Here is a 72,089-nt window from a genome sequence, read left to right as displayed (position 1 = left end):
AAGCTTTTCATGATTACATTTTGATTTTAGAACATCAGTTCTGATAGAAGCATCCTGGATGCATTAAACAGTGTGAGTAGGACTGCTCTCATAATAGTTCAGATGAAGTAGTATGAAGGCATTAGGCAGGAGAGGGACAGAAAGAATGTTATAAAACACACACACAAACACACACTCCATATATATGTGTGGAATATATATATATATATATATATATATGCATATATAATACATATACAAATGGAATATATATGCTATGTGTGTACATACATATATAATATATATATAAAGCACATAGAATTTCTAGAGATGGTTTCTATAGGAAATGATAAAGAAGAATGGCAAGAATAGGTAAGAATATAGATGATGGGGGACATTAAGTCAGAAAACATATATAGAAAGAGAAGTGCATAGTTGAGGTAAGGAAATATAATGAATACAGTTATAGGTAAATGAGAATTAAGTGTCTTTGGGCCAGGAGTGGTGGCTCATGTTTGTAATCCCAGCACGTTGGGAGGCCGAGGTGGAAGGACTGCTTGAGTTCAGGAATTCAAGACTAGCCTCGGCAACTTAGCAAGACATGGTCTCTACTAAAGATCAAAAACATTAGCTAGGTGTGATGGCACATGCCTGTAGTCCCAGCTACTCAGGAGGCTGAGGTAAGAAGATCACTTGAGCCTAAGGAGATGGAGGCTACAGTGAGCTATGATCATGCCACTGCATTCTAGGCTGTGACAGAGTGAGATCCTAATTTTTTAAAGAAAGTGTCTGTGGGGATAGCTAAGTGGGAACACACAACAGGCAAGTAAAAATATGTGTTCACAATTCTAGAGACAAGAGCTGTACAAGTAGATTCCACAGCCATTGATGTATGAATAAGTAACTGTTAACCCCGTGAAAGTGGATATTACATAGGAAGAGTTCATGGAACATGAATCAAGGACACCTAAGAACAGATGTTAGAGTTCCTCTGCTTAAAGGGAAAACTAGAAGTCGACAAAGAAGGGATCAGGAAAGTAGGAACAGGCCAGAAACACATTGTGAGAAAAGTCAAGGTGAGAAAATTTCATAGAGAAAGGAGGCATAGGGTCAAATCTTGCAAAAGGGATAATAATATAAATATATTCATTGAATTTGTTCATTAGAAATTCATCTCTGGTTTCTCTGAACCAAATCTTGAGATAAGTACTTGAGTTACAAGTAGATTATTGGGAGCTGATCCTAGGAAGCCAGATAGAAGGTATGGACAACCACAACAGGCAAAGAACAGAATTCAATAAAGGTTATGGCTCTGACTCCTTGGGTCCCTGTGCTGCAGGTAGCCCTCTGAGGAAGCAAATAGCAAGCACCTCACAATGGTCTCAACAAGGGGCTGACAGCTGAGGGCTACCACTGCCAGTGGTTCCAGGTTTCCCCAGGGTTGCTAACTCTCAAATACTTGAGGGTGGGGACTGAGCAGCAGCCATACTGAGAGGAAGCCCTGATGCAGAAAGCTGAAAGATTTGGCAGACACTGGAGGTGGAATGCCATCAGTGTGCACAGAAGCTGTAGTATATCCAGCTGCAGTGTAAGTTAAGTGTGGGTGAAGGGCAGGTTGCATGGACACACAAGGAATGTCATGGGTTAGCTCAGAATAGGTTCAGGGACAGAGAGCAAGACTGAGACTTCATTGCCAAGAGGCAAGGAAATAAAAATTTTGGATGGGCGATGATATAGTTGACTAAATTGAGACCGGACCTGGAGGAACTGGGCATATCCAAAGAATGAATTTCACAACTGATTAGCATTGGAGGAAGGAAGCAGACCTGTTCATGTGGCATCACTCATACCCATAGATATTTGGGTTATAATGGTTTCTGGAGTATAGGCAGTGGAGGGGGAAACATAAATTAGCAGCAGTTTGAAGAAGAGGCTTGGCTGAAATGAGTTTTTGTAAACGTATTTGTAGGCATTCATTCATTTATTCAAAAGCATTTTTGAATGTTAACTGCTCAATTCTGAGCTATGCTTTAAAGTTGCTATGGTGAACACAACAGATATAGTCAGTCCCTCCTTCACGAAGATTGATATCTAATCTAGGAGACAGAAGTTACTAAAACAGCACTCATGATAACTTATTTATTATATGATCACTACCACAAAGGAACAAATGGAGTATGCTAGGAGAGCAGACAGTCAAAGAACCTCGCCTAGTGAAAAGAGAGTGGGAGATGAAATAATAATAGATGGATAATTATCTACCCTGAGGTAGCACCTGTTCTTCCTTTTCAGTTTTGCTCATTAATATTTATTTTATCAGCCATTTATTTTAGTTTGCTTAAACATATCTTCAAGTAAAAATAAAAATACATTGTAAATAATTTTATTTTGCTCACCACTTGATTGAAAGTCTGACGAAGTGTTTTCAAATCAAAACTGTTTTTTTCTCTGAACTTTATTTCCACTTTTGAATTCAGTTTGGGTAATGAGAATTTAATGCTAAACTGATGCTCACTCTTATTACTTATCATCTTCACCTATCCTGCCCCTTTCCCCTTCTGCCATAAATCCTTAGTAGCTTTTATTTTTTTCATTGTATTCTTAAATTTTAAAATGATGGGCCAGAGTGTTTTATTTTACCTTTCTTGGTAGTCTATGTGTTTATTTTATTTTTTTATCTTTTAAATATAGGGTCTTGCTCTGTTGCCCAGGCTGGGATGCAGTGATGCAGTCATAGCTCACTGAAGCCATGAACTCCTAGGCCTCAGCCTCCAGAGTAGTTGGGACTACAGGCATGAACCACAAACACCTGGGTAATTTTTATTATATTTTTATTTTTGTAGAGATGGAGGTCTCACTATATGGCCCAGGTTGGTCTTGAATTCTCGGCCTCAAGTGAGCCTGCCACCTTGGTCTCCCAAAGTGCTGGAATTATAGGCATGAGCTACCATGCCTGGCCCAGTCTATGTTTTAATGCTTTGAAATTATAGGGCATTTTTTGTTGTTTTTGCTGTTCAACTGTGGAAATTTTCACTGGGAAGTTTTATTGTATCAGTTTCTCTTCTCAATTTTCTCTTTTCTCTCTTTGTGAAATGCCTCCAGTATGGATGTTAATTCTTCATTAATTCTGTCTCTTCAGAATTCTCTAATATTTTATGTCATTGGGAGTATTTTTAGGTTTTTATTATTTTCTTCTTACAGCTTTTTTTTTCTTGCAATTGATTGAATATTTGATATGTTCAAACTACATGTGTTATAGAGGCAAAGCTTGAAGCATAATAACTACAACCCAAGACCCAACTTAAAAAGTAAAATATTATCAATACTAGTAAGGTTAACTCTGGTTCTCAGCCCACACCTGTTCTCCCTGTAGAGGTCAAGGCTATTATAAAGTTTCTTTTTAATAAACCTCTTGCTTTTTTTTTTTTTTTGTAGTTTTATTAAGCAATTCCATATTGCTGAACAATGTATGTTTGGTTGTATATATTTTAGACTTTATAAAAATAATGTATTTCATAACATTCTGCAGTACACTTTTTTTAGTTAATAGTTTTGTTTTTGTTTTTGTTTTTGTTTGTGTGTGTGTGTGTGTGTGTGTGTTTTGAGATGGAGTTTTGTTCTTGTTGCCCAGGCTGGAGTACAATGACACAATCTTGGCTCACTGCATCCCCTGCCTCCTGGGTTCAAACGATTCTCCTGCCTCAGTCCCCCAAGTAGCTGGGATTACAGACACCCAGCAACACGCCCAGCTGAGTTTTTTGTATTTTTAGTTGAGATGAGGTTTCACCGTGTTGGCCAGGCTGGTCTTAAACTCCTGACCTCAGGTAATCTGCCCACTTCGGCCTCCCAAAGTGTTGGGATTACAGGCATGAGCCACTGCGCTTGGCCATAGTTTTAAGATCCGTTCATTTGCTACATGTGACTATAGTTTGCTTCAATTTGTGCAGGGAATTCTATCATATGAATGTATAAGACTGTTAGCAGAGAATGTCAGCTTAAGTAGAGACTGAAATCAAGTCCAAGCTACTGCTTACCAACTCCAAGTATCAGTCCAGAGGAGGGATGCCTTTTGTAATCATCCACCCAGAGGGAAAACTCTTCTTGGACTTTGTGCAAAGATTCTATATAGGGTGAACAATGAATGCGAGTTTATTCCACAATTAGTTTATTTGTTCTGTCAAAGCGTCTTAAATTATTGTTTTTTGGGGCCATTTTTGTTTTGGTTTTGTGTTTATTTTTGTTGTTGATGAATAATGCTTTTATAAATTTTTTGTACCTATTTCCATGTACAAGTTTTCTTTCTATGTGTAAGCCTCTTTACAGTAGAATAGCTGAATGATAAGACATGTAAACATTCAACACTATAAGAAAATACTTAATTAGGTTTACCAAGTTATATTTCTATCAACAGTTTGTGAGCATTCTTATAGTTTCATAACTTTCTTGCCTGTGATGTTGTCAGTATTTTTAAATTTTGCCAATTACTATTGAATTTGACAGTATTCCTACAAAATAATTGGTCACTTTTTCAATTTTTATGAAAAAAAATTAAAATTTTTATTGGAACTCCATTTAATCTATGCATCATTTTAGGAAAAATTGATATCTTTTATTTAGTCAACCCAACTAAGGAAGTAATTAGTCTGTTTATTCTGTTATTCTTTATTGTTATTGCTCTAAAGTTTTAGAATTTTCTTCATAAAGATCTTGCATACTATTTGTTACATTCATTAATATGTTCTTATTGTTTTGTTATATTCATTCACATGTATTTTTTGCATTTTATAAAATTATATTCTGATTATTTTGCTCTAATATAGAAACATAATTGACTTTGGGGAAATGACCTTATGACAATAAACTTTGCTAAATTCCCTTATTATTAATCATTCTGGATTCTTTGGAAGTTTCTAACTATGTGAAATCTGTGAATAGCTGCCACTCTGATTCTTTTGAACTTTTAATATATTCAACTTTACTTTTACTTTTTTAAAATGGTATTTAATACCTATATAGTGCAATATTAAATGAAAGAAGTGAAATTTGGCCTTTTTGTTTTGAGCTGCATCTTTAAATAATTTCTAATTGTTTTTTCTATTCTTGTTTTATTATGCTTTTTAAGCAATCAGCATTATTTTGCTTTAGAATTATTCAGATACCCTTGACCAGGTCTTTAATGTTGTGTCTACTTGTAAGTATGCTTTGTGTCAACCACTGTTATAAGGCTTTTACCTATATTAATTCTTATGATCATTTCAATAGATATATAAGTACTGATTTGTTAAAAGCTTATTATTATAATACATGTGGTATTTTATTTAAAGTCTCATGTCATCTCTTTTGAAAACTGTATCCTGTATTCTCCTTAATCAGTTAATAAATTAGAGTATACTTATAGATTATTTTCAAAAAGTGAATGCATACTTGCCAATGAGATAGTTCCAACTGATCCTGAAATATCATCTTCATATATATTGTTAAATTTTGCTTCCTAATATTTTACTCATTATTTTACAACTACATTTATGAGAGTGATTGCTCGATAATTTTCTTTTCTTTTTTCCTTTTACACAGCTCTTTTATGGTTTGTATTAAATATATATCATCTTCATAGGGTAAACTGGGGAGTGTCCTTTTTTCCCCACTAAGTTATAGAAAAATTTGGAAAAGATTGGAATTACATAGTAATTGTTTGCCAGCAGTTTCTAGTGAAAGATCTCAGATTTTGTGTACGTGTATATTTGTATTTTCAACTATAGCTTTAATTTTGTAAGAATTAAAGAAAGAGGAAAAAAACATGAAAGGTGGCTTGCCAGTTAAGACACTTTATTTTAGAGAAAACAAACCTGAGGGGAGCTTCTGGCTGAGTTACAGGCTAAAAGTCTTTAAGGATTTAGGATGGGATAGTTTATTAGAGGCTTGGACTGCTTTTTTCTTTTTTTGTGCTTATTTGGGAGGGAGAGTTGTGTGTTTGTTTCCATACATTTTTTTTCTTTTCTTTTTTTTGCAGCTGCAGGCATACCCCCTAAGTCTGCTTTTAGCTTTTCTATTTTAGTGCACCTGAAGGGAAAAGAATGTCCTTATTAAGGCCCACTGTTTTACTTGGGCCCATTGTATGAGGATGAAGTTTGGCAGTTACCCAAGAGACTTTTCCCCCATCTCCCTCTGTGCGTGAGCTGTCTTATCCGTGTTTTACTGTCTGCTCTTTCTGGATGCTTGTAGTTAGAAGAGAAGTGATTTCCTTGAAATGCATGAGGCTAGAAAGGGAGCTGGAACTTAAAGTGATGATGTTTGTCCAAGATGACAGTGCTCCTGCTCTGTCAAATTTTATGAATAATTATAGGACTACATACTTTCTGTTTCTGCTTGAGTCAGTTCTATAAGTCATATTTTCCTAAGAATTTGTCTATTTCATGTAAATGTTCAAATGTGCTGACATAAGATTATTTATGATATTCTCTCTCTCTTTTTTCTTTTTTCTCATTCTGTTGCTGGATCTAGAGTGCAGTGTGGCAATCATAGCTCACTGCAGCCTGGACCTCCTGGATTCAAGCAATCTTCCCACCTCAGTGGGTACATGCCACCATGCACAGTGAATTATTTTTTATATTTTGCAGAGACAAGGTCTTGCTCTGTTCCCCAGGCTGGTCTCAAACTCCTGGGCTCAAGCAATCCTCCTGCCTCAGTCTCCCAAAGTGCTGGGACTACAGGTGTGAGCCACTCTGACTGGCAGTGTTCTCTTTTTAATGGTATTCTTATATTTTTCATCTTTTTAAATATTTATTTCCCTTTTTATTCCTAATATCACTTATATATTGCTTCTCCCTCTTTTTCTTGAACAAACTTGCCAAAGATTTGTATATTTTTAGTCTTTTTATAGACTTTTCACATTTTTATTCTTCTTTTCACATTTTTATTCTTCTCAATTGTAGGCTTCTTTTCCAATCATTTCTATTCTTATACTTTTTTCTTAATATTTTATTTAATATTCCATTCTGATTCTCTTGTTTGATATTTCTTCTGGCAACTTCTCATGGCAGCTTATTTCCTTGTCAATTGTTAGTGTATATATATATGTTTGAGTGTATTTATTTTGAGCTCATATTTATTGTGATTCTGTGCTTTCTTGTCCTTGAGGTTTGGGTATAAGAAGCATTTTTTCTGGATAGACAGTTTATTTGCTTCTGTCTAGCATCTGAGGTGCTACATTAAATTAAAAGCCCAGGTCTTTGGTTTTGGAAAGAATAAAACTAATGTAAAGCTGGCCTCTAAATTCAAATGCAGACTAGTTAGTAGATACAAATTCAAGAACCACAACTTGTAGACACAACTAGTAGACACAAGTTCAAAACCACAACTTGGTTTTTTGATCAAGAATCTTACAGAAGATGAACAATTTTTTGATTTATTTCTTTTCTTTTGCACTAGTTCTTTCCTTCTGTGAGGTTACAGACCTTCCTTAATCATTGTTAATTCCTAGTGGATGCTAGTCAGGTCTCTACCTGTTAAGGTGTTATGAAGCTTCAGTTATATAGTCTCTGTGAGTGTCACCCAGGGTATATCACAGCTTCACTGCTGTCTTTAATCCCTGGATGCTAGCTCTTGCTGTTTGTTTGGTTTCAGATTATTACTCCTTTTTTCTTTCAAATCACTCATTAGAGCCTTTAAACTATATTTTACTTGCTCAACCCTGCCAGGCCCTCTTTCATCCCCATTGACACTACCTTGGTCCCTAGCTTGGTACCCATACGTTGTTTGGAATATCTGAAAACCTCCTGATCAGTCTCCCTCCTTCCAGTCCAATTCTCACAGTGCCACCCAAGAACATTTCCTTAAAAACACACTCTGTCACTCCCCTTCCTTACAACCTCTGTGGAGAGTACTCTATCCATGGCCTTTTGAAATCTGTTTAAACCTCTCTCATCAATCTCACCTCCTGCTGTCCTTACCACATTCCCTGCATTTTAGCCACCTACTGAACTTGGAATTTAAGTTTGTGAACTTTTTCTTTCTTTCTTTTTGAGACTGAGTCTCACTCTTATTGCCCAGATAGGAGTGCAGTGGCACGATCTCAGCTCACTGCAACCTCTCCCTCCTGGGTTCAAGTAACTCTCTTGCCTCAGCCTCACCAGTATCTGGGACTACAGGCAACCACCACCACACCTAATTTTTGTATTTTTAGTAGAGATGAGGTTTTGCCATGTTGGCCAGGCTTGTCTCAAACTCCTGACCTCTGATCCACCTGCCTCGGCCTCCCAAAGTGTTGGGATTCCAAGTGTGAACCACCGCACCCAGATAAACTTTTTTACATTATTAGATATTTGAGGGATTTTAGGATATCTAGTTTGTCATGTTGCTAGAAAAAGAAATTGCAGTCACATGTTTTAATTTCTAAGATTTCTTTCTTTATGAATCTTCTTTTTGTTTTACCAGAAAGCTTTTTCTTGATTCCTCATCATACTGTATTTTTGCACTTTTCTGAGAATAATCAGTATAATTTTGTTTTTAGTTTTGTTTTGTCCTTTAAATGATCTTTCATTCCCTCCTCTTGGGTTAGTTTTTTGTTTTGTCCACCTGAGCCTTGTCTCTTTCATGCAATTAGTTTTCCCAGATGTCTGGTACTCTTTGGTTTTCTTTTTATACTGACAAATGCAGGACTTTGTAATCCCAGCACTTTGGGAGACCGAGACGGGCGGATCACGAGGTCAGGAGATCGAGACCATCCTGGCGAACACGGTGAAACCCCGTCTCTACTAAAAAATACAAAAAACTAGCCGGGCGAGGTGGCGGGTGCCTGTAGTCCCAGCTACTTGGGAGGCTGAGGCAGGAGAATGGCGTAAACCCGGGAGGCGGAGCTTGCAGTGAGCTGAGATCCGGCCACTGCACTCCAGCCTGGGTGACAGAGCGAGACTCTGTCTCAAACAAAAAATAAAAATAAATAAATAAATAAATAAATAAATAAATAAATAAATAAATGCAGGACTAATTAATCAATATAGGTGGTTTGTATGAGCCTGCTCTTTTGGTGTATATACCTCTTTCTTCAAAATATCTTTCTGTGTAAAAGCGAAGAAAGTGTGCTTTGTGCTTGGGCAAATCTATAAATTAGAAGGCTTCATTTTGTGATAATATATGAAACAGACACTTATATCCATAGGTGAGATTTGCTCTCAGAGGCCATCATGTATCCCAGAAACCCTTCACATTGTGTTTTGTTTGCTTTGAGAGTTGTTGGGAAAGCGGCTTATGTCATCATTTCATATTCAGTTTTTAATAAGTTACCTTAATATTCACCTTATTTCCTATTGCTGGTCCCCATACCTGCCATTGCCAAGCTTGGAATCTTCTTATGGTTCTCTCAGGAAGAGCAGCCCACATATCTGTTGAAGGCTTCTGCTATGTTTTCTGGATTAGAGCTTCTTCCAATCTGCTTTATGCTTCCATCTTGCAGAAATATGTCAAAATTTCTATCTTCTGATAGCCCTTGTTCCATTCTCACACGTATAATTTTCTCTGGTTTGTTCCTGTTCTCTGTCATGTCCATAAGATATGTGGAAAGAAGGGTGGGATCAATGTACCATGATGAATTAAGTTCTTGATGACCTAGTCAATATAATTTGAGTTTTTAAAATCCTAGCAGTAGTTATCTTAAGGATATAAATTTTAAAAATAGTTTTAATAAGTCTTGAAAGCAGTATAAAACTAAAATTTGAAAATGCTACAGAAATTATATAGAATGGTGAAAATGTGTAGTATTTCCTTAAAAATAACAAACATCAAAGTGAAATTTATCAGATATATAAGTAATCAGAAGAAAAATATCCATTGCTAGATTAGTGTTTTATCTACTGATCACATTATATTTGTTGTACTGTGCTCTGAAAATTGCTGAAACAAGTTGTTCTTTTTTGAGACGTAGAGTTAGTGGATTGAAGTGACTTTTTTCCATAATGGAATTTGACTTACCTATCTTAAGTGAATGTTTTTTCCGTAAAGAGAATATCAAGTTTTCCTTACTAGTTAGATTTTTATTTGGGAGGTAGCACAGAATAACTAGGTAGGCATAGATTTAAATAAATCCCATCTCTGCCACTCAAATGAGTCTGCAAACGTTTTAAGTCTCAGTGTCCTCATTTGTAAAATAATAGAGCAGAATTTCATCTTTCTGGGGGATTCGTTTCTAAAATACAAATGACAGAAATCAGATACAACTAGAATTATCCTTAGAAATTTCTTAAATGTCTATTCTATATAGACATACTGTTCCTTCAAAAATTCAACATAACAATTAATTTTCTACATTGAAATATATCACCACTTCTTCATTGGAAACATGGATAAGTAAATTGGTTTATGTTTACAGATGATGTTATCTGAAAAATATGTACTTTTGAAGTGTAAATTTAACAGTCAGATGTTATGAAATGAATAAAAGAAAAAATATATTTAAGTTGACAAATTATATTCCTTTTGGGACACATGTTCTTTGAGTGGAATAAGGGCAGATCATTTTTACGTCTATGTTGTTTTCTTCTTTCTCTCACTGTAATTTTTTTAATTTGCTGACTAAATGTATTTGATTTTGAGTATATTGAAAGTATGTGTGATGTTACCACACTGTACCTAGTTTATTGTGTTGCTGTTAGTATTAAATAGGCCATGTGATGTGTTTAGAAGTTTTAGGTACTAAGTGGTTAATAAATGTTGTTTTTTCTTATTGGCATCAATATTATTTTTACTTGTTCACTGCAACAAAATAACGAATATAAATTTACTGGTTTAGACAATTACATTACTTTGCCGTAATATATTTCAGTATTTCACTTATGAACTTGCATTATCTAAGACTTTCTTCTTAGATATAAGTGCTCAATTTTCATTTTGTAGACAAGGGATACTATATTTACTGGCAATGAAGAAATAGTAATTATCCATTTTCTTACAGAAAGACTACATTTGAATTCATATTCTTAAATCCTACTATTAATATTGGTTAAAAATAGCCACCACATTTGATCTACCTACTAAGTTGTAAATATACCATTTTGTTAAAGAGCAGCTAGATTGCCTGCATTGAGATCTTGGCTGTACTACTTACTAGCTTGATAACATTATGCAACTTGCTTAGCCTCCTTGTACTTCCATTCCTCTTTTATGAAACTGCAATAATGAAAATAATGGTTTTTACTTTGTAGGATTTTCTTGGGAATTGTATATGTCTAAAGGACAGAGCTTAGTAGTTGTTTTTATTATGACACTATGTTAATCACTCACATTGACTCATTTAATTCTCACACAATCCTCTGAAGCAGGCAGTAATATCCCCATTTTGTAGATAGAAGAAATAAGGTTTCCAAGAGCTTACACACCTTGTACAAGGACAAAGAATTGGAAGAGTTTGAAGATGGAATTTTAACCTAGGACTGCCTGCATTACTGTGAACTACATTGAGTCCTTGCCTGAGGGCTTCTTCAACCAAAATATGGTGCCACATTAAACAATAAATCAAAATATGGTGCCACATTAAACAGTAAATTCGTGCTGGTCAATAATGTGAAGAGTAGAAGATTGTTTCATAAATACAACAGTTATCATTTCTAAGTCTCCACTTAAATCAGAGAAAAGAAAAAATATTTATATTGAAATATGAGATTATTAACCCAAATAGGGGATTTATTAATGTAAGGATTTGTTTACTTTGGAATGGGGTGTTGAAGAAAATGTATACTCTTTCTGAAAGATTGGTAGGGTATTTGATTTTAGTTGGGTTCATTTAATAGTAACACTATTGGGTAGTTACAAGAGTGATCTTTTTCCCTAGAAAGACTTGGGTTCAGATTATGATGCTGGCACTTAAAAGCTCCTGTATTAAAAGCTTTCTGAGCTTCAGTTCCTCACCCAGAAATTGTGTATGATATCACTGGGATGGTTGAAAGAATTAAATCGCCCAGAAATGTGCCTGGTGTAGAGTACACTCTTGGGAAAACATTAGCTTATTACGAAGGGAGGGAGCAAGGGAAGTAGGGCAGAGAGACATAAAGGAGAGTGCAAGCCAGAGAGAAAAAGAGACAAATCCTCTCAATCTTGTCTAATTCCACAATACTGTGAAGTGGTTTTGAGAAAAATTCAAGGTATCGGTATTAGTAGGGTTGACTAAGTAAATACATAGTCAAAATATCAAGAAACAAGATTATGAAAAATTCCAAAGTTTTTAATCCAAGTTCTCATTAAAGATTTGTATTTCCATTGTCTACTCAAACACATACACATACACACACAAGTGTGCACAAATGCACACACACCACACAAGACCAAACAATAAAACCCCAATATTCAATCCAAGCCAGTCTGTCAGCCATTATTATGGTAAATGTGGTATACATTCTTATGCACCCAGCCTAAGATGCCTCAGAATAGTGATTAAGATTTCAGACTCTGTAGTCTAACAATTTGGGCTTGATTGTCTTCACCTCTCATCCTGTGTGTCCTTAGTCAATTACTTACCCTCTCTGTGCCTAAATTGCATCCAGAATAAAATAGGAATCACAATAGAATGTATCCCATTTGGTTATTCTGAGCTTTAATTACATTACACATCTTAAATGTTTTGTTTAATCCTAATACTTAGTAATTATTTAATAAATATACTAGCTATAACTATTATAAAATTGAGACAATGCGTGTCTCAATTTACTTTATAGAACTGTCAGGTTCAAGTTAAATAAATATATATTTATGCCATTTTGACAAATGAAGATTAAGTAAAATGATATATTAGCATTTAATATTGCTTTGCATACAACTATTCTCAGAGCTGGAAGTCTGTCTTACTTTCTATTTATCTGATATTTTCATTTCTAGGACAGCATTTCAAGTACATAGTCACATGGCTTCTGGTTAACTGTTTCCAGTGTCAAGAATCTCTATTTTTTGTAGCAACCCATTTCATTATAGAATACATTAGCTTTTCTGCATATTGCATTAATACACATCTCTTTGTAATTTGCACTAATTATTCTTAGTTCTAGCCTTGTAACCATACCAAAAAACAAAACAAAGAAAACAGCAGTTAAAGTGTGTTCTGGGTACTACCTATGTATTAAAAAACCACAGCACAAGTTTGCAGTGTAAAACAGACATACTGTTTTGCAATTTTGTGGGTGAGGAATTTGAGGAGTGTTCTTTGGGCACATCTTTTGCTCCTTGTGGCATTTCCTGAGAGCAGAGTTGTCCAATATGTTGGATGGGCTGGTCTGGAGGGCCTAAGATGGTATCATTCACATGTCAGGTGCATTAGTGAGGATGGACTGAACTGTCAACCTGAGTGTGTATATGTAGTCTTTCTGGCATCTTGGCCTGAGGGTATAGTTGGACTTCTTAAGTGGTGGCTGGTTTAGTTTAGAGCAAACATCTCAACAGCATCAAGTTACATGGTCTTTTCTGACCTTCTCTCAGAAGATACTTAACAACATTCCAAAGTCCTCCATTGGTCAAAGCTGTCAGATGAAGAGGGAGGGGACATAGACCCTGCCTCTTGATGGGAGGAATGTCAAAAAGTGTGCATGTGGAAAGGGGCATGTTTTCATACTACCATACTTGACCTGTCAGCAGGCCTCTGGCTGAGGGACCTCAGCCACTAGACAGAACAGAAAAGCCTCTGCTTATGGCATAGAGGTTTACAAAACTCTCTGTTTAGAATAGTGTCCAAGTCACAACTTGAGGGGACAGAAAGGTAGTTGCACCTCAGCTGGTCTTCTCTGAATGAATTATCCCTTGTCATAGGGGACTCTGCCCAAATGCAGCCATAATTCTTGTCTATTGAAAAATTAAATCTTCAGAGCAAAGTTGTTACGGCATTGTTCCAGAGATAACATTCAAAACCCTGCACAATCTCAATATTACTTATAACAACAAAACACAAACAGGAAAAAGAGACACAGACTCATTTTTTTCTAATCCCAAATAGAAATTATCCTTGCTAATTACAAAGGCTTATAAAATTTCCACTGGTGTTTACAAATGGCTGACTGCTTCACTGGCAGCAGGAAGCAGTCTGATGTGGAGAGTTGGGTAGAGCTTTGCTTCTGATATCCAGAATCTAGGAATCTGAGCAATGAAATAAACCTTTGTGTCCTACAAGATAAGATTGATCTTTTTGGTTACCACATGACAGAAATGACCCACAATGGGACATAAGCTTCCATTTCTCCCTGAGTTTCTACCAAGGTTGTCTAATTGTCTATGATAGATTGGCATCTTACATTGTTGGTTTATAGGTGGAATCTAAAAGAAGATTAGGTTAAACCATAAGACACTTTTAATACACGTTATATATAGTTGACTATAAGCCTTATAAATATCATAGATTCATATTCTGTTCATTATTAGAGAGTTGGCAGGAGATTTATAAAAAGAAATTTTATAAGTAAAATAAACAGAAAATACATCAATGTAAAGAACTGATAGCATCATAAAATTAGAAAGGGAAAGAAATAATGAAGAAAGAAAGATAGAAAAAAAACCCTGAATGACTTGATTGCCTATAAAACTATGTGTAAACTCTTCTTTCTGGCATTGAAATTACCTTAAAAATTTGTTCCTTCTCCACAAGCTAATTTTCTCCTTACTGTACTATGAGAAGATTTTGTTCCAGCCAAACTGCTAATTAGCTAGCCACAAAAATGTGTCATGCTTTCCTGCCTCTATTACCTTCTTTGTGTATCCAAATCCAAATCTTAACGCTCCACTCCAATGTTATTCCTTTAACAAACTCTATGTAATCCTCCTGCTTCAAAATAAAAACCTACTCCACAGAGCACCTGAGGCATCTACTTTTAATGTGCTGTCATATGTATCAGTTATTTTAATATAAATCTTCTTCTGGTAAGGGCAGTTGCTACTTAGCTACCAGCTTTGGTCACCAGCCAGGTGTTAGAGCCAATGCTGACAGATCTTCAGAGTTTTTAGAAAAGATGAATGTGAGATTTTTCTGTGATTCCCTTTATTATTAAACGATAGCTTAATTTAAATAAAAATCACCACCATACCAGCTAAAATCCATCTGCAGCACGACAGGAACCTTGGGTTTCCACTTTCAGACCTTTGTCATGGAGCATCATGTTTGCAGAAAGAAGGAAGAAAAACAAGAATTGAATAAAAACTTCCTCTTCCTTTTCAAAGCCACACAGTCAATGCTTGTGTGTGATTCTGTTCCCAGGTATGTAGAAATCCACCTACTGCCCCCCTCCATGGATTGGAGAATAGGTCTTAATATTTATTAGCTCTTCTAACCACATGGATCTTAATGGGCCATGTAATAGGAAGTCCCAGCTGGGACCCATGCAAGGCCTGTGTTTTATACAGAATATAAACATCTGTCTAGTTGGAGAGAGAACATGCTCACTTTCTTTATGCCCCTTATTAACTTTCTGACATAGGGTTGATTGTTTCAGAACTTTTGAGTGAATGTGAATATTATACATGACAATTTCATTTATATAGTGTGTAATGTAATATGCCCACATAGAGACTATCACACCATGCCTTTCAACAAACCCACCTACATTTAATGTATATTTGTGATATGTATGGCTCTGTGTTTGGTGGTCTAGGCAGAAAACATATAGGAAGAGGAGAAGACTCACATTAATTGAAAACCTAATGTGTGCCAAGACATTTATTCTCTTCAACTCATTTTATAAATAGAAAACAGTTTAAGAATCTCAGACGTTTTGAATAGCATGCAAACACACACATTAAAGAAATAGTTGACAACACAACAGTGCACTCAATATCATATACTGTGAATGGTACAAATAGCATGGATAACAGTAGCTTGGAGCCAGGGGAAATTACCTTAGGCAAGATTGATAATGGAAAACCTCAAGGAAAAGTGAAGCTTGTGTTTGGCAGTGCAGTGGTTCTAAGAAGTTAGAGGAGAACATCTCTTTTTTCCTAAGAGCTATCTTCATCAAATGATCGTGTAGTTTGAAATAATTTCCTAGATACCACATTTCCCTAACACCATATTTTATAATGTAGAAAAAATGCACATTCTTGAGTAAACTTTAAATTGTTCATATACATGTGTATGTGTAATATATATACACATTTATAGATAATCTGTTCTTCAAATTCTTTTTTAAAGTAAATAAATAATAAACTAAATATTGAAAGTTCCCTCCCACTGCATGATATTTGGCCTGGAAGTAATGATGAGAGAGACCTTTGATCCTGGGGCATAAAGGGAATTGCGACTTCCTTCTAGCATCATAAAAGGCATTACAGCATCCACCTTGGTCTCTGGGATCACCCATTAAGGGAAAAGCTATCCATTATGTCATAAGGACTCGCAAGTAGCTCATGTTAATTGAATACCTCCTATGTGCCAAGAACTGAAGCCTCCCACCAAGAGCTAGGACTAACTTGCCAGACATGTGCATGAGCCACCCTGTTAGTAGATTCTCCACCTCTGGAAGAAGGTTTCAGATGACCACAGCCCCAGCTGGCACCCTGACTGCTTTGGATGCCCTGAGTAAGAAACGCTTAGCTAAGCTGCTCCTGAATTCCTAACCCCTTCTTCCAGAACTTGAAATGAGTTCCTAAAGCACTTGCACAGAAGAGCCACAAAAACCTCAGATAGGGGGCGAGAGAAGGAGGATGGAAGAGCTATTAAAATTATTTCCTTCTTCACAGTCTTTCCCAGAAATATCTCTGAAATCACTTAAGTCTTGGAGGGAGGCTTTGTCCCCTTCCTCTCCTCTGAGTAACTCATTGTAGACCCCAACAGTGCAAGATGTAGGATAACAGGAGGGATTATTTCCAGGGAGTACCAGTAATGATGTTGAGCATGAAAATAGTTAAACAGGACAAAAGAAATACCTCAAACAGATCAATTGGGCAGAAAGCTGATGTGCATATAAAAGAATTCCCATCTGGAAACCAGAGGGTTGAAGTTCTGAAGAAAACTTCAGGGCCCCAGCCAGACAGTGTCTGTCATGCAAAAGGCTTCAGTGATGGAAGGAACAGGAAATGTCATCAAAAACTAATGAGACTGTCAAGTTTCAGCTAGAATTAGATAAAAGCCTGCTTCACTTGCAGGGGACAGTCCTAGTTAGAAGATGAGGAGCCAGAACAAAGCTTGAAGAATTGGATGTTTAAGATAGATTTTTAAATCTCCTCTTATTCACCTATGCCTTCTATACTACATTTAAGGACAATAACTTCAAAGTACCCAGCAACCCAGAATAGTTGGCATTTCTCTTTGTAGAATGACTATTTTAAAAAGGTACCTGGAACCTCCCATTTCAAGGGGGAAAGATCACATACAACTTGAGAAACTGGTGCCTTTATAGGGACCAATTGTTTTTCAAAGAGAAACAAATGGGAGTTTACATATGCATGTGTGTGAATTTGACCTGAGTATCAGCTTTGCTTTCTAAGCATGCTTGAAAATGTTTGTAGTCAAAGGATCAGGTGTAAACTTCTTGTTATATATTTTCTTAAGATTTCAGATTAAAAGACACATACCTGTTCAATCTACTACCTTTGGAATTATCAAATAACCACAACAATTTCCTATATAGGACTGAATTTTTCCTAGTCATAATATGAAGAATACAAATAGAGCATTTACTAGAGGAACGTTAATAGGCCATGTTTCTTCTTCTTTTTTCTTTAGTTTTGTAGACAGTGCCTCATTCTGTCACTTAGGCTGGAGTACAGTGGCATCTCAGCTCACTGCAAACTCAGCCTCTAGGTTCAAGCAATTATTGTGCCTCAGACTGTGCAGTAGCTGGGACTACAGGTGCATGCCACTATGCCCAGCTAATTTTTGTATTCTTTGTAGAGACAGGATTTTACCACATTGGCCAGGCTGGCCACAAACTCCTGGCCTGAAGTGATGCACCTGCCTTGGGCCCCAAAGTGCTGGCATTACAGAAGGGAGCCACTGCGCCTGGCTGACCATGTTTCTTCTTTTGTGATTTGCCTATAAATATCTTCAGACCACATGCTCTCTTAAGGTATTTATGTGCTCATGTTTTACGTACACATACATAGACATGCACATGCAAACTCACAGACACATCAGAGTTTGGTACTAAAAAATCAAGTTTGGAGGAAATTTTAAATTTTAGGCTAGGTTAGATACTTCTTGAAATTTTGAAGGGTATTTTAAACTCTCCATATATATCCCTGGGGTAAAGCAGTGACAGGGGCCACATTTGCCTTTTTCTGATGCCCTTGGGTCCTCCTTCTACATCCACAGCTTTCTTCTCTGTCCTGCATCTCACTCCTCTTGGATACTTTCCATTACTGGTTTCCTCATTAGAACATCTCTGCATTTATAAAGGCCTCTTCCCCCATCAGAGAAAAGGTTGTTCTGATCCATTACTACAACTGTTTTTGTTGGAGGTGTAAATTTTCATTTTTTTGTTTCCTGTGTCCTATCGGTTGTAGCATGAAGTTGGGAGAAAATGCAGTTGAGGCTTCTTTCCAGTTGCACCTTTTACCACAAAGGCTTATAAATAATATTTTGAAATTCATTTTCTTCCTCTCGTCTTTGTACCAATGTTTGAAGTCTTTGTTCTGGCCTTCATCATCTGTCACATAGATATGATAATAGCTTCTAAATTTATCTCCATGACTCTAGACTCTGCTCTCCTTAAATCTGTCTTAGCCCAAGAGGGTAATCGTTGTAAGACTCAAGTCTGATTATGATATTTCCTCGGTTAACATCTTCCATTATTCATTACCTACATTATAAATACAAACAAAATAGCCTGATATATAAGGCCTTTTACAGTTTGTTCCCAGTCTACTCTCCAGACTCATCTTCCTTGACTCCTCTTAGCCTCAGCTCTCTCTGTCTTCCCTTGGTTTCCAGATACTGGAAAGACTCTCCCTACCTTTAAGACATCCTTTGTTCTACAATATACTCAGGTTTTAATTCCAGATATAGATAATGCATTCAGATATAGAAAAAGATGGAAAAATAAAAACTAGATCCCTTCTCTATTTTATATGCCCTGACTCATATTACCATAGATTGCAACCATCTCAGAACTGGCAGCAATCCCTTTGCCAAGTAAGAGACAGTAACTTTATCAGATGGCTGTTGTACTATTAATTGAATACATTTTCCTCTCTTTCTCCTCCTCTGTCATAATTCTGAATTCAAATATAGAAAGTTTTGGGGAAGAACTGGAAAGAAAGCACATGGAGAAGATAAGATTAAAAAAGTGGATGTGGGCATGACCAGTGGTATGTTGTATCCATATCCGGGCGGGTGAAGTCTCCACAATTAAAATACTCTTGGTATGACAGAGTCAAAAAAATCCCTGGCAATAATTTATCTAGAATTCTTAAAAACTTTTCATTAGTTCATAAAATCAAAGAGCCAGGTAATAGATATGGAAGACATTAAGTGGACCAGATTTGCTTTAGAAACAGAATCGTCCAGCTCTTTAGTTTTAGAATTGAGAAAGAGATTGAGATAACACCCAAAGGCACAGGAGGGAGAGACAGAACCAATACTAAAAACAACTAAAAAGGTTTTGGTCTAGGCAGAACTTACTCTATTTGAAGAAAAATGTAGAAAACAAAAACAAAGCAACTAAAAACATGAGGCTAAAGAGAACAATATTATGTAAGCAATATGAAGTAGCATTTTATCCTTAAAACCAGGAAGAGAAAGTGCATGCCTTTGAAAATAATCTATTGCAGGAAACAGAATAAAGTATCTTCACAGACAGAAAAATTTAATAACAGCGATATAGGAAACATGAAGAGCAAAATCGCTAAAGTGAGTTAAGGTAGAGTATGAATTAAGAAGGAAGAATTGCTAGAAAACTAACAATGAATGAACTTCATTAAATTCTACATTGGAGGAAGTGCACATAATACCATTGGTATTATGCATGGGTTCTATGCAGAAGAAACTTCAGTTATTTTAGACCACAGAGATGATATAAAAAAGAAAACTATGAGATAGAAGGTACTATTTTTGAATAGATTGAGGCCTTAGTATGTGTCAGGTTTTGTATTAGTCCATTTTTGCACTGCTATGAAGACATACCTGAGAGTGGGTAATTTATAAAATAAAGAGGTTTGGCTGGGCACAGTGGCTCAGGCCTGTAATCCCAGCACTTTGGGAGGCCCAGGCGTGGGGATCACGCAGTCAGGAGATCAAGACCATTCTGGCTAACACGGTGAAACCCCGTTTCTACTAAAAATAGGAAAAACAAAGTTAGCCAGGGTGGTGGCGGGCGCCTGTAGTCCGAGCTACTTGGGAGGCTGAGGCAGGAGAATGGCGTGAACGCGGGAGGTGGAGCTTGCAGTGAGCCGAGATCGCGCCACTGCACTCCAGCCTGGGCGACAGAGCGAGACTCTGTCTGGGAAAAAAAAAAAAAAAAAAAAAGAAAGGTAAACTTACAATAATGGTGGAAAGGGAAGCAAACATGCCCTTCTTCACATGGTGGCAGGGAGAAGACCAATGAGAGCCCAGCAAAGGGGAAGCCCTTTATAAAACTATCAGCTCTCATGAGAACTTACTATCACGAGAATAGCATGGGGGAAGCCACTCCCATGATTCAGTTACCTCCCGTCAGGCCCCTCCCACAACACATAGGGACTAAGGGAACAATTCAAGATGAGATTTTGGTGATGTCACGGCCAAAGCATATCAAGCTTTATATAATATTTGCCTACTAGATATAATTTACATATAATACAATTAATTCTTATAACAACTCTATGAGATGGGCACTATTATCTTCTGTAATTTACAGATGAGAAAATTAGAGTTTAGAAGGTTAACTTGTCCAAGCCTACACACATGGCAAATAGAACTTGCCAGAACAAACCAGTTCCAGGTTAAGGAACTGTAATTAACTTTTTATTTTATAAAAATCTCTATTGTGAGGTATATATACCTGATGTAAATGACGAGTTGATGGGTGCTGACGAGTTGATGGGTGCAGCACACCAACATGGCACAAGTATATATATGTAACAAACCTGCACGTTATACACACGTACCCTAGAACTTAAAGTATAATAATAAAAAAAAAAATCTGAAATCAGTTAAAAGTATCCTTTTTCTTTCTGCCTATGAAGTATGCAAAAGTAAAAATGGATTATTTAAAATCACTCAATATTAAAAATGAGCATAACAATAAACTTTACTAAATTATAAAAATAAATAAATAAAAATCTCTATTGTGAAAAACTAAAACCATACTTGAAAGGTAAATGACACTCTGAAAAAAATATATGTAATGCCTATGACAACCAAAGACTTGTAATTAGCTATCATAACTATAAAAGAAAAACATGAGGAACATGAATTATTTTATAGAGAATGTGGTCTGAGAACATTTATAGACAAATAATAAAAGAAGATACATAGTCAATTAGCATGCCTTTAGTAAATAGAAACTTTGCTGATAATAAAATAATTCAAAAATAGAAAGGCAATTGAAATCATTTGTACATGTTTTAAATCAATGAAAAGAATAATACCCTGTCAGCAAGAGGTGAAGGCAGACACACTTCACCTTTATTCATGCTGGTAGTAAAGATGGGCATATACATTTTTTGGATAGTCATGAACAATGTGAATGGAAAGCCTTTAAAAACTCATTTGACTTTTTAGCCAAAATACCTACTATCAGAAATTCATAATTGTACAAGTAGATAATCATATATGTTGATTACAGTATGTTTACCATTTTCCATACTATTGTTTATAATAGGGAAAATGGAAAATGTTAAGTATTAAATACACAATGGAGCATTTTTAATGAAATAAGTTTTGGATATTAAGAATAAGTTATATCTGTATGTTTAGATGGGAAAAATGCTTCAATTACAACATGAGAAAATATATAGAAAAGCATATTTGCTATGATATTCCCTTTTGCTTATTTGTGTTTGCATTCTTTCCATAAAGGACCTGGATTATTCATGTTAAAGTAAATAAAAACATCCCAGTAAAAAAGTTTCATTTTTTCATCACTCGAATAGAACAAAGCTCCAGTTCCAAAAGTAGCTTCTTACTTTTCTGATAATACCACCCTAAGTTAATTATATTGATTGTCTTGCTAAGGAAAATTAGAAAAGATAGACTGCTACAGGCCTGTATGCCAGAAACTGGAGCCATTCAGAGAATGCAGTTCCTGCCAGATTTGCCACATGAGGCTGAGTAGGAGTGGAGTACCCTGGAAGTCTCCCTTTTCCTGTCCTGTGATTTCTCCTGCCTGTGTCTTCCAGGAGTCTAACCTAGTGGGAAGCCAGGTGATATGGGAATTTACAGTACAGTGGTAGGGAAATGCTCAGAACCAGATCCGAGAGAAAACAGGCCTAGAAGCAGCACAGGGAGGCCACAAACTACATGGGTAGATGCCATTTAGACTTATTGGTGGATATCCATCTTTCAGAAGAGTCTAGGCTGAGAGGTTCAAGGTTAAGAGTGATCCACATATACAGAGCCTATGGGCCACTGGTGGGTTCATTCTGGTCTGCCTGGGATAGCTTTATTTTATCCTTGTTGTTTTAAATAATGCTATCTCTCTCATAAATGTTCCACTTTAAAAGATGAATTATATCATTGCCCTAACTATAGGAGTTTCTCTCTCAGATTATTTGATTATTCTCAAGAGTTCTTCTCTGAAATTGATAGAACTAATGCCAGAAAGAGGATATATATGGCCACACTATCTATACTTGGAGACCCTACACAAAATGCAATTCCTTGTATAGTGAACTCAACATGCGCAGGATAGAGTGTATGCAAAAATGGTGCTTTTACAGTCTAATCCTCATAGGTTGCTGCTAGAACATTAAGGTGCAGATTAAATTTATTTAAATAACTGAAGCTGAAGATCTGAGATATTAAAATCTTAGTAAACCAATGACAATACTTTTTTATGACAAGGAGCTCTTATTCACAATTGTAGCAAAAATATAAAGGAAACAATTTGGGAAGAAATATAATGAATGAGATGAGGACAACCTCAAAACTTCTGTGATCAGGAAAAGCAACAAGAAGAAAAGACTTTAGTCAAGAAATATCTATTCCTGATTAGAAAAACTCAGTGTTCCAAAGTTATTTAGTGCATAATTATTTATAATTTGAAATCAATCTCAATTATGATTCAATGACATTCTAAAGTTTGTTTGCAGGAATATCCTGAAAGTACTTGGAAAAGATAAATAATTGAGGAAGACTATGGAGGAGGCTTATACCACCAGACTTTGAAATATCTTAAAATGTTGTAAAAATTAAAGCAGGGAATATTAGGAGCAGAAGTAAAATTCTGAAAATTTCAGAATGCATTCTATTATATGTAAGAGTATACTACATTTAAAAAGTTGGCAAACATAATCCATAAAAGAGTAGAAGGTTATTGAATAAGCGATAGTGTGAAAAACAGCTAATTATAAAAATAAATTACAAATGTAGTGTATTACTTTGCTCAAGTTACTATAACAAAATAACACAGACTATAAGTTTGTTTCCCACAGTTCTGGAGGCTGGAAGTTTATAAACAAGATAACTGGCAATTCTATTTCTGAGGAGGGCTTTCTTCCTCTTCTTAAAAGGGTGCTGTCCTTATAGGATTAGGGCCCCACCCTTATGACCTCATTTAACCTTTATTGCCTCCTCTCTGATCCCATCTCCACATTAGTTACACTGAGGGTTTAGGACTTCAATTAAGAATGTTGTGGAGCACAAACACAAAGTCCATGGCATGTAGAATAACTGGCAAATAAAGCTAAAATGAAACTATCAAATTGCTAGAAAAAATATAAATATACATAAGGGCTATTTGGGCTAAAGTTTCACCAGCATTTTAATGTTTACAGATTTAAAATTAATAAAAACAGAACATATTTTTAATAGAGTTAATTAATTTTTGGCTTTCTAAATCCTCAGTCTTGAAATTGAGATTTGTATAAATTTTACTTAAATACAAAGTGGCAGTGTAGAACAGAGCCCTCTTGTATTTGGATATTTAACTTGGAAAACATAAAGTAAAAGCAAACAGAGTTTTTAAATGGCTATGAAGTAGCACAGGCATTTCTAGGAAACATACTATGTTTTTCTAGGAACAAAATGAAGAAGCAGAAGAAAAAAGTATCAATCATTTTCCTGAAGGAAGTTAAAAACATTATTTTGAGATTATTAAAACTACCTTGAATTATTGAAGGTGCAGGCTTTTAGACAGAGTTCAAATTAGGATAGTTTCATTGTATTAATAGGTTAATGTCAAAGAGAAAGGGAGTAGAGTGGGAAAAGGAAATATCCCTGTTAATTAGATGGGCTCAAAAGCTGGCCAGAAAAAGTAATATTAGCATATAGTTTTGTGAGATGACATGTAAGTACAAGACAAAACAGTGGATGTTTTAACAGAGCTGAACTTTTAACTTTAAGGGAAGTCTAATTCTTTATTGCTGTGGTGTCTCTCATGCTCAAAAAAATGTTTGATATAGATTTTTGGGAGAGCATTGACCTCACAGTCTGTGATACATTATCTTGGAAATATTGTCATTGGAAACAAATACTCACCTTCTGAAGGTTACTTTTTCTTTCTGCATGATGATAAATTCTTCTCAGACTCCTGCTGATGGATAAAGAGATTGACTAGGCCAGGGAATATTTGCTTAGGCATGAATGTTTGGTGGACTATGAGGATATTAATTTTCTTCTGTTGCATCAAAATTCTGTCAAAGATAATGCTGAGAGAGTAATGTGGTATATTGAATTATAAATTCATAATTATTTAGTTCCTCTCCACCATTACCTTATTTATGCATAGGCATTGGTTACAAGCTTGGTCATATGACGTGGCTTGGCTAATGACATGACTTTTCCCATACCTAAGCAGAAGCTTTAAAAGTGCCCTCATGCATTGATACTACCTCTTTGGTTCCTGCCTTTTGCCAAGAGTGAACAGCATTTTCATGTAGTGAATGCCTCTTCAGCCTGGGTTCCAGAAGGAGAAGACACCTAGAGTCTAATTGAGCCTCGTCATGTCCAGGAGAGTGGATGAGAGCCACAAAAGCCTGCTGTTCTCATGTTATATGCACAAGAAGTTTTTATTATCATCTTTGTTAACTACTAAGATTTTGAAGTTGTAAGCTACTGCACAAAAACTGACCAGCAAAATGAATGGTGCTACAAGTGGCATAATGCCAAAAAGAACTTTTAAATACAGTACTGGCAAATATATAGCAAGCAAACTTAGAAAGCAGGCAGAAAAATGTAGCAATCTATCTTATGCATTGGTAAAATAACTGCCTGCAATAAATTGGAAGCCAGAAAGTGCATCTAATAAACTTGTGACTTTGGCAAAGAGAAACTGAGCAGAATTTTCATGCCATGAGTTGGTTGTCATCAGTGAAATTTGATTAGATATTACAATAAAGAATAAGCTAAGAGAAGAATTAGTATGTTTCCAAGGAAGAAGAATGGGAAGAGAGATACTGTAATTCCAACATTCTAAGACTGGCAGTTGAAAGGCACACAGCTTTTTTTTTTTAATAAATACTTTAAGTTCTAGGGTACATGTGCACAATGTGCAGGTTTGCTACATATGTATACATGTGCCATGTTAGTGTGCTGCACCCATTAACTCGTCATTTATATTAGGTATATCTCCTAATGCTATCCCTCCCCAATCCCCCCTCTCCACAATAAGACCTGGTGTGTGATGATCCCCTTCCTGTGTCCAAGTGATCTCATTGTTCAATTCCCACCTATGAGTGAGACATGTGGTGTTTGGTTTTCTGTTCTTGTGATAGTTTGCTGAGCATGATGGTTTCCAGCTGCATCCACGTCCCTACAAAGGACATGAACTCATCCCTTTTTATGGCTGCATAGTATTCCATGATGTATATGTGCCACATTTTCTTTCTTTTGTTATTATTATGATTATTATTATGATTATGATTATTATTATACTTTAAGTTCTAGGGTACATGTGCATAACATGCAGGTTTGTAACATATGTATACTTGTGCCATGTTGGTGTGCTGCACCCATCAACTTGTCAGCACCCATCAACTCGTCATTTACATCAGGTATAACTCCCAATGCAATCTCTCCCCCCTCCCCCCTCCCCATGATAAGCCCCGGTGTGTGATGTTCCCCTTCCTGAGTCCAAGTGATCTCATTGTTCAGTTCCCACCTATGAGTGAGAACATGCGGTGTTTGGTTTTATGTTCTTGCGATAGTTTGCTGAGAATGATGGTTTCCAGCTGCATCCATGTCCCTACAAAGGATACAAACTCATCCTTTTTTATGGCTGCATAGTATTCCAATGTGCCACATTTTCTTAATCCAGTCTGTCACTGATGGACATTTGGGTTGATTCCAAGTCTTTGCTATTGTGAATAGTGCCACAGTAAACATATGTGTGCATGTGTCTTTATAGCAGCATGACTTATAATCCTTTGGTTATACCCCCAGTAATGGGATGGCTGGGTCAAATGTATTTCTAGTTCTAGATCCTTGAGGAATCGCCACACTGTTTTCCACAATGGTTGAACTAGTATACAGTCCCACTAACAGTGTAAAAGTGTTCCTATTTCTCCACGTCCTCTCCAACACCTGTTGTTTCCTGATTTTTTAATGATTGCCATTCTAACTGGTGTGAGATGGTATCTCATTGTGGTTTTGATTTGCATTTCTCTGATGGCGAGTGATGATGAGCATTTTTTCATGTGTCTGTTGGCTGTATGAATGTCTTCTTTTGAGAAATGTCTGTTCATATCCTTTGCCAACTTTTTGATGGGGTTGTTTGTTTTTTTCTTGCAAATTTGATTGAGTTCTTTATAGGTTCTGGATATTAGCCCTTAGTCAGATAAGTAGATTGCAAAAATTTTCTCCCATTCTGTAGGTTGCCTGTTCACTCTGTTGGTAGTTTCTTTTGCTGTGCAGAAGCTCTTTAGTTTAATTAGATCCCATTTGTCAATTTTGGCTTTTGTTGCCATTGCTTTTGGTGATTTAGACATGAAGTCCTTGCCCATACCTGTGTCCTGAATGGTATTACCTAGGTTTTCTTGTAGGGTTTTTATGGTTTTATATCTAACATTTAAGTCTCTAATCCATCTTGAATTAATTTTCGTATAAAGAGTAAGGAAAGGATCCAGTTTCAGCTTTCCACTTATGGCTAGCCAATTTTCCCAGCACCATTTATTAAATAGGGAATCCTTTCCCTATTTCTTGTTTTTCTCAGGTTTGTCAAAGATCAGATGGCTGTAGATGTGTGGTATTATTTCTGAGGACTCTGTTCTGTTCCATTGGTCTATATCTCTGTTTTGGTACCAGTACCATGCTGTTTTGGTTACTGTAGCCTTGTAGTATAGTTTGAAGTCAGGTAGCATGATGCCTCCAGCTTTGTTCTTTTGGCTTAGGATTGTCTTGGCAATGCCAGGTCTTTTTTGGTTCCATATGAACTTTAAAACAGTTTTTTCCAATTCTGTGAAGAAAGTCATTGGTAGTTTAATGGGGATGGCATTGAATCTATAAATTACCTTGGGCAGTAAGGCCATTTTCACAATATTGATTCTTCCTATCCATGAGCATGGTATGTTCTTCCATTTGTTTGTGTCCTCTTTTATTTCACTGAGCAGTGGTTTGTAGTTCTCCTTGAAGAGGTCCTTTACATCCATTGTAAGTTGGATTTCTAGGTATTTTATTCTCTTTGAAGCTATTGTGAATGGAAGTTCATTCATGATTTTGCTCTCTGTTTGTCTGTTACTGGTGTATAAGAATGCTTGTGATTTTTGCACGTTGATTCTGTATCCTGAGACTTTGCTGAGGTTGCAATAATAATGGGAGACTTTAACACCCCACTGTCAACTTTAGATAGATCAACAAGACAGAAAGTTAACAAGGATATCCAGGAATTGAACTCAACTCTGCACCAAGCAGACCTAATAGACATCTACAGAACTCTCCACCCCAAATCAACAGAATATACATTCTTCTCAGCACCACATTGCACTTATTCCAAAATTGACCACATAGTTGGAAGTAAAGCAGTCCTCAGCAAATGTAAAAGAATATAAATTATAACAAACTGTCTCTCAGACCACAGTGCAATCAAACTAGAACACAGGACTAAGAAACTCAATCAAAACTGCTCAACTACATGGAAACTGAACAACCTGCTCCTGAATGACTACTGGGTACATAACGAAATGAAGGCAGAAATAAAGATGTTCTTTGAAACCAATGAGAACCAGGATACAACATACCAGAATCTCTAAGACACATTTTAAGCAGTGTGTAGAGGGAAATTTATAGCACTAAATGCCCACAAGAGAAAGCAGGAAAGATCTAAAATTGACACCCTAACATCACAATTAAAAGAACTAGAGAAGCAAGAGCAAACACATTCAAAAGCCAGCAGAAGGCAAGAAATAACCAAGATCAGAGCAGAACTGAAGGAGATAGAGACACAGAAAACCTTCCAAAAAATCAATGAATCCAGGAACTGGTTTTTTGAAAAGATCAACAAAATTGATAGACCATTAGCAAGACTAATAAAGAAGAAAAGAGAGAAGAATCAAATAGATGCAATAAAAAATGATAAAGGGGATATCACCACCGACCCCACAGAAATACAAACTACCATCAGAGAATACTATAAACACCTCTATGCAAATAAACCAGAAAACCTGGAAGAAATGGAAAATTTCCTGGACACTTACACTCTCCCAAGACTAAACCAGGAAGAAGTTGAATCCCTGAATATATCAATAGCAGGTTCTGAAATTGAGGGAATAATTAATAGCCTACCAACCAAAAAAAGTCCAGGACCAGACGGATTCACAGCTGAATTCTACCAGAGGTACAAGGAGTTGGTACCATTCCTTATGAAACTATTCCAATCAATAGAAAAAGAGGGAATCCTCCCTAACTCATTTTATGAGGCCAACATCATCCTGATACCAAAGCCTGACAGAGATAGAAAAAAAAAAAAGAGAATAATCATAAAAAAACAAAACAAAATCATAAAAAAAGAGAATATCCCTGATGAACATCGATGCACAAATCCTCAATAAAATACTGGCAAACCAAATCCAGCAGCACATCAAAAAGCTTATCCACCATGATCAAGTGGGCTTCATCCCTGGGATGCAAGGCTGGTTCAACATACACAAATCAATAAACGTAATCCAGCATATAAACAGAACCAAAAACAAAAACCATGTGATTATCTCAATAGATACAGAAAAGCCCTATGACAAAATTCAAAAAACAGCCCTTCATGCTAAAAACTCTCAGTAAATTCGGTATTGATGGAACGTATCTCAAAATAATAAGAGCTATTTATGACAAACCCACAGCCAATATCATACTGAATGGGCAGAAACTGGAAGCATTCTCTTTGAAAACTGGCACAAGACAGGGATGCTCTCTCTCACCATCTTATTCAACATAGTGTTGGAAGTTCTGGCCAGGGCAATCAGGCAAGAGAAAGAAATAAAGGGTATTCAGTTAGGAAAAGAAGTCAAATTGTCCCTGTTTGCAAATGACCTGATTGTATATTTAGAAAACCCCATTGTCTTGGCACACAGCTTTTTTATTTCACAATAAACTATTGTGAAATGAAGACAGTCTCAAGGCAAAGAACCAATTAATGGTGTGATTCTTCCACCCTTAAGACCTCTCATTAGATTAAGATAGACTCAGAAAATCCTTTCTGTTGGACAAAATGTCTCAAAGACCCGAAATGTGTTGCTATCCCTAGGAATAATGCTAAACTTGAGATGGCCAAAATCAAGTATTGAGTAGCACAGTCCAGCAGAAATATACTGCAGCCTACCACATATATAGCCTAAAATTTGAATGCCACATTTTATAAACTAAAAAGAAACATGTAAATAATTCAATACATTTGCTGATTTTAAGATGTATTAATTCAACATATACAGAATATTATGATTTCTACATGTAATCAATATAAAAATATTAATGAGACCTCCATTTTTTGTACTTCTTGTTCAATATCAGATGTGTGCTTTATACTTAAAACAAATCTCAGTTCATACTAGTCATATTGCAAATGCTTAGTAACCATAGGTGACTAATGGCTACCCTATTGGACGGCACAGCTCTAGAGAATTACGAATGCCAGAAAAAGAATTATGTGGTTCCTTCAAAGGAAATGAGTAGAATAAAATAGACCAAGAGAAGGGCAATAAAGTTTTTAAAAGAATCGTATTGCTAGAATGAACTTAAAAAGATTGTGACTTTTCAGATGTAAATTGACCTTTCAGACTTCCCATGCTCAGTAAATAGTCTGATAACTGCAATAAATGTATTCTATTGAGATATTGAAATTGTTTGGTGCCATATCAAAAGTTAACTAATGCAAGAAGTAGTAAACATATTTTTTAAAATAGCAAACTTTAAATAAGATAGGCTTTTACAGCTGGGCGCAGTGGCTCACTCTTGTAATCCCAGCACTTTGGGAGGCCGAAGCAGGCGGATCATGAGGTCAGGAGATTGACACCATCCTGGCTAACATGGTGAAATCTCGTCTCTACTAAAAATACAAAAAAATTGCTGTGCATAGTGGCAGGTGCCTGTAGTCCCAGTACTTGGGAGGCTGAGGCAGGAGAATGGTGTAAACCCAGGAGGCAGAGGTTGCAGTGAGCCAAGATCACGCCACTGCACTCCAGCCTGGGGACAGAGCAAGACTCTGTCTCAAAAACAAAAACAAAAAGATAGACTTTTACTACTGCCAAACCATGCATAGCTCTTTCTCCTCTCTCTGACATATATTTAAAAAGTGAAAGCTTACCTCATTACACACCAGCAAAAACTAATATCACAGTACATTGGAAAAAACAGAAGAATTTGTATCAGAAAGACCTGGATTTCAGTTTTGATCTTGCCACTCTTTAAATACAAGTTTACATTGTGTTACGAATTGAAGGTGTGTGGCAACCCTGCATGGAGCAAGTCTATCAGTGGTATTTTTTCAAACATCTGCTCATTTTATGTCTTCGTGTCATATTTTGGTAATTCTCACAATATTTTAAACTTTTTCATTATTATTGTATCTTTTTTTTTAATTCAGTGATTTTTAGATGTTACTATTGTCATTGTCTTATGTGCACCATGAACCATCCATGCCTGTATAAAATGATGAACTTAATAAATCTGTGTGCTCTGACTACTCAACCGTTGGCAGTTCTCCCATCTCGCTCACTTTCTTCAGGCCTTCTGATTCATTCAGACACAACAGTACTGAAATTAGGCCAACTAATAACCCCACAGTGGTTCAAGTGAAAGAAAGAATCACATGTATTTTACTTTAAATCAAAAACTAGAAATGATTAAACTTAGTGAGAAAGGCATGTCAAAAACTGAGATGAGCTGAAAAGTAGGTATCTGGCACAAAACATTTAGCCAAGTTGTGAACGCAAAGGAAAAGTTCTTGAAGGAAATTAAAGATGCTACTCGGGTGAACACATGAATGATAAGAAAGTAAAATAGCCCTATAGCTGATATGGAGAAAGTTTAACTGATCTGGATAGAAGACCAAACCAGTCACAACAGTCCCTTAAGCCAAAGCATAATTCAAAGCAAGGCCCTAAATCTCTTCAATTCCATGAATAATGAGAGAGGCAAGGAAGCTGCCAAAGAAATGTTTAAAGCCAGCAGAGGTTGATTGCTTCATGAGATTTAAAAAAGAAAGCCATATCTGTAACATAAAAGTGCAAACTGAAGGAGCAAGTGCTGATTTAGAAGCGGCAGCAAGTTATCCAGAAGATCTAGGTAAGGTCACAGATGGAAATGGCTATACTACACACCCAGTTTTTAATGTAGACAAAACTGTCCTGTATTGGAAGGAGATGCTACATAGAACTTTCATAGCTAGAGAAGAGAAGTCAGTGCCTGGTTTCAGTGCTTCAAAGACAGGGTGACTCTCTTATTCAAGACTAGTACAGCATATGACTGAAGCCAGTGATCATTTAATATTCCAAAAATCCTAGAGCCCTTAAGAATTAAGCTAAACCTAGTCCTCCTGTGCTTTATAAATTGAACAACAAAGCCCAAATGACAGCATATCTATTTATAGCAATGGCTCACTGAATATTCTAAGCGCACTTAAGAGAATTGCTGCTTGGGAAAAAAAGATTTCTTTCAAAATACTGCTCATTGACAACATACCTGGACACCCAAGAGCTGTGGTGGAGTTATCCAAGGAGAATACACACACACACACACACACACACATATATATATATATATATATATAATATGGGTTTTTTTTTGTTTGTTTTGAGATGGAGTGAGATGGAGTCTTACTCTGTTGCCCAGGCTGGAGTGCAATGGCACAATCTCGGCTCACTGCAATCTCTGCCCCTACACTGGGTTCAAGCGATTCTCCTGCCTCAGTCTCCTGAGTATCTGGGATTATAGGCACACACCACCACACCCAGCTAATTTTTGTATTTTTATTAGAGACAGGTTTCACCATGTTGGTCAGCTGATCTTGAACTCCTAACCCTGGGATCTGCCTGCCTCATTCTCTCAAAGTGCTGGGATTACAAGCGTGAGCCACCACGCCTGTCCAAGGATATTAATATTTTCATGCTTGCTAGCACAACATCCACTCTCTAGTCTGTGAATCAAGGAGTTATTTTGACTTTCAAATCTTATTATTTAAGAAATACATTTCGTAAGTCTATAGCTGCCAAAGACAGTGATTTCTGTGATTGATCTGGGCAAAGTAAATTTAAAACCTGGAAAGAATTCACCATTCTAGATGACATTAAGAACATTTGTGATTCATGGAAGAAGGTCAAAATATCAACATTAACAAGAGTTCAGAAGAAGTGATTCCAACTCTCATGGATACTTTGAGAGATTCAAAACTTTAGTGGAGGAAGTAACTGCAGATGTGGTGGGAATAGCAAGAAAATTAAAATTAGAGTGGAGCCTGAAGATGTGACTGAATTGCTGCAATCTCAGGATAACACTTGAGGAGTGTTATCCTCCTAACAGATGAGGAGTTGCTTCTTGTGGATGAGAAAAGAAAGTGTTTTCTTCAGATGGAATGTACTCCTGGTGAAGATGTTATGAACATTGTTGAAATACCAACAAAGGATTAACGTATTCCATTAACTTACTTGATAAAGCAGCAACAGAGTTTGAGAAAATTGAGTCCAATTTTCAAAGAAGATATACTGTGGGGGAAATGCTATCAGATAGGATTGCATGCTGCAGAAAAATCTTTTGTGAAAGGAAGAGTTAATTAGTGTGACAAACTTTATCATTGTTTTAGTTTAAGAAATTGACTCAGCTACTCCAACTTTTAGCAACCACCACTCTGATCAGTCAGCAGCCATCAACTTCGAAGCAAGACTATCCCCCAGCAAAAATATTAGGATTTCAGAAAGCTCAGATAAGCATTGGAATTTTTAGAAGTAAAGTATATTTTAATTAAAGTGTGCACTTTGGGTTTTTTAGACATAATGCTATTGCACACTGAATAGACTATAGAATAGTGTAAACATAACTTTTACAAGCACTAGAAACCAAAAATTTTGTGTGACTCTATTGTCATATTCACTTTATTGCAGTGGTCTGGAACCAAACCTGCAATATCTCAATTATGCATATGTGTAATCCTTGTACCAGATACTGTTACACTAACAAATGGTTCCACTAATGACCTCTTTGTATCCACATGTTCTGTGATTTCTCACACTTTCTCTGGACTTAGTCTTATGACTTTCTTTGGCCAATGGGACCTCAGAAAACATAATACAAGCAGAGTCTTAAAAACTGTTTCCACATGGAAGCTTGTTCTCTTGGAATGTGGCCACTATGTAAATAAGTTTAAGCATGAAGACTACTAAAGACATGTTGCCTGGCCTCTAGCTCTTTCTAACAATTAAACATGAGAATGAGGCTATCTTAGATCATTTAGTCCAGACAAGCCAACTAATACGTGCAACCACATGAGTGACCCCCATTAAGACAAATGGAAGACCTGCCCAGCTGGACCCATCCAAAATTGCTAACCTGGAGAATTATGAGCAAATAAAGTGGTGGTTGTTTTAAGCCACTAGTTTTGGGGATAAACTTATCACACAGCAACTAGATAACCAATACATAGACTTTAGGAATGTTACTTAACCCCCTTGATCAGTTTCCTCATCTATAAATCAAGGTTAATAATATTTACTTTAGTGTTGTAATTCCAGGTAGTGACAGGCATATAGCATGTTCTTAAATAAAGAGTAACAACATTTATATTGTTATCTCTTTTACTCTTTTCTCTACCACCCTCCTTTTTTCCTACTTCTGTTTCCTCTGTTGCTCCTTCCTCACTCTTGTCTTCCCAATGACATTCTAAGAAAAACACCATTGGAATCAATGCCTAACCTATCTGATGGCTAAAAGAAGGGGCCCACTTCATTTGGCTAAGCAAATTTTAACAATTTGGTATGAAGCTAGCTGCATTACATTGATTAAAATCTCATTAAATGCAGGGACAAAGGGATACAACTCTCTAGAAGTTCAAATTTGCCTATAGATATTGCACCAGAATCATCTCCTAAGTGATATATTTCTCTACTAGTCACATTGTTTCTGAGCAGTGAATTTAAATCTATGCTTTTGTGTCTAGTCTTGTTTCTATGCCAGAACAAAATATCAATATTTGGCAAAGCCAATAGATTAAGCAGACATTCTGTATTCATCCAACTTAATCAAAACTTGTAATCAGTGAATAAGAATCATTTGCCTAAAAAAGAAAAAAAAAGGAATAAAAATGGGCCTAGGATTGAATGACTCATGCAGGAAATTTATAATTTTGCTCTGTGCGTTATAAAGTAATTTCATAATCATATATAATTATTTTAAATATTTTATAAACTATGGTGACTTTTTAATAAGGGTTTCTAATTATCCAATAGAGTTGCTAGAAAGATTTGCAAAATATGTAGTATACGTATGATGAGTCATTTGTCATCCAAAAGCTTGTGAAGAAACCCTTATTCCTAAAAATAGGGTCCCCCTAGATTTGATACTGGCTGTAATTTTTTACTTGAGACATTTTCTTTTTATATCTCTGACTCCACTTTTGGTAAATCATGATACATAACTATATAAAACATCATATAATCTTAAAAAAGGGGATAAAGATGCCAACTGTACCACATCACACACAGTACACTGTGCACCAAAAAATTGGACTAGCAAATGAATTTCAGGATGGAGAAGATGAAATCTTCAGTTTTCCTTATCTTTTGCTCCAGTGTCTCCCACCCTACCCTTGTACCCTCACTTCCTGAAAGTTTATGATTATCTATTGTACATTGACAATAGGGGAGCAAGCAATTATTAACATGAGGAGAAAAGTATTTTTAAAAACGTGTTGGAATAAGGCTTTCACAAGAGCACAAGAACTCGTTCATACTTTTGAGTCCAAAGAATAAGCTCCTAACAGTGTATCTTAACTTTAATTTTTCCTTTTCAGGAGACAAAACCTGATTAGGAGAAACAGAGATATCACTTAGACTGGCTGCCTTCTGATTACTTAACTCGCCAACTACATAGCAAAGTGTGGAAACATGAATTAATATAAGAATATAACATAACATCCGTGTAAAAAGATAGATGAGTTGCAAGCTGTTGTGCTATTTTACACAAATGTAAAGAATACCATTCAAAGATGATACTGTATTTTGTTTCTGGTATACCCTTGTAAGCATATGGAAAAATCCATAGCTTGGATTTACTCTAGGCTTTGATAAATTTTCCAATTATGTTTTCACCAAAAATGTTGTGGTTCAATCTAATTAAGTCAATATCTTAAAATACCTTTTAAAAACACCTTGGTTTTGGTTTTTGTCCCCCTCTTGGGCACAATTCCTTTAAGAAACTTTAAGACATGCTGAGTAACAGACCACATGACCCATATTCATCAGTTCATCCTGAAATACTTGTTCCTGCCCAGAAAATGCTTTTATATCACAGGTCAGTCCATAGTCAACACTGTAGTATGATACATAGTAATGGTTAAAAGGCTTTCCAAAATGATCTAGCCCAAATCTCCTGTTAGTGTGTGATAAACTACTTCCCCAAAACTTAGCACACTTTCCCAAAGTCATTGGTATGGTTTAAATATTTGTCTTTTCCAAAACTCATGTTGCAATTCAATCCCCAATGTGGCTGTCTTGACAGGTAGAGCCTTTAGAAGGTGATTGGGTCATGAGGGCACTGTGCTCACGAATGAATTAATCTATTCACGGATTGATGGATCAATGGGTTTTCATGAGAATGGGGCTGGTGAATCTATAAGAAGAGGAAGAGAGACTTAAACTAGCACACACAGTCATGGTGTGTGCTACCTTGGGACTCGTCAGAGAGTCCTCACCAGCAAGGAGGTTCTCACCAGATATGGCCCCTTGGCCTTGGACTTCTCAGGCTCTGTAACTATAAAAAATAAATTCCTTTTCTTTATAAACTACCCAGTTTCAGATATTCTGTTATAAACATCAGAAAACAGAATACGGCAGTCACACAGCTTTGTAAAGAAAAATAACCACAGAATCCCCCTTGTTACAATAATTCATTCAAGGATAGGCACTTGACTGAAGCTTGGACAGTTAGGGTAATTATATATTACTAGCCACAATGATTGCTTTAGCAATGCTGCACTGTAGCAAGTTATAATCACAGTACTTTTCAGAACCTATACAAAATCTACAAGAGACCCTTTTATTCTGTATGCTGGACTTGAATGGTAGTTGCAGTGCTACTGGCAACCACATTGAGACTTCAAGGAACCAGGCAACTGGAAGGAAACTGAACCGTTAGATTGTTTGTGCTTCCCAATACTTACATCCTTCCTGATAGATCCCTGATGATTTCAACTATGTAAGCCAATATATTTCCCATCTTACTGATACATGTGTTTTTTATTGGCTTATAGAAGTTTGAGTTGGATTTTCTGCCACATGGAAAGTATCTGGATACATGAACTTGATATAATTTTATTATTAAAATAATGTAGGACCTTCAGGTCTTTTTAACACGTTGATGATGATAAAATGTCTTTGTGTAGAAATCTTTCTTTGTATTTCAGAATTATTTCCCTAAGAGAGATATAAGGGAGATTCTTAATAGTGGAGTTCTTAAGTATGAGACAGAGTCTTACATGTAGAATTAATAGATAAGAAAACACAAATATTTTAAAGACTTTTGATACTCATGTTTCAATTACTTTCTGACAATGGGCAAGCTTTATTTCTGTTGGAACTACATAGGCTGATCTTCCTTATGCAAACTTTGCTAGATTTGAATACTACCATTTTGAGAAAAAATGCTTCTATGTTGAACCAAAACTGCTATCTTGTTTTCAAAAAGGAAAGTGATTTTTTAACTATTGCTTTAGTTTTCTTTAAGATGGATGTTATGGAAATCATAGCAAAATGATTCAATTCTTAGGAGTTGCAGGTGGGACAAGTTATCTGCCTTTGCAAGTGAAGTATCCCTAACTATAAGGAAGAGTGAGTCCATTTGGAATGGTGTAGGGTAGGGCAGAGAGCAAAGATACCCATCTAGATTGATCATTTTTTGGAAGTTGTATTTTATGTTGAAAGTTATTTAACACTTGCATTCTGTTTTGTTTGAGAATAATATGTATTTGTAATCTGAAAGTAATGGTTCAATTTTTTTTCTTCTTTTACTTCAAATTACTTACATTCCATAAGTATAAGTAATTCTATTTGAGAACTTTGATGGAAATTAAATTAATAACTAGAGAGCTGTCTTGAAATATAGAAAGAATCTGGGCCACTCAAGAATCAGTAGAAACGTATCTTCTGCAAACTTTAAGCACTTAAAAGAGGAAATCAGTTAGAATTCAACATTCTTTATCATTTAGACCAAGTTTTATATCCTGATGGGTGAAAATCTATTATATAATTGGTAACAAACCTCAGTGGGAAAGAGGTTGCCAAGTTGTAGGACTGTCAATATAGTTTTCTATGTGTAAATTTTTATGTGTAACTTTAAGTGGATATCTTGTGTAACCATATAGGGCAGCCCTTGCTTCTTGATTAGAGAAAAATATCATAACAATTATATGAGAGATGTTGTAGTCATTTACAATTTTAAGCATACATTAGGTGTAGCACAAGCAACGATAGGATAGGTTAAAAATTATTTTCCTAAATTTACAGGGAAGAATCTCAAGTTAAGTCTATTTATAACATGCTCAAAATTTCAAAGAGGCATCATTTTAGACTAAAGCTCAGAAATCCCCAGGTGGTTGTTTCTGTTGTTTTAAAACCTGTTCCCTGCCTACATATTATATACTTCATTCTATCGAATTGAGTTATTTAAGAACAAATAAAACATTCCTAATCCTATAATCATAATTTTCTAAATGTGAATTTTTTTTGTTGATGTAGTTTCTGTTGAAATGTTCTTTTTGTGACACTGTCACAGCAGGTAATTATGAGCAGAAGACATTGTCCTTCTATAGGGAACAGAGCCTGTGCATCACCTGATCTAAGCTGGTGTGTCGTGACATTTGAATAAATTAGTAATACTGTGCTTTTTGAAAAACAAGTTCCATCTTTCCTAAAAGGTAATTTTTAAAATCTCATTTAATAGAAGCTCAGAATGGTTACATTCTTTTTTTTTTTTTTTCAGATACACTGACTTATTATTGAGTAGGATCATTCTCTGATAAGTCTGCACTGAATACTCATATTAATATCCTGATCATCCTCAAACAATAACCATTGTCATGGTAACTACATACCATGGGAAAACAAATTGTGCAAATGAGCTGCTTGCATAGTTTTAATTATGCTAATAGAAAATTGAAAGAGTATATTTTAAGGAATCAGTTTCCTATTAATAATTATTGACTAACATGATTCATGCCATTTTCCATATCACTACTGATATGTTGAAAATGTTAACATGATTGCATTTATCTGAATTTGTGTCGATGTTCAATACAGGAAACATTTAAATTTTTCCTTTAATATTATGCTTTAAAGAACAGTATTAGAGTTTAATTTAGATATTTTAATCAATTATTCTGACTTATCTGGAATTAGTGCACATAAATTAGGGAGTGACTGTCATGAAACAAATTCTTAATTTTTTGCTTCTTATACAATTGATTTCATAGTTTGATAGGAAATGTTAGGGATATTGTTACAGATTTATTTTTTCATTCTGTTTATTTTTTTTTAATACCTAGAATATGTGCTGGGTGTTGTTAAGGGTTTTCAAATTAAAATCAGATGTCTATCCCTTCAGAATTTAGACTTTGCTGGAAAGGCAAGATAAAACAACTAAAATACAAGGCTGTATGAACTATGTGCACAAGCCTGGTATGAGTAGGACATGTATTGAGTAAGACATGTTCAAGAACATGCTATCAGTGTGACAGCTTGCAGATAAGATAACATGTTCAGAGTGGAGAGAAGAAGAAAATTCAAGGGAAAAAAAAGATCAATGAAGGCAGTGACAGGAAGAATTATAAAAGTTCACATGAATGGCCTTGACAGTTATGGATAATTTCAAATCAATGCATGGTAGGTTGTTTTTCTTCTTCTTTTTCTTTAAATGGAGAGTTTTCTAGAGTGGTTAAGAAGGTCAGATAATCATAGAAAATAAAATATTCTTAAAGAAGTAAAATGGGGGAGGGGGGCTGGCATAGTGGCTCACACCTGTAATCCCAGCACTTTGGGAGGCTGGGGAGGGTGGATCACCTGAGGTCAGGAGTTCAAGACCAGCCTGGCCAAACCCCATCTCTACTAAAAATACAAAAATTAGCCCGGTGTGGTGGTGGGCACCTGTAATCCCAGCTACTTGGGAGGCTGAGGCAGGAGAATTGCTTGAACACGGGAGGCAGAGGTTGCAGTGAGCTAAGATTGCACCACTGCACTCCAGCCTGGGTGACAGAGTAAGACTGTCTCAAAAAAGAAAAAAGAAAAAAAAAAAGAAAGAAAGAAAAGATGAGAAAAGATGTAAAATATGGGAGAGATCATGGTCAGCAATTCAAGTATGTATTAGTGTCATACCTTTTATTGGAAATCTGAGCACCTAAGGGTAATATGGCACAACACACACACACACAGAGTCAGGGTGAAAAGAAAGACATGAAGGTGACATTGTTAAGGGATTTATAGTCTGCCTGATCAGGTTTTGGTATGTTCAGAGCTTTTCTAATAAGGATTTCAAAGGCATCATCGCAGAAGTGAGGTAGTAGGAATGGCGAACTTTAGCATGTGCTGGACGTAACATTCAACTAAAATTATAGGGTTTGATAAATACTTACCTTGAAAAAAAAATCATTGAGAGAGCTACTTGGGGTAATTCTGATAATCAAGGAGAAAATGATTAAGAATATTGATTATAGACAGCTCTTAGTAGGAAGGTCATGATATATTGAAGATTCATACAGCAAGGCAGAAAATAATGAACATTACCAGAAGATCTCATCCTTATGAAAATATATTATAAAATATAAAGGATTAAAAGAATATGTTCTGGGGAGGGCAGTCTTAAAAAAGTAATTTAGTTCAAGAGTATTTAGAGATTTGACAAAATTGATCTGTCTAATGCAAATGAATGTTTTTAATTGATTAGATTAAAAAATAATCTAAGATTGGAAAGAGTTAAATACAATTAAAAATATGGGAAGGGCTTAAACAAACAATGTCAAGAAAGCAAAAGCTAGAAGAATTTGATATTTTCTTAGCATGATGCAAACAAGAAGATGTTTTGCAATCACGTTTCAACGGAGACAGTGAAGAAACGTAGGATGGAAGTATTGCCTGTGGGAAGATGACATAGTGCTTAAAAATGAGGAAAAGAAAGTAAAATGAATCAGTTCTTAATCATTGACAATGATCTTTAAACACATAAAAAGAGAACATTTCACTAAGGAGAAAATGAGGCTCAAGATGGGGGGTATTAGAAAATATCAAGTTCGTAAGTCAACTATTCTGGGACCAAGGGCTTCTAAGAACCAACAGAAGACATGGAGAAACATTGTCAGTAATCTCTGAAATAATTAAGGAGAAGAGATGTAGTGAAGAAAACAGGGAAATGGAAAATATGCACATGTTGACAGAAAGAGCATGCATTACTAAAACTGCACTTCTGTAAGTTTGATGCTATTCCCTGGTGATGTTCTCATCAGCATTTTAGCATGTGGTTGATATGCTTTAGGAAAGCAGATAGTGATGGCTGTGCCTTTACATTGAGGAAGACTACAGTTGTAAGAAGGTATGGAGAGGCATGGTAACTAAACCTGGTTAACGCATGCTGGACAGCTTCTTTCCTCTTCAAGCTCAGCATATCCAAAACTGCAATTTCCTGCCCCTTTTCTTTCTGTATCATATTGATGGTATTGACATCTACCTAATCAATGAAGTTAGAAAACAGGATGGCATTTGTCATCTTTCCCCTCTATTTTCCACATTTCCCCATCTAAACATTGAAAATCCCCAATTTTATATCCTAAACATTTCCCATATAATTTTCTTCCTTCCTTCTCTGCTCCCCACAACTTCTCTCTTAATCACCGTCATTGAATACTGCTGAAGTTACTAAACAGATATTACAAGTTTCATTTTTTTTTTTTTTTTTTTGTCTCTCAAAGCCATTATCCCCCTGACTGTCAAAGGAATCAACCTAATATCTGTCCTCATCTTCCTCTTGGAGGTCACCTTCAAGGGGTCCTTATTGCCTCAATGACAAATTTTAAGTGTCTTAATGTGAAAATAGTGCCTTTCATCACTGCCTAATACTTTGGATTCAATTTTCACTATCCTCTGCCTCACATTTATATTCCAGAAATATCAAACTACATATATTTCTCTACCATAGCTTAGAGGATTTTGCTCTGTTCCTTGCACTTACAATAAAGCATGTTGGACTATATTAGCATTTGAGCTCTGGAGTTAAAGGGTCTGGTTTCAAATCCTTGCTCTACTACTTATATGCCAATATTCACTTATTTATGAAACCTCAGGTTCCTCATCTGTAAATTAAGGATAATGAAATATTTCTCACCACATTATTTGGAAGTTAAATGAGATCATGCTTGCAAGATGCAGAGTGCAGTGTCTGGAAAAGAAAAAATGATATAGCATCTCCATCTTCTCTGCTTAGAATTTCTTCTTTTACCTCTGTCTGGAGTTATGTCTTCTGTTCTCTGATAATACTGATGCATACTTTTATTTTATTTTTCACACCATAACAATTTTTTTCTTTATACATCTATACTCCCACTGGACTACATACAGGCAGATAAAACTATGCCTATTAATATATTTAGCGTCTGTACATGGTACATTGCCTAGAACTAGGCATTCTGCAGATATTTTTGAATAATTTAATGAATAAATAAACATTGGAAATGCTGTCCTACAAAAAGGAAGTTGACTTATTCTCTCTTGCACCAGATGACATAATGTTGAAAAGTTGAAAACTATATTTTCTTTTAAAATGAATGATTATGTACCAAGTGCTTTGAGAAAGATGTTATTATCCCACTTCTACAAAGACAAAACTTAGGTTTAAGAAAGGCTAAGCTAAGTTCTTCATGGTCTTACAGGTAGGAAGTAGAAAGTCTGGCATTTGAGAGCAAATATGTAATGCCCGTGTTTGGATATTTAATGCCTATGCATGAATCTTCCTCTCTATGGCACTTCCTAGTGTGTAAGGGAGAATTTTTATAGTAATTAAGATTTCCAGCAAATTGTTGGGCTTACTTAGAAAGTCCCCAAGAAAAATTAGAAGACCACTAGAAATCAACTGTCTGTTTTAATAACCTCTCAATAAGGTACTAAAAAGAATATAAAAAATTGATAATTTAAATGCAACAATTATTCATCCTAAAATAAGCAGATGTTAGCTAAGTAGGAAAAAACCTATATATTTGGAGTTTCAAACTGATATAACTTTGTATAGTACATGATGTCAGCTTTGGCATTAGTGCTTCTAGAGGAAGTAGACTTGCAGGTAAACTTTATGTTCAAGCACTAGAAATACTTTTTCTCAAATATTACCAATCTTCATCTGGTAAGTCTTAAGGGAAAAATATTCTTAAGGTAAAATTAAAGTAAAAATAAGATAAGAAAAACAATTACAAAAACAAGAATAGCATGGCCACACATTTTTTTCTGCTTCCAGCTCAACCCTCTGATGCTAATATTATACAAATATCATTTTATCAAGTTATCAACATTTCCAGAAAGACAGCATAGAAAAAGTTGGATTTTAGGAGGAGTAATCCCTGAGATAAGAAAGCACTTATTCTGAAGTCACTTATGAAATAAAGAAGTTAGTAGCTTTTATTGAGTCTCATATTTGGGGGTTTATGCACTTCCACATATTTTTTCAATAAAAAATGTTGAACTTCAATAATGAATGGTCTGGTGTTACATTACAATTTTTGTCAGAATTATGTTCGCTATTCAAAAACAGGGAGAAATTGTAGTGTCTTGCTATTCAAAGTATGATCTGTGGAGTAGCAGCTATGCATGACCTGATAGCTGTTTGAAATGCAAACTATCAGACTAGATCCCAGATACACCAAATCAAAATCTGCATTTTAACAAGACAGGTCGTTTGTGAACATTAGAAGTTGAGGGGCACGGTTCTACCGCACCTGGCTCAGTTATAACTACTACTTTTCTTTCATTCTGCCTGGAAGTTTCTATTTTATACACGTTTTTCCCACATTTGGTAGATTTCTTCTCCTAATTTAAAATGAGTTATTTGGCAAGAATATGCAATTGTTTTGAGTTATAATTAAATGTAGCGGGCTGGGCGCAGTGGCTCATGCCTGTAATCCCAGCACTTTGGGAGGCTGAGGCAGATGGATCACATGAGGTCAGGAGTTCGAAACTAGCCTGGCCAACATGGTGAAACCTCATCTCTACCAAAAATCCAAAAAAAATTTAGCCAGGTGTGGTGGTGGGCGCCTGTAATCCTGGCTACTTGGGAGACTGAGGCAGGAGAATCGCTTGAACCCAGGAGGCAGAGGTTGCAGTGAGCCGAGATTATGCCACTGCACTCCAGCCTGAGCAACAGAGCAAGACTTCATCTAAAAAATATGTAAATAAATAAAATTAAAAAATAAATGTAGTGGGCTCTAGGCATGCTGCATGAATAGCATATAAATCTTTCAGCCTTGTACAGTAGAACACAGATTCAAATGCCTATTTTGATATCAGATCTGGGGCTATATGCAGTTGATGCTAATGTACATTGAATAGAGGAAAAATGCAATGTAAATTTTCCTTGGTATGGTACATGATGTCAGGTAAAGTTAAAGATTTATTTTGTTTTCAGCCAACTTGAGTTGTTAGAATAGAACTCAATGCCATGAGGAATCATATCATTATTCTGCCAAAAAGATATGATACTGCTGAGAAGTATGACTCAGCACTCAGCAGTAAATGGTGCTTCTGACTTTGATCCCTTTGCAGCTTTGAGCTGGCTATGCCATCTGTATCAGTCTAATGCTGGTGTGTAACAAACACATCAAACACAATTCATTAGTTCCTGACTCAATGAGTAAGCAATTTGGACTCATCTCAGTCGAGCAACTCTATTTGTCTTGCCTGGATTCATTCATGTGATTACAGTTGGCTTGTGAATCATGCAAGTATTGACTTATCCTGGATGACCTTATTCATATCTGGCTTTTGGCTAGGGTGAATAACATATATGTCCTCAGCAGACTAACTCAAGCATTTTCACACACAACAGCAAGTCTCGATGCACAAGCACGTTTCAAGCTTCTGCTGGCATCATGTTTGCTAATATCCCATTAGCCAAAGCAAGTCATAAGGTCAAATCCAGATTTAAGAGGTGAAGACGAAAACTCCATCACTTGATAAAATATGCTATCAAATGCTATGGCCATTTAAAAAAATTTACAACATCATCTCTGTTTTCCACCATAGTGAACAAACTTAACAAACTTGTACCTCTTTCTATGTAAGTATCTTTCTATTATTTGGGGAGAATCCCATGTCTCTATTATGAGACAATTATGAGACAGTTGATACAAAGGCTCTCAGATCATGGAATATGGTGGGCAGCAGGAGCCGTGACTTTGAGCTAGATCAGAAGAGAGTGCCTTGTTATTTACTTTGCAAATTCCCTTTCCTGCTTTTTACTCTGGGAAATTTGTATTATGAGTGAAACTCTATTTTGCTTTTATTTATTTCACTTCTGTTGCATCAATAAAATCCGCACCTGTTTGTTCTGGCATTGAGAGCAGCTGTCTGGTCTGCAGTAATATTTCCCACCTGGGTGGCTGAGCTGTCTCTCAGTGGCAGACACCCTTGTCAGCGTTGGCGGAAAAAGAGTTGCTTGCTTGGCTAATTTGGGTGCTTCCCTTTGGGCTTAATGAAATGGACAAAACAGGAAGTGTTTGACTCACAGATGCGTGCCGCGAGAAGTTTCCCAAGACACAGTGGGTGAGAACAGAGCCAAAGAGAAGGTTATGTGTGATACAAAGAGACATTAATAATGGTTGTGAATTGTAGGGTAGACAGCAGAATATATTCCAAGGGATTTTGATTGTGTCCGGGTAACCATGTGAGCAAAGCCTCTATGGTTTATAAAATGGCTAACACCTTATATATGTGAATAAATTGAGATATCATTTTCCTATATTGGGCTCTTTGTAGTTGTGTCACTGATATATCAAATACACTGTGTATATATGCACATATACACACATAGGTACCCAAAGACATATTGATTGCAGTTGCAATAATACTAAGGGACTCAGCAGCCAAGAGTTTTCTCAGCATTGTGTTAGTGTTGAGGAATAAACCCATCTCTTAAAGAGTGAGGGGAAACACGGAGGTTTTTGAGGTAATACACTGTTTAAACAGAGGTTTCTGTGGTTGGCTAGATGACACTGAAGGAGATGTAACAAACAGTGGTAAATAGGTTCTAGAGTTGGAGAAAGTCAGGACCCCAGGATCGAATAAAAGCTGAGCTTTATACATAGTCTTTTATTTTTTTGACCAAGTTGAGAACATTTTGAAACTTTATCTTTAGTCATTAGTTTTTCTGCCCAGGTATATTTCAGACCCTCAGTTTAACCTCAGGCACATGACCTTACATAGTTTGTTGATAAATCTTTGTAATTACTGCCCTTTATTTGACAAGTTTTTGTATTCAAATGGCTTTGCCAATTTTTAAATATTCCAAGAACTTCAAGGTAATCAGTTTGCCTAAAACCCTAATATATTAGATTTAGCTTATTTTTTTTTTCTTTTTCAAAATAGTCAACAGAAAACGAAGTTGGAATGAGCTTCCTAAAGCAAAGTTAATTTTCTGTACTAGAAGTAATTGAATTTAAAAAAAGTAACATTCAAAATTTTAGAATGTTCACTATTCAAGCATTGAGTAGAAAGTTGGATTAAATGTCCTTTAAAAGTTATACCAAAAGTAGTAGTCTGTTATCCACTTTCAAGTTAATGTGGAAAGAACAGGAATTTTATAATCAAACAGATCAAAATTGAAACTTCCCCTTTGCTATTAATGGGAAAAAATAGCCGGACTTGGAGAATGATTCAATATGGAAAGGCACCAAGGACTGTGCTTCAGTTTCTAATTTGGGAGCTAGGTGGCAATTAGACATTACAAATTCAGCATGTTCAACATAGGAATCCTGGTCGTCTATCCACAGTTCACTCTAGACTCAGTTTTTCTCATCTAAGCTGATGTCAAATCTATCTTTCTCGTTGCTTAAGTCAAAATATCTGGAAGTCATTTTGACTCCTCTCCTTTTCCTACATCCTATATCTAATAAATCAAGTAATTCTTCTACCACTGCTTTCAAAATAGATCCAGAATCCAACTATTTCCAGACACCTCAATTGGCACCACTATGATCTTAGCCATTTTCAGCTCTCCTAAGGATACTGAAATGGCCTCATAACAGATCTCTCTGCTCCTACATTTGATTTGTGCAATTTAATCTCAAGCCAGCAACCAGATTATTGTAAAATTTAAAACTACTCTTGTGACTCTTTTCTAACTCTTGCAAAGGTTCTGTATTAAACTGTAGTAAAACCTAAAGTACTTAATAAGGTCCTGCCCCCTACCAAGCTCTGCAAACCTCTCTCACTGCTTGTTTACCTTGCCACCTTGTTTACCATGCCACACTTCACAGTAGCCTCCTTTGTATTTGCTAAATGCATCAGGCATGTTTAATAGCAGACTTGGTTCCAGTTTTTCCTCTGCACAACTATTCCTACTCCCAACCCCTCCCAGATATCTACTCAGTAACTTTCCAACCTCTTTCAGGTTTTTTCTCAAATGTAATCTTCTTATTGAACTCTCAGTGAGGAATATTGCCACCTTCACTCTCCTTACCCCAACCAGACTACATCTTCAACACTCTTGATCACTCTGCTTTTAAGCCCTTATTTTAATCATCATTTTCTTTTTAACCCATGTTTGTCAGTGCTATTACTTTATTCTTTTATGATGGGGAATATTTTAATCAACTTTACTGAAGTATAATTTACATTACATAAAATAAACACATGTGAAGTATACCGTTTGAAAAGTTTTGAGAAAAGTAGTTACTTGTGCATCTGTTGTCATAACCATGAGAAGAATGTGTGGATCAACTAAGAAAGTTCCCAAATACCCCTTAGCAGTAAAACTTCACCCCTATTCAGGCAAACTGTTTATTATTTATTTGGTCTCTGTTAGTTTCATCTGTCCTATATTTTTGTTTAAATTGAATCATACATCATATTTATTTTGTGTCTGTGTTATTTCAATCAGCATAAATTTTTGAGATGTATCTGTGTTCTCACATGTATCAGTTGTTTGATACTTGTTATTGCTAATTGTATTCTATTGTATTACTTTTCCACAATTTGTTTTGCCATTTACTTGAAATTTTTCATTTCCATTGAATTAGCATTCGGGTTGTTTCTAGTTCTAAACTATTATGATTAAAATTGCTGTGGATGATTTTGTAGAGGTCTTAATGTGGATATAAGTTTTCATTTATCTTGAATAAGTACCGAGGCATAGTATTGATAAGTTATATGGGAAAAGTATAGCTAATGTTACCAAAAAATGCCATATTATTTTTGGAAGTGATTGGGGAATTTTTCACCCTCATCAGCAATGTATGAGTTTCGGTTGTTTTACGTCTTTAACAACACTTGGTATTGCTAGTATTTTTAATTCTAAGCATTCTAGTGAGTATGAGACACTACCTTATAGTGGGTTTAATTTGTATTTCATAGTCATTCACAAAGTTGTGCTTCTTTTCAGGGAATTAATGTCCACTTTACATTTTTTTGTGAAGTGTCTTTCAAATATTTTGAGCATTTTTTGTGTTATCTATATTCATATTATTAAATAGTAAAAGTATTGTGATGGTTAATACTGAGTGTCAACTTGATTGGATTGAAAGATACAAAGTATTGATCCTGGGTGTGTCTGGAAGGATGTTGCCAAAAGAGATTGACATTTGAGTCAGTGAGCTGGAAAAGGCAGACCCATCCTTAATCTGGATGGGCACATCCTAATCACCTGTCAGCCCGGCCAGAATATAAGCAGGCAGAAAAGAGACACTGGCTTAGCCTCCCAGCCTACATCTTTCTCCTGTGCTAGATGCTTCCTACCCTCAAGCACTGGACTCCAAGTTCTTCAGTTTTGGAACTCAGACTGGCTCTCCTTGCTCTTCAGCCTGCAGATGGCCTATTGCAGGATCTTGTGATTGTGTGAGTTAATACTTAATAAACTCCCCGTATATATATTATATATATAATATTCCATCATATATATTATATATATAATATATATTTTATATATAATATTCCATCATATATAATATATATATATTATATATATATTCCATTAGTTCTGTCTCTCTAGAGAACCCTGACTAATACAGGTACTTTATATATTTGTGTACCAGTTTTTAATCACTTGTATACAAATATATGTCCACATGTGTATATATATCATGTATTATAGATGGAAAATATTTTGTCCCAGTCTATGGCTTGCTTTTATTTTTTTTTTTTCTTTCCTCAAGGATGTCATTTGAGGGGCAGAAATTTTTAACTTTAATGGAATTCAATGTATCCTTTTTAAAAATACTTAATGCTTTCTGTTTCATCTTTAAAAAAATCTTTGCCTAACACAAGTTGCAAAGATTTTCTCTTATATTCTCTTCAAAGGATGTCTAATTTTAACTTTTATATTTAGGTGTATGTTACTTTTAAAGTTAAGTTTTGCGTAGAATGCGAGACAGGGATCCAAGTTTGTTTTTCATACAAATATCACTTTGACAGCATGATTTATTTTAAAAACTATACTTTCATGATTAAAATTTGTTAGCACCTTTGTCAAAAATCAATTGACCCTATATGTGTGGATTTTTTCTTAGATTCCTTATTTTTTCCCACTGATTCAGCTTTACACCCGTATAAGACTGTCTTGATGGCCTTAAAATCACAGCTTAACTTTCCTTTCTTTCTTTCTTTTTCAAAATTGTGTTACCTATTGTGAACTTCATAAGAGACATTAACAAATTCGTTTATACATTTTAGAAGTTTGTTGTATTCCTCAGAATTTTCTACAGCGTTAATCATGTAATATATGAATAGAGACTGATGTACATGTTCCTGTCCTAAAAATGTTTCTTTACTTCTTTTTCTTATTTTATTACATTTCCAGTAAAACATTTAATAAAAATGGTAAAATATTTAATAAAAATGGTGACAATAATGAAGGCATTCAATTCTTCATTATTGAGTGTATTACCTGTAGTTATTTCTTTAAACGCTGTTTATCAAGTTAAATAAGTTTCTGTTTCTAGTTTGCTTAAAGTTTATATCATGAATGGGTGTTGAATTGGAGATGATTATTTGAATGTAATAGTTCTGTTATGGCAGTTAATTGCATTGAGTGATTTTAGAATATTGAATGAACCTCGGGTTATTGAGATCAATTGCACCAAGTCATGATGCATGCTCTTTTTATATTTATGTTTATTTTATGTTCCAGCATATGGCTTATCTCAATGAACATTCCCTATAAGATTAAAATATTTTAGTTTTTGTGTTTAATCTTTTTTTTTTTTTTTTTTTTTTTTTTGAGACGGAGTCTCACTGTGCTGCCCAGGCTGGAGTACAGTGGCATGATCTCAGTTCACTGAAACCTCTGCCTCACAAGTTCCAGTGATTCTCCTGCTTCAGCTTCCCAAGTAGCTGGGATTACAGGCTCCCACCACCACACCTGGCTAATTGTTGTATTTTTAGTAGAGACAGGGTTTTACCATATTAATTCAGCTGGTGTGTCGAACTCCTGACATCAGGTGATCCGCATGTCTTGGCCTCCCAAAGTCCTGGGATTATAGGCGTGAGCCACTGTGTCCAGCATGTTTAATCTTTTATAAATAGTCACGTTTTTGAGAGCGTTGTTCAAATATTTTACATCTTTACTGATTTTCTGTCTACTTTTTCATTAAATACTAAGAGAAGGGTGCTAAAATCTTCATCTATGTTTGTAGATGTATCTAGTTCTCTCATGAAGCCTGTGAAATTTACTTGATAATTGTAATGGGGTGTATTCCTATTTTGAATTAATTTATTTATCATTATAAAGTGTCCTTTTTATCTCTTGTGCTAATCTTCATTTTACAACCTACTGCTGGTATTAATAGAAACACCATGCCAATTCTTTTTCTTAATATTTCTATGCATTATATTTTAAGTGCATCTGTCATAGACAGCATATAGTTCAGTCTTGCTCTTTTATTCCATCTGACTTTTTTCATTTTATTTATTCTTAGTCCATTTACATTTAATGTAACTATCAACATTGCTGTCCTTAAGTTGCCATGTTGGTACTTGTTTTTGACTTGTCCCTTCATATTTCTTCTTGTCTCTTCTTGACTTCTTTGGGTTAATCAATTTGTTGTTTTTTATTTCATTTTCTGTACCTGTTTTGGTGTTTCCTCATTTTATTATTTGCCTTAGGGCTCACAGTTTGCATTCCTAACTTATCGAAGGCCATTCAGAGTAAATGTTATTTACCACTTCACATTTCACACTTTACACTTGACACTGTATGATTTCCACTTATTACTGCACACTTCCCACTTAAATAGTATACTTCTATTTATCCACTACACTTCATTTTTGATGTATTGAAGTTAAATATTTTCCTTCTCTATCTCTTACAAAATCTATCTTACCAATATTGTTCTTTTTGCTTTAAACAATCACCTTTTAAATAGTTTACTAGGACAAAAAACTGTCATTTACATCGACTTGCTTGCCTTGTTCTGTGTTCTTCCTTCTTCCTTTAGATCTAATTCTCTTACTGGTAACTATTTTCCATGGTTACTGATAAAAAATCAATAATCTTTTGGTTTGTAGTTTTCTTTTCTCATGTTTTATCTGGTTTTGTTATTAGGGAAATGCTGGCTTCCCTCTTCTTCTATCTTCTGAAAGAGATTGTAGATAATTAGTGAAATTTATTCCTTAATATGCGGTATAGAATTTATCAGTGAACACGTCAAGGCTTGTTGCTTTTTGTCTAGTAGATTGTTAAGGATTGATTCAATCACTTTAATATATATATATAGTCCTATTTAAACTATTTCTTTTTGTGTGAGTTTTGGCAGGTTGGGTCTTTCTAGAAATTGTTCCATTTCATTTAAGTTACCAAATTTGTGAGCATAAAGCTGTTCATGTTATTCATTTATTATCTTTTCAATGTCCATGGAATCTTTCAGGTTATTCTACCTTTTATTTCTAATAATTAGTAATTTGTGTTCTCTCTCTCTGTTTTTTTTGTTATCTTAGATAGAGACTTCTCAATTTTATTTATCTTTTCAAAGAACCAGCTTTTGGTTTTGTTGGTTTTCCTTTATTGATTTTCCATTTTCAATTTCATTGATTTCTGTACTATTTTTATTATTTTTGTTGTTCTTGACCCTTTTATTATCATTTTGTGTCACTCTGTATCCCTGATAACTTTGTTTTCCTTATTCTAAAATTTTGATTTTAGTATTAATTTTTCTGAAATTAATATAGCCACTCCAAGTTTTTCAATTAGTGTTAGCAATGATATCTTTCTCTATCAATCTACTTTTAATATATATGTGCCTTTATTTAAAGTAGGTTTCTTGTATATAACATATTGTTGTGTTTTCTTTTTTGATCTACTTCGAGAATTTCTTTTATTCCTTAACCATTACTGTTCAAAGTGATTATTGATATAGTTTGATTAATATCTACCATATTTGCTACTGTTTTTCATTTGTTGCTCTTTTTCTTTGTTCCTATTTTTGTCTTTCACTCTTATTTTAATTGAGCATTTTGTTGTTGTTGTTTCAATCATTTTTCTTTTTGCTTTTCGTGTTTGGAGGTTTCTATTGAGATATCCTCAAGCTCAGAAAGTCTTCCTCAGTTGTGTCCAATCTACTAGCAAGACCATCAATGGTAGTCTTCATTTCCGTTGCAGCATTTATTTTCTCTAACATCTCTTTTTGGTTCTTAGAATTTTTATAACATCTCTCTGTGTACATTGCCCATCTATTCTTGAATGCTGTGTACTTGATTCATTAGAACCCTTATCATATTAATCAAAGCTTTTTTAATTTTCTAATTTGATGATTGCAATATTCCTGACATCTCTGAAGCTGCTTCTGATGCTTGTTCTGTCTCTTGAAGCTCTGTGTGTTTTTGTGTTATTGTTGTCGGTAGTGGTTGTTTTTCTTTTGGCTTTTAGTATGTCTTGTAATCCTTTTTTGACAGCCAGAGATAATGTACTGGGTAATAGGAACTGCTGTGAATAGGTCTTTATTAATGTGGTGGTAAAGTATGGTGAAAATGAAGCACTATATAGTTCTATAGTTAGGTCTCAGTCTTTTGGTAAGCCTGTGCCCCTGAACTATGAGCTTCACAACAGTTTCTCAGTTGTTTCACTCCGTAGATGGGGCAGAATAGGTAGAATGAACTGGCATGGGTATTTTTCTGCTTCTAAGTAGAATGAAAAAGCCACCTGGAATTGAATGTTTTTCTTCCTCCAGGTCAGTTCAGGTCTGATAAAACCCAGCAGGTTGGGTTCTCATTAAATATTGTCTCCTAAGTTCAGACCTCGCTAAGAACAAGATGTTCTGGCATATTTTAAAATGGTTCCTTTTCTTCTCCCTCTGACAGAAACAGGAGATTTTTTTCCAATATGTACCAAAAAATATTTGTCAAGCTTCTGAAAGTAAAACAAAAGAGCAGGAGTCTGCTTATGACTGGGTCTCCCTGGAGTTTTCCCCACTCAGTCATGTCCACAGTGAGCCTCCAGCAGTTTGTCAATGACAGTTTAGGTTTTTCTACCTCACCTGGGCACTGTTTTCTGCAAAGGTCTACTTGTGAGTTTCTGCTCTGGTAAGTTGGGATTCTCTGTACTCATATGTTTCTCCAATTTGGAAGGCAGCAATTTTCCTTGTGACCTTATTTATCTTCCACATCTAAGGAGAGTTTTTGATTTTTCAGTTTGTTCAGCATTTTGCTTGTTGATTGAACAGAGTGGCAATCTCTAAGATCCTTACGTGGCTGACCAGAAACCATTAACAATCATTTGTACCCCTTTTCCCCTTTGTGCAGTTTTGTTGTATTTTTGTTGTTGGTTGGTGCTTCTATAATTTTCTTTTTATTTTTTTGTTTTCGGTAGTTTGAGTATGATTTCCCTAGAAACAGCCTTCTTGTATTTATCCTAGGCAGAGGGAGAGCCCAAAGTCTGTGGCAGGTTTTCTGTGAGTTCTTGGCTATGGGTTCACCTACACTTCAGCTCCCTCCCTCCTCTCCAGTGTCCTGCCTGCAGACTTTATCCACTTCAGTTGCCCTCACATTGATTTGTGTCTCCTTATGTGAGTAGTACTTCTACACTCTGTTTTGATTCTACCTTACTAAGCCACAATAAGAAATATTCCTGAGGCAGAGATTCTGAGTAATAAGGAGACCCTGTAGTTAGTTTCTCTGCTCTCAGAGTTCACAGTTTTGACCTGCCTGTTGTCTAATGTCTGAATACATTTTCTCATAAATGTTGTTCTCTTTTACTTTGGAGGTTAATTTGATATCAGTTGTTTTACCACAGTCAGGAACAAAAACTCCTCTCCCATCCTGGCACTAGTTTTAATTTATATAGCACCTATCACCTTCCATCCTCTGCAGTTGACTTAATTACTGTGTTTATTGTATAATGTCTGTATCTAGGTATTGTAGTATCCACAGAACAGCATATCTTTTTGTTTTATTCACTGATGTATCCTAAGTCCTCAGCACAGTGTAGGACATGTCTCCAAAGTAAGCATTCACCTGTTGAACAAGTATCCCAGTGATGATGTAGATGTGAAATTATCCAGTGCCCCTGAAATCATTCAAATTACTCAATGCTATAGCTGGAAAAAGTTCGAATTATTCAGTTCAATTCTGTCAGGCAAAATGCTTTGGCTATTCTAAGAGTTGGAACAGACACCATAATAAGAGCCAAAATATTTTTATATTAAAACAATATATGCCACTTTTTTTTTCTACCATGTTGTCTCTGGAGATTTCCTGATGAGAGCTGAAATTAGAATAAATGTGGGTTAAACTAAAGATTATGGATCTTGCCACTAGTAGACCACATATGTTATATGTCTGCAAGCATTTATCTTCATTTTGAAATAATAATGTAATTCAAATAATCTTTTCTGATAAAGATACCCAGAGTTTTATCCTTGTAGGAGGCCAATATTGGCTCTCAAAGATATAATAAGTTATTTTATTTTCTCGAAAGCTTTCATGGCCATTTTTGGATCTGTATATAAATATATAATATATGTATATGCTGCATATCCAAAGTCATTATTGTAGGTCCTTAGAAGAGTAATCCACAGTATAATAGAGATATAAATGACTAAAAACATATATCTTAATAAATAAAAGCAACTTACTCCCCTTCTGAAAAATAGAAACAACAAAAACATGTATAACACTTCAGCTATATGATATAGCCTGTAAGAAGATTGAAAAAAATATATAAACCCTAACTTTTATCCACATTCCATGTAATTGATATTAAATCTCACTATATGGATGAGAGAACAGGTCTATCTTCTGTAAAGTTACATATATACTAAGTAGTCAAGAAAGGATTTGAGTTTAGGTCTGTTAAGGTCTTGTACCTCCATGTTTCCTGAGTTAAAGCCATTCAAAATCCATGAAAATTTTTATGCTCATTTTTTAAAAAACTGAATTATTTCCTATAATCACCAACAATACATACTGAGGAATTTGTCACTAAACCAAAATGACTACCTTCCTGCAGATAGCACATGCAATTTAGGGAGAGTCGTGTAAACATTAGCAGTTTAGAAATTTCTAAGGTGGTTAGTTATAAGTGGAAGTATTGTGACAAAATATTCTCAAACGATATTAATTGTAAGAATATTTGGAGTAAAAAGATAAATATGCATCATAAAGAAATTTTAAAGATTAGGATTATTATGTAATTGTTTTAATCACAAACAATTTAAAGTGATTGTCCTCCCCTGGAATCTTCTTTGGCAATTTCAAGAACCATCTTTCTCCATACTTCCTTAGGTAAATGAAGTAGGCATTTACTTAAGAATCATCCTGAAGAGACAAAGATTTACATGCTTTTTATCTACTTAATATTGCCAATACTGCATTTATCACTTCTATTTCACCATGGAAAGCAACTGTTACAACAGACTAGTTTAACTGAAATTAGAATTGTAGTCCTATAGTTTTTTCTTTCTTTCTTTCTTTTTTTTTTTTGGCAAGACACCAGAATATCTTATTTCTTATTTTAGCTTTAGGAATGGCTATTAACTTACTCACACTTAATCATTTGACATGCTAACTTTTTTTTTTTTTTATAGTACCTGAAATAAGAATGAACAAAACAGCTCTTCTTTCCATAATTGCCTTGTAATTACTTTGTTAGCTTTAGGCATTTACATTTCATCAACTACAGAAGTAATTACATAATCCCGCATGCCCCTTAAATCCTATTTGTTTTGTTTGGCTTCTTGTGTTAAAACTTAATCTCAAAGCCATTGCACATAGAGAGACTGAAAGAGACAGAGGGAGAAAAGACCATCCAATGCCATTTTTTCACTTAATGAATCATTTCCTCTGTCAGCTTTTTGGTATTAATTTTCAAACAGTTTTCTTTGCCATCAATTGGTCCATAACACTAGTTCATAATGGCAAGATTAGGACAATATTATCTTTCTGAATTTTTTTTTTTGGGGGGCAGGTTAATATAATAATATAGTCCAGATAGATTTATAGTATAAGTCCTCTAGCTTAGTATGGATACTCTTGTTGCGTTGGTCATGATCATCATTGTCTCAAACTAGGGCTAGATTCTTAGGTGTGCTACCTAATCTCACAGGGTTCCATGCCTGCATTAATGCTCTACTATTGACATTTTGAAATTCTTAATAATTTTTGAGCACAGTCTATATTTTCATTTTTGTACTGGGCCTCAAAAATTATGTAGCCAGTTCTGTCATAGACACATATACACGTAACTAAGTGTTACACTATTTTGTTTATGTCATTAAGCTAAGCATTATTTAAATTAGATTTTTCTAAAACTCAAGCTGTGTTGCTCTTAAACCTATATTGTGGATTGATAAATATTTCAAATAAACAAATGGCTTCCAACCTACAGTCTCACCCTTGCTTGATAAATCAGTATTACGGGCCTAGTAGTATTGTTATTTCTACTTTCCAAGAAGGAAGAATGAAAGGGAGGGAGGAAGGGAGAAAGAAACAGAAGAGAGAAGGAGGGGATGGAAGAAAGGAAGGAAGAAAGGGAAGCTGGTTGCGTTTATTTTGTCTAGCATACTCATAGATAAGTGAAATGAGTCAACAATAAAAATGAATATGTTAGGCTTTTACGCATAGCTTTAATGCTCACATCAAGTAAGTGGCCTGAGATATTTTTTAATTTTTATTCCAAGTCAGCTGGTAAAAAGCCTTTTCACATTAAGAGCTTTTTTTCTATGTACTAATAATAATTTAGTGAAGTAAAATCTCCATATCTTTTTAATGAGTTCCTTGTACTATTATATTGTATTACAGCAAAAATTTACTTTGCATTTTTTTACTGTATTCAGTTATATTGTTGCATAGGTGCTGAGACATGCAAGCAAATTTGTACATTTTATTTTTGTTTTTCCTTTGTCTTTACCACTGCTTTTAGTACCTGTTCTGCATCTGAAATGTATAACCCAATTTTCCTTTTTCACAAGTTCTCTAAAATTTTCTAGTACGTGTAAGTGGGGATTATGTTCACAACTTTTGGGAAATAAACTTCAAAGTATGTGCATAATCTTGCTTGCAAGATATATATGTACATATGTATATATATCTTACAGAGGGAGCAGAGTAGGATCTATATAGGTATAATGATAAATGTACTATCTTTTCTTCTATATTTACAAGATAGATTAAATATGTTTCACTTATAGGCCTCTGATACTTTAAGGAGTTGGGAGATGATAGAAAACTAAGACTAGTCTGGCTCATACAATTTTAAGATATTCTATTGACTTGATGTTGCCTTTTACTAAAAAGGATGAAAAGTGATTATGCTATGTTTTAAGGCTGACTCGAGAACTTGAAAATTTCCCTGAAGCTTTCCTAGGGAAAAGACCTAGGGCAGGCCTTTTTTTTTTCTGCATTATATTATCTTCTCTAATATCTTTCAATTTCTAATCCTATTGTCATAACAGACTGCAATGATATCTTTGGGAAATTCCAGCATTCTCTGTTTCTCTCTCTCTCTCTCTCTCTCTCTACACACACACGCAAACACACACACACACACACGACTATATTATTATCCGAACCTATCAAATACACACACACACACACACACACACATACACACGAAAGAGAGAGAGAGAAAAGTGGGGGTGGCAGCCATACCCTCTATAAGACAATCATTAAAATTTTTAAAATAATTAGTTTTGCCTCCAGGCAAGATAGAATAACAGAACTGGATTTCCCTACTTTTATGAAAAAAGAGAAAAAAATAACAGATAATGTATATCACAATGAATTTTAAGTGAAGGTCAAATAAGAGTGATCTCAGGGTGTGGAAATAAAAAAGGTGATTTATCTAGTTTATTGCCAAAAGATAGTTTACAGGCATATAGCAACAATGAGGAGGAACCCAAGGGAAAAAATAGTTATACTTTTCTTCAATTTGATGTTGAGATCTCTCTTTGAAGAGTGACTTTAAACTCTAGCCCAGCCCAGACTAAGCTCCAGGGAATTTGTTCTGTTGATGTTTACAGTGTGCCTTTCACAGGATATGTCTTTATCCTGGCTAATGGCCTAGTGCCTAAGTGTTCCACCTGTGACTAGGTGTCCCTCTTATAGGAAACTTGTTTACACTGGCAGATGGCCATGTGGCTCTTGTCTGACCTGTATCTAATTTATTCCTGCCAAGATAGACACTCTCTAGGAAAGACTTGACCAGGAGGAATGTTAGGTCTGGGTGTGTTGGTCCTGTGAAACACAGAGGAGACAATGCAACAAAAATACGTGAAATAACATAATCAGTTTATTACAGATTCACGAGAAAGGAGAAGTACTGATAAGAGCTGATGGGAAGGTCTCAAGGGCAATGGGCTCAACTGGCAGGTGAGGAGTCAGGGAGAGACAGACCACTGGGTCTGTGGGGTCCACAGTATTCCCCCACACAGGTTTCCCAGGGAGTTCTAATTGGCGGGTTTAGAACAAGCAGGAGCACGTTTCGTGAGGTTATAGTGTGACTGACAGTGGTTACTTTAGCATATGTGTGTAATCCATGAGGGGTATTAGGGTCACTGAATAAGTCAAGTAGGCTGAATTTATGTGCATAAGGAGGTGGTCACCAGGAGGCAGCTGAATAAGGCAGAAGTGTATATTGACCACATTGTGGAACTGAGAGGAGGCGAGCTGCAAACTATCAAAGGTGGCTAAGCCCTGCTTCTGGGATAAGAAAGTTTAACCTAGATTCAGAATGCATGCACAGGCAACACCAAATGAATTGTAATAATCCATTATAAGAATCTCTAAGAGTATCAACCCGAAGAGATGGACCTGAGTGTCTGCAGAGATAACAGGTTAAAATCCTCAAGCAAAGTACTGGGAAGAATAATCATGCACAGAGAGAGAATACCAGAAATCTGCAAAAGACTTCACTTAAGTATTCAGTAAAGTACTTATCAGTGCATACTTGGGAGGAGACTGCCCACGTCCAGGGAAAGAACCAGCTGAACAGATTAAAGATGCGAGTATTCGACATTCACATAGGACTGATAATGGTGCCTGTTACCAGCTGCCAGACTGGAAAACTTTATGACTGTGGAACATTAGAGAAAATACCCAGCCTTAGCAGTGGGGAATATTTTGTTCTAGGTTAAATTCTGCTCAAATCCTGCCTACCAAATCTTTAAACCATGACTTGTGAGGATCAAACAGCTTCTAAAAAGCTTAATTGTATCCCCCAAGAAAGATCAAAACTATTTGTAGGAATATAATATCTGGTGTTCAAGAGGTAAAACTCATAAATCCAATCAAAGATTACAAGATTGCAAGCAAACACAAATCACCATGTGGAAGAAAAATCAATTAAACCATTCCAAATCTTAGATATTAGAATTAGCATTTAAGAACAATAAATAGTTATTATATTTCATGTGTTTGAAAAATAACTAGAAAAATGAACAGTATAAAAAACACCCAACCAAGCTTCCGGAAATGAAAAAATTAATGTATGAGATAAATAATTGGATTAACAACATATTAGACATTGCAGAATAAGATTTACTCATCAGTAAATCTGAAGATGACAGTAGAAATTACCCAAAATGAAACACACAGAGAATAAAGAAATTTTTAAAATAAAGAGCATCACTAGGGTGATAGACAGTTGTCTAATGTACGTTTAGTTGGAATCTTTGAAAGGGGGAGTGCCAAAATATTTGAAAAATTAATTGCCAGAAATGTTCCAAATACTATGGAAGCTGTAAATCTAGAGATCCACAAAGCTTGATGAATCCCAAGCACAAGAAACAAGAAGAAAAATACATCAATCCACATTGTGATTATTAATTTTTATGTATCGACTTGCCATGGACTGGACAGGTATTTGATCAAACATAATTCTGGGTGTTTTTGAGAGGATAATGTTGGAGAAATTAACACTGAAATCATTTAGGTCCCTAATGTGGGTGGGTCTTATCCAATCAGTTGAAGACCTGAATAGAGCAAAAATACTGGCCATCCCCTGAGTGAGGGAGGGTTCGTCTTGCCTGATGCCTTAAAACCATGGTCTTGGCTTTTTATTGCCTATGGACTTGAACTGAAACATGAGGTCTTTCTAGTTCTCAGTCCTTTGGACACAGAGACTGGAACTACACCATTGACTCTCCTAGGTCCCCAGCTTCCTTACTCATCCTGAAGATCTTGGGACTTGCCAGTCTCCATAATTACAGAGCCAATTCCTTATTTTACACACACATACACGTACGCACACAGGCATGCACACAGAATTGTTGGTTCTGTTTTTCTGGAGAACCATGACACATCATGATCAAATTGTTAAAAACCAAAAATAAAGAGAATACCATAAAAGCAGCCAGAGATAAAGGACATCTTATGTACAGAGGAACAAAAATAAAAAGATTGAACATTTTGGGCAGAAATCACAGGAAAGAAGACATTGGAACAACATCTTTTAAATACTTCAACCTAGAGTTCTATAACTATTGAAAATATATTTAAACAATAAAGGCAAAATAAAACTTTTTTCAGCCATACAAAAGCTGAATACATGTATCTCTGGGAGATACATATTATAAGAGACATTAAAGGAAGTAATTCAGGTAGAAGGAAACTGAGACCATATGGAAATATGGACCAACACAAAGCAATGATAAACCTCAGAATGGTTGCTATGTGGATGAAAAGAGTAAAGCTGGAGTTGGATTGTGAAAATCTTGATGGCAAATTGTATTATCTGGCGATTCTTTCCCAACGTGGGAAACGTTTTCTCTCTCAATTTTACAACTTCCTTAGATGTACACTGTGGCCCTCTCAGGAACATCTATTCTGATTTTCTTGATTTAGACAGATTTCTGAGTTCACACATCGTTGTACTTTTCCTGAGTCCTTATTGATATAGCCATGTCTGTTGTCAAAATTGGTATTGACATTTTCTCTGGAAATATAAACTTCTCACATTTTGGTTGTGGAACTCAGATTTTCTTCTTTCTGACTGCTGGTATTTTCAAATATGTCCTTCTCACTTGTATGGCTTGTGACCATAACGTGGCTATCTGTGACTAAGTGACCAACCTTCACGAGTGATCAGGTCTCTAGAAATGGACAGTAAGTCCTGGATTGGAGGATAACTTTCTTCTTTGACTCATACCATTTATATTTTTCATTTATTCAGCTATAAAGCGAAGGAGATTAGCCACTTACTCTGTATGGCCCAAGCTCTTTTTTTTTTTTCAATTAGCATCATTCTTTTCATGCTAGTTTTCTTTTTCTTTTTTTTTTATTTATTTATTTATTTTTTTTTATTATACTTTAAGTTCTAGGGTACATGTGCATAGCGTGCAGGTTTGTTACATATGTATACTTGTGCCATGTTGGTGTGCTGCACCCATTAACTCGTCAGCACCCATCAATTCATCATTTATATCAGGTATAACTCCCAATGCAATCCCTCCCCCCTCCCCCCTCCCCATGATAGGCCCCGGTGTGTGATGTTCCCCTTCCCAAGTCCAAGTGATCTCATTGTTCAGTTCCCACCTATGAGTGAGAACATGCGGTGTTTGGTTTTCTCTTCTTGTGATAGTTTGCTAAGAATGATGGTTTCCAGCTGCATCCATGTCCCTACAAAGGACGCAAACTCATCCTTTTTTATGGCTGCATAGTATTCCATGGTGTATATGTGACACATTTTCTTAATCCAGTCTGTCACAGATGGACATTTGGGTTGATTTCAAGTCTTTGCTATTGTGAATAGTGCCGCAATAAACATACATGTGCATGTGTCTTTATAGCAGCATGATTTATAATCCTTTGGGTATATACCCAGTAGTGGGATGGCTGGGTCATATGGTACATCTAGTTCTAGATGCTTGAGGAATTGCCATACTGTTTTCCATAATGGTTGAACTAGTTTACAATCCCACCAACAGTGTAAAAGTGTTCCTATTTCTCCACATCCTCTCCAGCACCTGTTGTTTCCTGACTTTTGGATGATTGCCATTCTAACTGGTGTGAGATGGTATCTCATTGTGGTTTTGATTTGCATTTCTCTGATGGTAAGTGATGATGAGCAAAGACAAGAACCACATGATTATCTCAATAGATGCAGAAAAGGCTTTTGACAAAATTCAACAGCCCTTCATGCTAAAAACGCTCAATAAATTCGGTATTGATGGAACGTACCTCAAAATAATAAGAGCTATTTATGACAAACCCACAGCTAATATCATACTGAATGGGCAAAAACTGGAAAAATTCCCTTTGAAAACTGGCACAAGACAGGGATGCCCTCTCTCACCACTCCTATGCAACATAGTGTTGGAAGTTCTGGCTAGGGCAATCAGGCAAGAGAAAGAAATCAAGGGTATCCAGTTAAGAAAAGAAGAAGTCAAATTGTCCCTGTTTGCAGATGACATGATTGTATATTTAGAAAACCCCATTGTCTCAGCCCAAAATCTCCTTAAGCTGATAAGCAACTTCAGCAAAGTCTCAGGATACAAAATTAATGCGCAAAAATCGCAAGCATTCTTATACACCAGTAACAGACAAACAGAGAGCCAAATCAGGAATGAACTTCCATTCACAATTGCTTCAAAGATAATAAAATACCTAGGAATCCAACTTACAAGGGATGTAAAGGACCTCTTCCAGGAGAATTACAAACCACTGCTCAGTGAAATAAAAGAGGACACAAACAAATGAAAGAACATACCGTGCTCATGGATAGGAAGAATCAATATCGTGAAAATGGCCGTACGGCCCAAGCTCTTTTAAAGCTCCTCTGTGAAGATCCCCTATATACAAAATGATGTTTTTTTCCCACGAGAATTACATTCTTGTTCACCCTGCTTCCTCTTACTCTGACTTTATCCTCCATGCTTATTGTGTTCACTATCCTACACAGATGAACTCCTCAAATGGGGAAGCAAAGTCTTGGCCAGATACTGCTTTCATCTGAGTGTGCTGATTCCCTGCTGTGGCCAGGCCACTTTGTCTACATGACTTCCAGCTCCTTCCGAACTGTAAACCAATACCAGATCATGTCTGCTTGACAACATAATTATACCCATGTTGAAACCCCGATAGACATTCTGAAGAATTCAGAAGTGGCAGGGGTTTGGAGCAAGTTCTTGTATAAGAAAGTGCTAAAAAGTCAACACCTTATTATTGTAGCTCTGAAAATAACAGAGCAAAGTACTTCAATATCCAAATAATAAATTTGGACACACCCCTAGAAAACTGATAATTGGAGTAAATATTTAAATATCTATGCATATGTTAATCCTTAAATATGTCCTGAACAATTCCATCTTTTACTTTCTTTTTTTTTTTATTATTATATGTTAAGTTCGAGGGTACATGTGCATAACGTGTAGGTTTATTACATATGTATACTTGTGCCATGTTGGTGTGCTGCACCCATCAACTCGTCAGCACCCATCAACTCGTTATTTACATCAGGTATAACTCCCAATGCAATCCCTCCCCCCTCCCCCCTCCCCGTGATAGGCCCTGGTGTGTGATGTTCCCCTTCCCGAGTCCAGGTGATCTCATTGTTCAGTTCCCACCTATGAGTGAGAACATGCGATGTTTGGTTTTCTGTTCTTGCAATAGTTTGCTGAGAAGGATGGTTTCCAGCTGCATCCATGTCCCTACAAAGGTCTCAAACTCATCCTTTTTTATGGCTGCATAGTATTCCATGGTGTAATATCAAGCACATTTTAAATGCTACGCAGACATTTAAAAATATCTAAAATTGCATTCCATGAAGGATTAAATTTGAGAAACATTAATACAATTCATCTTTAATGTTTTAGTCACTGAGTTTGGTTGGTGACAAAAGGACTACATATAATCCTCAGGGACTAAATTATTTTATGTTAACAAAACAATTTATTACAAACTATAAACTGTAGCTGATCTTGTTGATATAAGGATTAGTGATATTCATATTATGGTAGATTAAAGATAGATGCAAATATTGTGACACTTGTCCCATTGAAAAAATGGGTTCTATTTCTCCCCATGTTGAATTAAGCTGGCCAGAAGCTGCTTTGACTGATAGAGTGTGGCACATGTGATGCTGTATCAATTCTAGGCTTAGAGGACAGTCAACTTCCATCTTGGTCTCTAGAAGACCAGAGCTACCACGTAAGTCTGACTTACATCCCCTGCTAAGGAGATCACATGGAAAGGGTACATATAGATAAAAAGGAGGGCCCAGAGAAGCCTAGAGAGGCCTGAGAATAGAGTCGTGTTGGATCCTTCAGACTAGCACAGCTACCAGCTGAGTACCACCAGGTAATCCCGGTTGATGCCACATGGAACAGAAGAAATTACCCAGCTAAACTGTTATTAGATTCCTGATCCACAAAATTGAACTATATGATTTTTTTTCCTATTTTAAAGCAGAAAATTAAAACTCCAACCAACCAAATCAACAAACAAAATAAAACAAAATAAGAGAGGATGAGAAAAAACAGAAGAAATGACAATAGAGGCCATCCTCAGCTCAAGATTATTTTATAACTGCCCTAAACTATTCATTAATTCTCTTCAAACTGAAAAATGTTGAGTAAAATTATCTAAAAAGACTATTACCTATGAGATCATTGTCTAACAAGACTGTCTTAGAAACATTTGATGTAGCAGGAAGGAGTATCTTTGGCTTATTATTTACGAATGACCAGGACCTAGCTCTATAAAGTTACATATTAATTTGCAGAAGACAGATAAATTACAAATTATATTTGTCTGATAGTGATTCAAGTGAATTCTGTCCAGTTGAAAAGATAATCCCAAAGAGAGTGATTGTTTTAGATTACAGATTATCAACCAGTTTTCTATTGATTTTAGCAATCTAATTTTAGCATTCTTTTAATGAAGAAATGTGTTGGTTTCTCTCATCCTTCTTGGAAATAGCTCTAATGTTTTCATTAATAAGTTAAATATTTTAAAAGTAAAAATATTAAATTTCAGAAAGCAGAATCTCCTCTTAATGTCCTTAAAACTTTCCCTCCCATCTCCATCTTCCTGACCATGTAGAGAATGCATGCTATGATTGTGTTTTATTTTATTATTTTCCAAAACAAGAACAGATTTTTGTTGTTGTTTACTGTGATGGTTAATATTGAGTGTCAACTTGATTAGATTGAAGGATGCAAAGTACTGTTCCTGGGTATGTCTGTGAGGGTGTCGCCAAAGGAGATTAACATTTGAGTCAGTGGACTGGGAGAGGCAGACCCACCCTCAATCTGGGTGGTCACAATCAAATCAGGGGCCAGAGTGGCTAGGATAAAAGCAGGAAGAGAAATTTGGAAAGACTAGACTACCTGAGTCTTCTGGCCTTCATCTTTCTCCTATGCTGGATGCTTCTTGCCCTCGAACATCAGACACCAAGTTCTTCAGCTTTTTGACTTTTGGGCTTACACCAGTGTTTTGCCAGGGGCTTTCAGACCTTTGGCCATAGACTGAAGGCTGTACTGTCGGCTTTCCTACTTTTGAGGTTTTGGGACTCGGACTGGCTTCCTTCTTCTGAGTTTGCAGACGGCCTACTGTGGGACTTGTGATTGTGTGAGTCAATACTCCTTGATGAACTCTCTTTCATATATATATATCTATACTATTAGTCCATCCCTCTAGAGAAATCTAATATGTTTGTTCAAGTATATATTAAAGTATAGGAAGTTACAAAATGTCTCAAACTCTGCCACCCAATGTAAAATACAAAACATTTTAAAGAACTCCTTTCTAGATATTGATATACAGATATAATATTATAAATGTTGCTTTGAAATATTTTTATTCTCTCAAACATTTTGTTGGCATTTTTTTATGCAAATAGGAATGTGCATCATTCATTCTTTTAAATGGCTTCATAGCATGCTATTCTTGCCAATATCTAATGTATTAAACTCTTTTGTGGATAAAAATGTAGCTTAAGTCCAAGGTTTATTTATAAACATTAAAAATTTTTATGATGCATTCTTGTATGGTATATAAATTATCTACTAGAGAGAATTTCTTAGAAGTAGAAATTCTGGATCAAGATTTTGACACACATTAGCAAAGTGTTTTCCAGGCATATTTTTACCAATTGATACATTCTCACCAAAAGGATATGAAAATACTCATATCCTCCAGTACTTGCCAACACAGTAGTTACTGTGATTCTTTTAGTCATTGTCAATCTATTTGATTATTTTTATGTGAGTGTCTCTGAACAGTAATAGTGTTCTTTATTTACAAAAAAAAATTATTAGGAATTTATATTTCATCTGTAAATAGTCTGTTTATAGCTTAATACATGTTTCTTCTATGATATGTGAATATTAAAAGATATTCTATGTGTCTGATGTATATCTATGTTTATATTAACCTATTACAGCTATAACTATATAATATGTATATATGTATATTTTATATATTTACATATGTGTGTATATATGTGTGTGTGTAAATATATATGTATATATAATTTTTTTCCTCGAGTTATGTAACTTCTTAGTCCTAATTCTGATGTTGGTCGAACAGAGTCATTTGATTTGATTTGGATTGTATTTTATTATTCATGCTGTTAAATCAATCTCCTTTTCTTTTAAAATTTCTAGCATTCATATAAAGATTAGTAAGTTCTCCTAAATATATCTAAAAATACCATTATATTTTAATAATTGTATCTTTTTTTTTTTAATCTGATGGCGGAGGGAGAGAAGAAGGGGAAAAGAGAGAGAGAGAGAGAGATTAAGAATGAAGCAAAAGTCCAGATTTATTTTTTCCAAATATTCATTAAAATGCTTAGTACCAGTTCTTTAGGAATTCATTTTATAATCATTGATTTATAAAGCCATCTTCATCATATTTTAAATTCCCATATACACTTGGTTAAATGTGATTTTCTTTATATGTTTAAAATTAGTATTGTATTATTAATAAATCAAAACTTTTAAAAAATAATTTGTGTATTTTATAGTAAACTTAGTGAACTTTTAATTTTTTCTAATAGTAAATCAACTAAAAATTTTATTTCATTATATTATTTATTTTAACTTTTAAGTTCAGGGGTACAAGTGCAGGTTTGTTACATGGGTAAAATTATGTCATGGAAGTTTGTTGTATAGATTATTTCATCACCTAGGTAGTAAGCCTAGTACCTGCTAGTTATTTTTCCACATCTTCTCCCTCCTGCCACCGTCCCTACTCTGAAAGGACACAGTATGTGTTGTTTCCCTCTATGTGTCCATGTGTTCTCATCATTTAGGTCTCACTTATAAGTGAGAATATGTGGTATTTGGTTTTCTGTTCCTGTGTTAGTTTGCTAAGGATAATGGCCTCCGGCTCCACCCACGTCCCTGCAAAGGGTATGAGCTCTTTCTTTTTTTATGGCTGCATAGTATTCCAAGGTAAACTTGCATTCTCATTTTCAATATTTGAATCTTATGTTACTTCATCTTTACTTGGCCAGCATTTAAAGAAAAATATTCGATAATAGTGGTATTAATGGGAAAACTATCATGTTTTTATAAATATAATTTTTTTCAGTCTTACTGAGTTCAACTGTATTTGACATTTTCTCTTTTATTTATAGGTAATGAAATCAAATCAATCTTATACAAAGTATCTTAGATAATGAAGTTGACCTTATTATTGTATGAATAATATTAATTCTGTAGTCAAAGTCAGCTATATGTTCACGAATTGCTGCATTAAAGAAAATGACCTTTCACTGGGAACTATAATTAGGATTGTCAGATAAGAACATATAGACGAGTATATTTGCTATGTCAACTGTTGTGAGAGCTTCTGTATAATACTCAGGAATTTTCCTGAAATTTAAAACTTGGGGTTTACTGTGAATCTCTGTGTATATCTGAGTCTAGATTTTCTAGGGGTACAAATTTGTATTAATTATTATGTTCATTTAATCATCCATTCATTCATAGCATGGTATTGTGTTCCCAACTTTCACATTTTGTTGTAACCAAGTATATATTAAATTCTGGGCAGAGTTCAATACCTCCAGGATAGTGCATTGTGGTTTCTTGCTCATTCCAACTGGATCAGTTTCACAACATAGATCAAGTAAGCCCCCAGCTGAATAATAGAATTGTACATTTGAAAGTCTTTTTATTGTTTAAAAAGCACATGTTCAAATAAAGCAAAAGCAATTACTTATATACTTCTGGAATCTGTAAAGAACCAAATGAAGGCTATCTTATTGCTTTATGTATGTATCTTGGTAATTTTGCAAGTATAATTATACTGCACAACCTGTGTATTCAAATGACCAATCAGATTAAGTGAAAATAACATGTTAAAATGTCAAAGCACATAATTAGTGGCATTGAAGGAAACGTGAAGGAGACAGATGTGAACAAAAACACTTATGGCACATAGTTCTAGCAAAGATATTTTGAAAGAAAGATACACATACATGAGCACACACAACGTGTATTCCAACAAAGACATTTATGATACAGAATATGTAGATTTAATAAGATGAATTGAGAGGCAGATCATATAGATTTGCAAGCACACACTGTTTTCTTCATGGAAAAAGAAGCCTGAGGACTTTTCTTACAATCATACTGTTTTAAATCACAAAACTGGCTTGCCACCATTATAATTACCCAGTTTCAATGTTGTCCCAATTTACTTTCATATCCCCATGACTTCCCTCCACATCTGAATAAAACCACTCAGTCCGGGGCTTTGGAAACTTCCCACAGAACAGTCTCCTCTATTCCCATCTTCCCTGTGATAATATGACAGGTTTATCTCTCACTACATCCACTATTATTTTTCAGTTCTCATTATTATACCTTTAATTCTATCTTACCCATTTATTTCTAGTTCTTTACAATTTCTCTTCCCAGTTACAAACCATTATCTCCTTTTTATTATGATTTCCCCCCTAATCATCTTCTATTATCTCTTATTTTAGGACTTGGCTTTCCCTCTTTGATGTCTTTTGGTTTGAACTTCAGGTAATTTGACCCTTTTTGTTACTTCTTTGACTTATCATAGATCCATTGTCTATTCTCCTTATTTTTTTCCATCTTTCATCTTTTTCTATATATTGAAATTCATACAATGGTATGGTTTAGCTGCAGCCGGCAGGGTGATGAGCTGTGGAGAGCTGTCAGAAAGTGAACAAACAGGCTTTTATGATAAAAGGTCGAAGTAGAGCACACATGAGGTTAAAAAATAAAAAGCTTCTATTATAGGATTTAGGGAATTGAATGTACATGACATGATTCCAAAAAAAGGGGGAAAAATACATTGAGTAGGTAATGACATCATGACAAGAGGAAAGCACTATTTATCTCATCAAAGCTTAGTGAACTTAAATGCTAAATCGCACAAAGCATGTGATTTAAAACTATTTTAAAATAGTTTGTGGGAGATTAGATCAGAAACCCAACATTTGAAGTCTGTATGCATAGGCCAGAAGCACCGGGTGTTGGAAATAGCATCTGACCTGGGGAGCAGGAGGTTTCACCACTTGTTTAACCTTTTTTCTTTTGACTTTTATTTTTTTCCTCTATAAAATGGAGTTAATAGAACATATTGCCATAGTTATAGATCCTATAGTCATAGACTTTTGTCATACCTTATGAGTGGCAAGCTCTAGAAGAAAGGTTAAAAGTTTCTATTCATACGTTCTTGAACTTAGGTGGGTTCAGCTCCAAATCTGGTGCTGTTTATTACTATGCTCAACTACCTCAGCTTCCATATATTAAAAAAAAAAAAAGACTTTACTATACACACTTAAGCATTTAATTAAAACTCAAGAGAGTAAAATAAATTATTTTGAAAAAAATATGGCAACTATTAAGAACCCTAACATATAGTTCTTTTGGCTCAGTAATTTTATGTCTAGAATTATATCTAGAGGAAAAAGCCCAAAATATAGGCAAAAGACTTTAATACATAGATGTTCAATGCAGTGTTAACTGCAGCTGGCAGGGCATTTTAAAAATAATGTAAATATCCAATTGTAAGGAAATGGTTAAATAAATTGGCATAAATTCATATGGCTGCCACAAAAACTGTTTGAGATGAATTCTAACATTAAAATATAAATTTAGGGCTGGTGGCTGTGGTTCACGCCTATAATCCCACCACTTTAGGAGACTGAAACGGGTGGATCACCTGAGGTTAGGAGTTCAAGACTAGCCTGGCCAACATGGTGAAACCCCGTCTTTACTAAAAACGCAAAAAAATTAGCTGGGCGTGGTGGCAGGCACCTGTAATCCCAGCTACTTGGGAGGCTGAGGCAGGAGAATTGCTTCACCCGGGAGGTGAAGGTTGCAGCGAGCTGAGATTGCGCCATTGCACTCCAGCCTGGGCAACAAGAGCGAAACCCTATCTCAAAATACATACATACATACATAAAATTTAGATTAAAAGAATGTTCTTTTTACATTATGTAAAATGCTATTTTAACATTATGTAAGTAAAAAGTCTTAATTGTCAAAATATTAGGAAACAACTGAAAGGTATATATCTATATATCATAATGGTGGGATTTTGATCCAAGGGTACAAACTTTGAGATATAAGATTAATAAGTTCTAAAGATCTAATGTACAGGATGGTGGCTGTACTTCACAATAATGTATACTTGAAATTTTCTAAGAGAGGAGATCTTTTGTGGTTTTCATCAAACAAAACATGGTAACGATGTGATATGACCACTATGTTAATTAGCCTGATTGTGGTAATCATTTCACAATGTATAGGTATATCAAAACATTCACACTATATACCTGAAATATATTTAATAAAAAGTATAATTGTTTTAGCAGTCTAAGTAGGTTTAGGTATTTCTATTCTGTATTCTCTAAGTTTTCTATAATAAGGTTATTAATTGTCTAATGGAGAAGAATAGCATATGCTCTTTCAGTACATCTAATATAGCTTCTTAGGAAATTCCCCGCATTCCTTTTACATAGCAGGATTATATTTCTGAGGACCAAACTAGATGACAAATATCCTAGAGCAGTAGCTATAAAACACAAATTAAACCAAATTCAATCAAATCCCCAAATAGGCACATTTCTCTTATCTAAGAGACTATACTTATTGCTGTAAATTAGATATTTTATCATCTAATTGCCTATTATATTTTATAAGAAATATTAAATTAATTGCTTTTCCTTCTCTGGAATTTGACTTTCCCGATTATGGCTCCACCTGGAACCTGGTACTTGGCAGCCACATCTTTTCTCTAGCTAGCATTTTTTCCTCATTTCTCATCACATTTTACTATCTCCATTTCGCAGCCAACCCAAGTTGCTTATTTTCTGAAGCATTTTTGTGGATAGGGTTCTGTCTTTCTTGAACCTGTTACCTCTCCAGGTTAAAGAATTCTGGATGGTTCATTGTTGTAATATCTTTTCCTAAAAAACAAATCATTCAATGCAGTGTTATGGGGTAAAACCACTTGGAAGATGTGGAGGGAGAAGAAAGTTTACATTACTATTATTCCAAGTGACATAGAACATTGAAATGAAAATTGAGGGATTTTTTGTTTCTTATTTATTCTGATACTAATCAAAAGTTATGGTTACCTTGGCAACTCTCTAAGCAAGTGATCATCTAGGTAGGAACACAGTCGTTATTTTACTCTCTTGCACTCTGCCATGGAGCCAGGGAAAATTAAATTATGTTAAGAATAGATGACATTCTCCATGCCTTTGCTAGATGGCTTTAAAATAACATAAT

This window comes from Piliocolobus tephrosceles, chromosome 13 (assembly GCF_002776525.5).
Source record: "Piliocolobus tephrosceles isolate RC106 chromosome 13, ASM277652v3, whole genome shotgun sequence".
Classification (NCBI taxonomy): domain Eukaryota; kingdom Metazoa; phylum Chordata; class Mammalia; order Primates; family Cercopithecidae; genus Piliocolobus; species Piliocolobus tephrosceles.
The sequence above is the reverse complement of the archived record's forward strand: the minus strand, read 5'-3'. Positions refer to the sequence as shown.